Source organism: Pipistrellus hanaki, assembly GCF_964339955.1.
Source record: "Pipistrellus hanaki genome assembly, chromosome: 8".
Classification (NCBI taxonomy): Eukaryota; Metazoa; Chordata; class Mammalia; order Chiroptera; family Vespertilionidae; genus Pipistrellus; species Pipistrellus hanaki.
The window spans coordinates 68,379,434-68,451,522 of record NC_140510.1 but is presented as its reverse complement, the minus strand read 5'-3'; the positions used below and the strand labels follow the sequence as shown (position 1 = coordinate 68,451,522).

General features: G+C 45.5%; 1 protein-coding gene across 5 annotated transcripts; it reads right to left on the bottom strand.

Annotated features, from left to right (window-relative positions):
* Positions 1–61,050: 61,050 nt before the first annotated feature.
* Positions 61,051–71,838, bottom strand: NABP1 (nucleic acid binding protein 1). Of its 5 annotated transcripts, none has more exons than XM_084892133.1 (8): positions 71,240–71,828; positions 70,863–71,001; positions 67,978–68,049; positions 65,931–66,006; positions 65,361–65,427; positions 63,898–64,002; positions 62,442–62,640; positions 61,780–61,888 (listed from the first exon to the last, which is right to left on the bottom strand). In XM_084892133.1, exons 1-7 carry the CDS (start codon positions 71,328–71,330, stop codon positions 62,444–62,446), a joined length of 747 nt encoding a protein of 248 aa, XP_084748259.1. In that variant the 5' UTR covers positions 71,331–71,828; the 3' UTR covers positions 61,780–61,888; positions 62,442–62,443. The 5 variants fall into 5 exon arrangements, with proteins under 5 accessions (XP_084748261.1, XP_084748259.1, XP_084748260.1 ...); XM_084892134.1 differs by having other exon boundaries at positions 61,824–61,883; XM_084892135.1 differs by lacking the exon at positions 62,442–62,640 and having other exon boundaries at positions 61,051–61,888; positions 71,240–71,827.
* Between the last annotated feature and the right edge of the window lie 251 nt (positions 71,839–72,089).

Below are 72,089 nucleotides of genomic sequence, written 5' to 3'. Positions count from 1 at the left end.
ACACGAGCTAAATTTGAAAAAAAGAAGCTTTGATAATGACACCTACTAATATTTATCTCTATGAATCTCCATATGAAACATAATTAATTCTAAAGGATTGTTTCTTTTAATTATTTTAAGTACCCTTTGAGGAGAGCACTGTTCATACCCCCATTTTATAGATGAGAAACTGAAGCACAGAGACCGGTCATTTATCAGGGCCAGGCGGTGGGGCCTGGTAAACCGCAGCCTCTCTGACATTGGAATGCCCTTGTGTTTAACCCCTTAACTGACATCCATGACTCACTATGCCATGTCTTTTCTCAATTTTCTAGGAATTTGAGATGCTTATTTAATTACTGAACAATAAATAACTTTTATTAACTCTACACTGAAAATGAAATAAGTCTCTCCCAGCACCCCTATGAGCTTAATACATTCATAACGAGAGCGAGGCAGATGATGATAATGCAACTTTCATAGAAAGGACAAATGGTCCTAAATCACAGGATGCATCCATCAGTCGGTATGATTAAACTGCTCATGCTTAAACTAATGCTTTTCACTCCCTCTGAGTCATGTCCACTGTCCACAACTGCTACCAACAGGTTACAACAAGTTAGGAAGATTAAGAAGAAGAAGAAGAAGAAGAAGAAGAAGAAGAAGAAGAAGAAGAAGAAGAAGAAGAAGAAGAAGAAGAAGAAGAAAGAAAGAAAAGAAAGAAAAAAAAAGAAAAGAAAACTAAGAGAACAAAAAAATGTATTATTTATTCCTCTGGGCTTCTCTGTCTCTACCCACATCCCCTTGGGTTTATAAATGGACAAATCCAAATACACAGTATTGCCTCTGAGCGAATGCCTCTTGTGTGTGCAGAATGATGCTCCCACTAACGACGCATTGTCCTAATCCCAGGAACCTGAGGATAAACTACCTTATGTGGCCATGGGGCCATTTCAGGTTGTGGTTGGGGGGGGGGGGGGGAGGCAGTGTCATCCCAAGGCCCCATATCAAGGAAAGAAGAGGCAGGAAAAGTAACAACCAAATGTCTGAAGGTGCCACAGGTCTGGCTTTGAATATGGAGGAAGACTACTAACGAGGAGATGCAGGTGACGTGGAGCGACTGGAAATGGCAAAGAAACAGAGTACTCCGCTAGAGGCCAGGAGAAGGACCGTCCTGCTAACGCCGTCATGCTAGCCCAGTGAGGCCCATCTCAGACTGCTGACCTGGACAGCTGGAGGAGAATGAACTTGGGATGTGTTCAGCTACTAAGCTTGGGATGCATTTTTACAGCTGGTACAGGAATACAGCCCCATGTTTGCTCCTGATGATCCCAATGCACCGCTACATGATCCCATGTTCAACGCTACATTCCTCATCATTTCCCCAGCGATAGTCCGTCCCCTACACAGCCCCACCCGCCTATTACCTGCCTGCCTTCCACGCTGAGGCCAGATTTTCCCACTTCTGTCTCTTCTCTCCCCAGTCTGTCTCCACTCTTGTCAATTCCCTCTTCGTAAAAGTCCATCAAAGAACAGCGTTTTCTACTCCATGACCATCCCAAAGAGAATACTAATTCTTTACAAAATCCAATCCTAGAAGTCATTTCTGGCGACTTGACTAGGAAAAAGGGAAATAATGAAAGAAGAAAAGGCAAGAGAGAAGAGAATGGGGAGGAACCTCCATAGACACCCTTATAATACCTTCTCACTCAATCGTCAGGCAAGCGAAGAAGATTTTCCGGTAAGCAATGAGTGCTCACCCGATAAAATGATCGAAGAATCCTCCTAACCTAGAAATTGTCTTTATGAGGAAGGAAAGGGAGGAGGTCTCGTAGAGAAATGGAAGGATACAAAGACCTTCCGAAAACAACCCCAAAATGCTCTACCCACCCCGCCTCCAGCTTTTACTTGTGACACAACTGCCGTTCCATCAGGATGTGCTGGCATGCAGGGCCTCTCCTTGCTCCGTGTGCAGCAGATAAAAGCGCTCAGCTCATGGGCGTCAGGTCATGGAAGGGCCCGCTGCCCCCTGATGCTATTTCATCCTGCGGAGTTGATGGGAGGATAAAATGTGCCACCAAAGGTTCAGTGAGGTCTAAAACTCTCCAAGGCCAGGCTCTTAGAAACCAATCAAGGGAGCAGCTCCCTCTCCAGTGACAGGTGCCCTGTTCCGGAGGAATGCCTCTGCTTCGCCTCCTGGCCCAGACCCTTCCGTCCTGACGGACCCTGTGACGGCGCATGGTCAGCTCTGGGTTTGGGAAGACTGCTCATGAAGACAATGTTCTGTTCTTAGATGTGCAATGCCCTGTGGTCTATAGAAGCCATCCCAAATGGGTTTCTTCTCAGACAAACAACTGGCCACTTCTCCAAAGTCCATCCCCACGCCAGATCCCTGCAATGGGCACACCCCAGTGCTTGAGAGGGCTCCCCAAATCATGCTGTAGATACTGGGTCTTGGCAGGCTCCCCACATTCCCCAAGGGCAATCCTGTGTTAGGGTAGCCAAGCCTGGCGAGCATCGCCCATCCGGGTGACAGTCTCACTGGAGTGCCCTGCTCTGCCATTGTGGCTGGTGGGGCTCTGCACTGTCCTGACGGAAGCCCAGCCATGTTTTGGACTTTGATTTACATGTAAACTGTAACTCAGCTTTACGGATTTAACTCTTGGCAATGCATGTAAGTAAGTGATTTAACAGTAAAACATCTGCCTTTTCCCACTTTCCTCTGCCGTCCCTCCTCCTCCTTGCTCTATGTAGGCCGAAGAGATATTAAACTGGCTAAGAAATGGATCAGACCCTGCTTACTCCTCTCCCCCACAAAAGGCGGAGTTTAGGGGGGCACAACTGTAAGCAGCTCAGTGGTGCCTGTGTCCAAAATCCCAGTGCTCTTATCCCCTCTGAACCTGGAAGGGGCCATCCGAGCTCAGGGCGGGGCACTCTTCCTGGTCCTGCCAGTGAAACGTCTTCAATAAATAAAGCCACCAACTGCCACACCGGCGCAGCTCAGCGGTTGAGCATCAACCTATGAACCAGGAGATCATGGTTGGATTCTGGTCAGGGCACATGCCTGGGTTGTGGGTTCAGGCAGCCAATCAGTGATTCTCTCTCATCATTGATGTTTCTCTCTCCCTCTCTCTTCCTATCTGAAATCAATAAAAATATTTTTTAATAAAAATAAGTAAAACCACCCATGCAGAGCACTGTTGATATTCTACATGTTATATCTGGTCCCATTTGAAAAATAGGATCCACCATAATTATAGGTATTACAGTTAGAAACCTCTTCTTTTGCAGGAGATAATATTTCATTAACTGGCCCCTAATCTGGAGATTTTCTTCCCTAAAAGTACCCTTTCTGATTGCACCTACCTCCATTCCATTTTCATTGTTCAGTTAAAGCCTTGGGAAAAACTAGGACAGCAGAAACGATCATTCCTCACTCGCAGACGAAATATCTCAGACCAGGGCAGTGAGCGAGCTGCTAAGAAGGAGGAGGAAGATGCTGCAGTCACTCTGAGGGGACAGAACTCGGACCCCCAGGGCACGCACGGAGGCGGGGGTGGGAGTTCCTGAGGAGGGGGCTGCAGGTTCTGTGGAGCTGTATCCACAGGCCTGCAAACATCGTGATTAAATGCCCAGGTAAGGAATTGTGAATATTCTACAAGAAGGCTCAGGGCTGGCCTGGGTGAGTGGTCGGAGGAGTTTAAAGAGATATACATAACCTCAGGCTCCCCGTGGGTGGCTGATGAGCTCTGTTCCGTGCTGGTGAGGCGTGCTGCGCTCCACTCCATGCGGTCCCACCCCATCTTTGGGGCAGAGGACCAGGGAGAACATGGTTCTTCTTCCTCAGTCCCTGGCCGTGCCCTGTCCTGGCGGGTTTGTCCTTTGTCCTTTGGTCTGGTGATATGCTGTTCTACATGGACTTTTGGTGTTTCAAAAGTCATGTGGCATGTACACTGTCACCTCTTCAGTTGAGGTCATTAGAAATTGGGTCTATTCTATGAATTTAGGGGACTAGTCACAGTATCCTTGGCTTAGACAATTGTCTTTTTTTTTTTTTTTTTTTTTAAGAAAGGCAATGAAAGAAGAAACGTTTGCTCCAATCAGATGCCTTGATTTTTTTAAGTAAAACCTAAAGAGATGCTCTTGTGACATGAAGCACAGAGCTAGATATCACTTACCAGAGGTGCTTTCTTACCCAGAAACTCCCCCCAAGAGACTGCACCCGAGACACATCCTCTCGGCAAAGCAGACCGCAGCCTGCCCCTGATCATCTATCAACACTCTCTGTGACTCACACAGACTGAAGCAGGAGGACCAAGGCAGCGTCTTTCCAAACACAATCAAGTGCATTTGAAATGTCAGCTGCTGAGCAAATACCTCCTGCTGCGCAGGTTCTCTGCAGGGGATTGGTCACACACACACACACACACACACACACACACACACACACACACTCCCCTCCAGCATGGAGTCTGCAGGTACTTAGAAGTGCGCAATTGTGTGAATGCTTTGGGCAGGACCAGGGAAACAGTCTCTAAATGACACCAAAAGCAATAATCATACCTCAGAGATGTGATGAGTGTTTATTAAAAATTCATTTCGGCAGCCAGCAAAGCTGAGGAAGTTCTCACTTTGTTAGAGGGTCTGCCTTCGCTATGCTCACCTGTGCTGGAACTGTCCGGGAGGGCATCCTATGATAAGCCTTCTCCAGACTTATCTGACCAGGGAAGCTTCTCCTGGAATGTCTCCCAGCACCTCCTGAGGCCCCTGGTGCTCACGGTACAGAGTTCAGAGAACACTGCTTCTGTCTGTGATGTGATGAAGCTCGGGCAGCAGCAGTTATAGAGTCACCGCCAAGAACTAGGTCAGTGGTTGAGCATTGACCTCTGAATCAGGAGGTCACGGTTTGATTCCCAGTTGGGGCATACAAAAAGCAGCTGATCCAAGATTCTCTCTCATCATGGATGTTTCTGTCTTTCTCTCCCTCTCTGAAATTAAAAAAAAAAAAAAAAAAAACAGCACAAAGAGACGCTCACTCGGAAGCAGTCCTGTTGCCTTTGGTTTCGCCACCTCCACCCAAGCAAGGCATTTGGCGGGACTCCTGAGAACCGAGCAGCGATCAAACGTGGCAGGCTCACATCAAGTGACAAATGCCACCCAGAAGCTCCAAGCTCCTTCCCTGCCTGTTCCTCCAGGTTCCTGCGATCGGGCTCTGTGGGTGCCGGGATTATCTGGCTGCACCTTTAATTTTCAGTTTCCTGTCAGAGCCTTGTCATTCCATTCATCAGAGCGACTCCGTCTGCTGAAATGATGGCAGTTCCAGCTGCTCTGTCACTTGGAATCGACGTCCCTATCGTCCCCGCCTTCAACTTCAATTAGCGGCCTGTCCCCTGCACTGCGTGAGGATGCGATGCTCCCCAGGGTCTGCAGATTACCAATCAAATCACAAGTGTTTGTCCTTGGCATTAGGAACCCCTTCCTTTTTCACCACCTCTTTCCTGTTTACCTGTTGACCACCTCTTAAGTCAGGGGTCTTCAAACTTTTTAAAGTGGGGGCCAGATCACGGTCCCTCAGAGAGCTGGAGGGCTGGACTATATGAACTACTAATCCCTACTGTAACACCTTGGCTGCGCTCACTGCCCAAAAAACCTGGTGGGCAGGATCAGACTCCCCTGGGGGCTGCATGTGGCCCGCGGGCCGTAGTTTGAAGACCCCTGTCTTAAGTGGAATCACACTCTCCCATGCTGTGAAGAGGAAAACACCCACACTGGAATGTTCCTCTTGATGTTTCATTTAACCCCCATGCCCTCATTCAGAATGGAACCTTTTCTAAGTCTTGCCATTGGTGTGAGTTTTTCAGCACATTAAACAGCTCCTTGATGTTATTTACTTGGCCATTATCTTCATGCTTTTTTTTTTTTTTTTTTTTAATTCGTCAGACATAATACCTGGGTGGGGAAAGTAGGTCTGACAGATGCTTGTATTGAAGATAATACAATAATCCTATCTAATAAAGAGAGAATATGCTAATTGACTGTCACACCCTCACAAAGATGGAGTCACCAACAGCCAATAAGGAGGGAATGTGCTAATTGACTGCTACACCCTCAAAGATGTCAGCGCCCACAGCCACAAGATGGTGGTGCCCAGTCCCCTCAGCCCTGCTGGGGCAGCAGACGCAACACAGCCAGGCCCACTCCCAGGCAGGTCCGGCTGCTCCGCATGCCTGACTCCATAGTCCCCCAGTCCCCTCAGCCCTCCAGCTGCCCAGGGCTGACCTGAGGCACAGGCAAGCCTGGGATGATGGCTTCCCAGCCACCCAGGGCCACCCAAGGCTCAGGTAACCATGGCCAGCTGAGGCTTGCACTGCTGGCAGTGGCAGCAGCAGAGGTGTGATAGGGGCATTACCTTCCCCTGGTTGCCGGGTCACCTCCCACCCCTGAGGGCTCCCGGACTGAGAGGAGGCAGGCCAGGATGAGGGACTCCCCCTCCAGTGCATGAATTTTCATGTACTGGGTCTCTAGTAATTATTATAATTATATATATAATTTAATATATAATGTATAACATATACTGTATAACATATAACATATGCCATGTGCTCTATAACATGTAACACACAACATATATCTCAAAACACCAAAATTCTGAAGACCCTAGATGCTTCCACGAGTAACTAGAGCCAATATAAAAAACGCTGCCTGGTCAGTGTGGCTCAGTGGTTGAGCATTGACCTATGAACCAGGAGGTCACAGTTAAATTCCTAGTCAGAGAACATGCCCAGGTTTCCGACTCAATCCCCAGTGTGAGGTGTGCAGGAGGCAGATGATCCATGATTCTCTCTCCTCATTGATGTCTCCACCTCTCTGTCCCCCTTCCTTCCTTTCTGAAATCATTATATATATATATATTAATGTTGTACCTCCCTGATTGCAAATTTATGAAGTGAATTCCCCAATGAAGTGACACAGATTCAAAATAAACAGTGCCTTCTTGAACAAATCTAGGGCATTCTGAAGGTCCATCCCTACTTATAAACATAAGAACACAGAAACTAACACACACACACACACACACACACACACACACACTCCAGGTGAGGTGAAACAAGGGCTCATGCTGGATCAGTAACTCCTTGTACAATATCAAGACCTCTCAGGACCCAAGACACCATGTGGCTTGGGCAGTCTGCACCCCTCCATCAGGACGATGCCCACGGCCCCCATGCTGCCTCGTCCATCAGGACGATGCCCAGAGCACACAGGCTGCCTGCTCCATCCTCGACCTGGGAGACCTCGTCTTCTCCCCAGGGTGCTGCCCTCTCTCCTCTGGTAGAGCCATATGGAACTGCCATTTCTGTAAATAGAAATGACCGCACACCTGCACTTTCCCGCGTCACCCTCACACTGCTTTGGAAGTGTTTAGTTCGTGGTGCTGATGTGGTGCTGAGAGACAAACCCCAGGCCTGAGCGTGCTTTCTCAGCCCCTGGGTGACAGAAAGGGAGGCAGCCCTTACCGCCCATGGTGGAGCTTCCGGGCACAGCCTCCCGGGGTCGCAAAGGAGTCTCCTTAGAGACAACATGTGCGTGTATATAAAGTCTAATTAGTAACACTGGTTCTTTCTCCAATGCTGCCAAGCGCAAGTCATCCTCCCCACCCCCCAGAAAGCCGGGACACCCCGCATTCTCTAGCCTTCCTCCTGCATGCGTGCCATCAGCAAATGTCTATAGGGGTCCCCCGACTTTTAATTCATGAGCCAGCATTCCAGGTGCTGCATTTCAGCCTGCTGAGGTCCAGCCTCACTTATAGGGACACCCAGTCTGCACAGCCCCTCTAACGCCTCACCCTGCGGCACCGTCCCCAGAGGCGGCATGTTTATGAGAAAAAGACTTGCTGTGTCTTAGCCAAAGGCAGTCAGTGTTAGCCCCCCGGTTCTGGGATAACAGTGTCTTAGTCCATCTGCCTCGGACGGCAGGCTGGTTTGGGAGGGGCAGTCCCTGCCTCTGTGGCAAATGCAGAGATTGTGGCTAAAAATAAAAACTTTTAAAATTAGGAGACCATGGGGTTGTCAGGAGCTCCTTCATGTCAGAATAGGGAAGGCACTTTCCCCGCAACATTCTCCTAGTCCCTCGCCCTGTCATAGGATAGCCCAGCAGTTCCCGCCACATGGACCTCCCTGGACAGCAACCAAAACAGGACGCAAGGAGACAGAGGGTATGAGGAACAGTGAGGCCTTCTTTCTGAGCCCAGATGGTTCATTATCAGGAAGGACAAATCTGAAGTTCTTCTGACAGCTTCTTGACCAACAGGAATCCCAAACCTAACTCATACCTGTTTCTCAAAGTGCAGTTCTCAGGCCAACAGCAGCAGCATTTAAAGATACAAATTCTCACAATAAAAATATTTTAAAAAGTATAAATAAATAAAAATTCTCAGGCCCCATCTAGACCTACTGAACCAGAAACTCCAGCGTGGGAGTTCTAACACCTTCTCCAGGTCGCTCGGATTCATACTAAGGGTTGAGGGCCACTGCCCCAGTCACTAGCCAAGAAAAGCCAATCAGTATTCGTTCATTAAAACTGGGCACGTTGCAGCCTGAATTAAAGTCCGTCTTCTGACGGCAGAAAGGGAGGAGAGGAGGGCAGAGGGCAGGAGTGGATGTGGAGAATAAAGAGGAAGAGGAGGGTGAGGAGTGGGCTGCCCGGGGGGGGGGGGGGGGGGGGGGGTTCCAGTCATCATGGAAATGGGCACTAGAAGTCGATCTTCAACTCAAACTGAACCTGCAACTTGGAAATCAATTAAAATCACTGACCTTTACCATTTAGAGGGAGCCAATCCAGCTGATAAAAAGATGAAGGTAATCAGCCTTCTAATGAAAAATAACTTGATTATTCTACTTCAAATGCAATTTAGGGGCATGATGAGTACTGCGCCATGCACGTCTGCCAAGAGCGATACACACCGCATAGAGCGGTAGCTAATTAGAACTCGCGTGAAGAGCCGATTTCACAGGGAGGGAGGTGGACAAAGAGCAACGTTTAGCCAAATGTAAATCTGTGAGTTTGCATCTCTTCCTCCCTCTGAAGAACCGGCTTTCTGTCTACAAAGCAGTGCTGGAGAATGCACGTTTAGTGTCTAACCGCCTCCAGTCCTGCACAAATATAGTGAAATAATCAGTAAGGGCAACATTATGTGAGAGAAATAGAATGGACATAGGAGTTCAAGAAAGAAAAAAAATCATATAAAGTCCCACCTGCAAAAAGAGAGCTTGGTTACCTTCTAACTGAACAAGGGCAGGGAGGTGTCTAACCCCACAGACTCACTGGACTCAGGCAATACTTTACTTGGTTTATTTTTAAATTATCATGATTTATCATATGCGGAAAATCACGTTATCTGGAGCTGCTTAAACTTAAGTTGAAACATTTTTATATTAACTTTAAAAATGCACAAATTGAAATTATTTTCCAAAATTACATGAGAGAGGAAGTTGGAAGACCATTCGGTTCTCAGCTCCACCTGCATCAAAACCATCAGCGCCCAGATGCCAGACAGGAAAGAAGTCAGGGTCTCGGGGGCACCCTGCAGGTTCTGCCTGCCCTCATGACACCCACAGGAGCCAGAGCTGAGAGCCAGGGCCACAGGTGAACAGCCTTTCCTCACGTTCCTCTAAGACGGGAGAATCTAGGAAAGCAGGCAGGAGCAGGTGCAGGACAAGAAAGGGAGGAGCCGAAAGATGAGAGATACAGAGGGGAAAAGCAGGGAACAGAGCATTGAAAAGCCATCCCACCCCACCCCGATTTTGCCAAAGGATAGTCCTCCCTCTGATAAATGATTTAGTCATCACCAATGCCTCTTGGGGAGCCCATCTGCCCTTTTTATTTGTATTATTAGAAGCATTTTACAAGTAAATGCTCAATAAACATCATTTGAGTGAGTTCATTCTTGTTGCTTATTCTATCTCTTAACTAATAAAAGGGTAATATGCTAATTTGACCGAGTCACCAGACATCTTCTGGATGTCCGATTTCCTTCCAGACAAAGCCACTGTGGTGGGGGGGCAAGGCAGAGGTGGTGAGGAGCAATTAGGCAGGTAGGAGAGGGAAGTTGGGGGCCATCAGGCTGGCAGGGTAGTTGGGAGCCATCAAGTCAGCAGGGGAGTAGTTAAGTGGCAATCAGGCCAGCAGGCAGGCAGGCAAGCAGTTAGGAGCCAGCGGTCCTGGATTGTGAGAGGGATGTCCAACTGCTGCTGCCCTGCAGGATGGGGCCTAAACCAGTAATCGGACATCTTCCTAAGGGGTCTTGGATTGGAGAGGGTGCAAGCCAGGTTGAGGAACCCCCCACCCAGTGCACGAATTTTGTGCACCAAGTCTTTAGTATTTATATAAAAGGCTAAGCAACCGTCTGACTGTCCAGTAGGTATGACACGCACTGACCACCAGGGGGCAGATGCACAATGCAGGAACTGCCAAGCAACAGCAACTTTGTAGAGTGCCATCTCGCACTCCGGGACCCCCCACAGGGGATGTCCGAGGGCCAGTTTTGGCCTGATTCCACCAAGGCAGTGTTTCATAATGAAACATTTTAACCAATAAATAGTGATCTCATCAGTTTTATGCCAATTCCTCCTCCATAGGATCTTCAATATTCAATCCAAGAAAAAATGGCTCCATCCTTGTTTTGGGTTTGATGCTACAAGCACCAAGGACTCAGGAATAGATACCATCTCTATCTGTTAAAAAATGCCTGCTATTTTGCTATAGCGTATTTCATTTTAGAAATCCTCTGTGATACTTCTCGGACATATAGTTTCATCCACGTTTATTTTAAAGAATATTTGTTGATTTTTAGCAAGAGAAGGAGGCAGGAAAGAGAAACATTGATGTGAGAGTGTAACATCAGTTGGCTTTCTCCTGCACATCCCTTGATGGGGGTCAAGCCCACAACCTGGGTATGTCCTTGACCAAGAATCGAGCTGGTGACCTTCTGTTGCACAGGACAATGCTCAGCCGACTGAGTCACCCTGGCCAGGGCCATACTTCTCTTTTCCTGACACCACCGGCTTCTGACAATCCATAGGTAATTGGTATTGTTGTTTTGATTCCTTGACAATTGATATTTGTCTCAACTCATTTAAAAATAAATAAATAAATAAATAGCTTACCTGTTGGTACTGAATAATTCTACACAAACTTCGAAGGCTGTCAGAGGTGCTTTCTTGAAATTTCATCATTTCATGAGCCACTGTGGAATTCTTGGTAAAATCAAGGCTTCTTCACATTTATTGATTTGGAAGCCATTCCCAACCTGACAAGCGATAGCATACATCTTGCTATGAGTGTTTTCTTTTGGTTCATATAAGCACCAAGAAAAAGATAGCAGCCAAAATACTTCCTCGCTAGAGGAAAACAATTTTTTGTGAAGTACATTGTATTGACTTTCATACAAAACTGTTCAAGTCAAGAAAAAAAATAGGATTTCCTAAAAGCAGGAAAACATAGAACGCCTCCTCATCACCATCCTCAGCCAGGCAAATGCTTTCAAAAAACAATCAGATCAGCTGCATGGACTTATCACGTAGCAGACATCCCCAATTATTAAGAAAAATTGCTGAGGCGTAACTGACACTTCCATTCCGTATCCACACAGTTGACAGGGGTCTGTGGTCGCCAATCCCTGACCCTTTCTGCAGAGGCCTTTGTCTTGCATTCACGTGGCTCTTGGCTGCAAGGCCCAGAAGTCTTCACCAGCCGCCATCACTCCATGACACTGTCAGCTGTGGGCTGGTCCACCTTTTGCTTCTAAAGATTCACATTTCATGCTGGACTTCCCCAGCAAGAAGGAGCTGTCTAGACAACCTGTGGAATCATGAAAAAGTGGCAGATAGTTGAAAGATTTTTAAGGGACCTGAGTTTGACCGGTAACTGCAGGGGCTCCCTTTCATTTTCCTCATTCTCTATATCAAAATGTTGCCAGATTTCATTGAGTTTCTATCTCCATTCCACTCCCACCACGTCTGCCTGCTCAGCCTAGGCTCTGTCTCCTACATCTAGATTTTGGTGACAATGGCTGACAGGTCTCCTTGCCTGGTGCTTTCCCTCTCCCTAATGCGTTCTACGTACTGTGTTGTTATCTTCAGAAAGCACAGCTCTGACCATAAAGTTCCCTTTTGAAAAATGTTTCAAAGGCTCCTCGTGGCACAGAAAGAAACCCAGATCTCCTCACCTGGCTTTCAAAACTGTCCATAGCTGAGTCCCACACTTACCAGATTCCCCACTCATGAGGGGTCTCATTTTCCAGACCCTCACAGAAATGCCATTTGTAAAGATTAACAAGAACATTAAGCATTTATTGATCTTAAGGGGGAAAGAATAAAAGATGGTTCCCCCAGAAGAAGTTTGGGAGGCAAGAGCATAAACAAATCCTGTGGGAGAAGCTGGTTTTAGCATATTCTTCACTCATATGTACTTCCCCCCTTTTTTGTCTCCAACACACTATTAGAAATTCTCTATTCCAGCCACTGAGACAATCCACAATTACATATATACTAGAGGCCTGGTGTCCACCTGGACACCTTCTCCCTCCACATCTGTTCTGTGGGTGCCATCCTTCCAGCTCTTGTCAAATTCTAACTACTCCATAAAGTTCTCTCGGAGTTCCCCAGCTAGACTGGTCCCTCCATGACCTCATGTGTATTTAGTGTCATTAAACACATATCACAAAGTATTACTGCTTTTTACGGGTTCTTCTCCTGTACATTTGAAAGACCTTAGAGTCAGGGGTTTCATCTTTTCTTCCCCTTCATGATCCCCAAGGTGCCCAGACCTTATACACAAATAATCCCCAGGGAATATTTGATAATCTACAGTCAATGCTTTAAGTAGGATCTGGACAAAGTGGTACTTCATGTAGTGTCTCTTTTTGTTGAAATTCCGATTTTTTTTTTCCCATCTCATATTAAGACTTACTCTCCAATACCCACTAATGTTTGCTATCGTTTCTCTAACAAGATTGCAAAGGCAGTTCTCTTAGCCAGCAATAGAGAGCAGGGAAGAAAAGAAAACACTTGGGTTCTCTATTGTATTTGCAAATGCAAACTTCCTTGGCTATGCCTTTCTCTGATCATTCTTGAACCAAATGGCTCAATGCAACCATGGCAGGCACTGAGCTACAAAGCAGCCGCAATTCTAAAAATCGGTTGTCAAACAAACAGTTCAGCTAGTGTGGCTCAGGGGTTCAGTGTTGACCTCTGAACCAGAAGGTCACGGTTTGATTCCTGATCAGGGAATAAAACATAACCTTAGGAGAAATTTTTTTTAAAACCTACATTTCAAAGTTTTTTTTCAAGCAAATGGGCACTCCTTAACAATTTCTTGGAAGACAGAGAGCACTAACGATCCCCTTAAACTTATTCTAATATTGACTCAATTGCCTTATTTATAATTTTGAGTGCCTTATAGCCAACAAACTTTGTCTTCTAGTTTCAATAAGGAGAATTATTTCAAAAAAATAAAAATTAGCAAGTAAGTGACTCATTGAAATATCATTAAAAAGAAAGCCTTGCAGAGCTGCCTCAGTAAATGGAGCCAACAGCTGAACTAAATCAATTCAACTGACAATATTGAAGTAGTTCGTCAGAGATTTTCATTTCATCTTGGCAACAGGACAGAAATACAGAACACAACATCCAGATGGCAAGTCAACAGCATTATTGTCATTTTCCTGAGGGAAGAGTATAACGTGGTTTCTCCAGAAACAAAGGAAATATTTGGTGGGAGTACTTTTTAATACAACTTTGACCTCAAACCATAACCCACATGTTACAGAAAATGTGAAATGTAGGGTCAGTATCCAACGTTAAATTCATTATGTAAAAATAACTAAATTACAATGTGCTTCACGGGCATCAAGTGTAGTTCTAAGTCCTTTACACATCCCAACTCGTTTGGTCAGTACAACCATCTTATAATAATAAAAACATTATTATTATTTTATTCTTATCATTACCACACTGCCTTTTCATTTAATGGATGAGGATATGAGGCACAGAGTCAGCGTTGGCCTAGGTTACGCAGGTGGTGGTGATAGCTCTGGACATGAACCCAGTCATTCTGGCTCCAGAGTTCGTGCCCCTAACCATCCCATTGCCCTTCCCCTCCAATTTGTTATTTCTTTCTTTTTTTCTTTCCTTTTTTTCAATTTGTTCTTTAATTTTTCCAAAACATGCCATTCATCTAAAGCAAACCGAACTCATATCATCAAGAGAAGGAATGTGCAACATCCATGAAAGGAAATTCTCTGCCGATTTCCACAGATGTAAGAACTATCTCCCCTTCTGGTCCATGGCCCCGCTGACTACTACCCTGGGAACCTCAGAGCCTTGATTTACTTGAAAACATCCTAGACCCAGCAGGACAGCCTGTAAGTCCCAGGTTTCCCCGCAAGCTGACTGACCATCTCCCCAGCAGCCTGGGCAGAGTTGTCTGAATAGGTACAGAGCCAATGAACGCATCCTTCCCTTTCTTTCTCTCTTTTGTTAATCTTTATTGTTGAAACTTTCACATATGTCCCCCTTTCCCCCATTGACCTCTTCTACCCTCCCCTGCCCCCAACCCCAGACCTTCCCCACCACATTGCCTTGACCGTGGTTGATGAAAGCATTCTCTTCTGTAAGGACTTTTTTCAAGTACAGAACAAAATTAAGCTTAATCTGAAAGGTATTCAGAGAAAAAAATCTTGTGCTATCTACTGAGAAACTGCATTTCTACCGGAAGGATGTTAGCCACTACAGAAAAATGCTGGCTTTAGCACGCGGGGCCTTTAACTCTGCAGAGGGGCAGCTCTATAGACCAGGCCTTGGGCCTTCAGAGGTGGTTTTGCATGAAAGAACCACCAGTTCAGGGGGCTCCTGCATAATCTCCCGCGGCCCCGTTTCTCTCTTCCTGGCCCGCCCTTCTCCATCATCCACTGAGTTCCCAGATTCTCTGATCTTTGCCCTGGTCTCCTGCTGGTCACCCCGTTTCCAAAGGCTCTCTCCTGGCTTTCCACTTCAGTCCTCCAGCTCCTCACTTCCTTATCTCCTTGTCAGCATAGCAAGGGCACAGGCTTTTATTTTATTTTTTCCATCACCATTTACCCACCTCCATCCACCCTCCTTATTCCCACAATCACCACACGGAAGGGTAGTCTTTTAAATCACGTCTTGACACAGACATTTTTATTTTCGTTTTTCTGATCAGAAACAAAAATGGTTTCCATTTTGTTTCTCCCAGAGCTTTCTACCCTTCCTTTCTCTCAAAAAAAAAAGGGGGGGGTGGGGGGGGAGGTGGTGGTGAAAGAAAGCCTATGTAACTAATTCTTTGTCTGTAGCTTTCAGCCAAATATACTCCAAGAAAAGTTATCTGACACTTAAGAGTTTAATAAAATATAAATAGCTACCTTGAACTTTAGACTGCATTTCATCGTTCTGAGAGAAGTATGCAAATTCCAAGTAACAACTCGAGAGAAAAGAAAAATGAAAAACTTCGGAATTTGTTCAATTATTTCAAAGAAGCTCATATCAAAGTCACTTTGATTTGTAAACTTCAAAGTTTACAAATCCCATTTATGGAAGGACCAAGTCAGATCCCATTTATGGAAGGGCCAAGTCAGAAGTATGGATAAAAACCATCCAGTTGTTCTTTAAAATGGATTAACCCTGGCTTTTAACTATCCTACGACTTCTTGGCCTGAACTAAATTCATAATTGTCATCAATGTCAATTCTTTTGCTCTTGGGTATTATATGCTAACTAATACTGAAGAGCACTTTATTCTTTATCACTCAGAACATACCTTTCTGAGAATAGACTACGTCTAGTTTCATTTATCTGAACTCCTGCTAACTTCTAAAACTATATTTTATTCAATTTGATTAATGTATTTGGGTCAGTATAGCTAATCTATTTCTCAGAAATTTGCTCCTATACATACATGTCTTTCTGTATAGAACTTCTTTCTGTCTATCCCTGCACACCTTTAGCTTAACCCAGCCGTCGGCAATCCGCAGCTCGCAAGCCACATGCTGCTCTTTGGCCCCTTGAGTGTGGCTCTTCCACAAAATACCATGGCCTGGCCGAGTCTATTTTGAAGAAGTGGTGTTAGAAGAAGTTTAAGTTTTAAAAATTTGGCTCTCAAAAGGAATTTCAATCATTGTAATGTTGATATTTGGCTCTGTGGACTAATGAGTTTGCTGACCACTGGCTTAACCTGATGTTTATAGTGTATGAGAACTTTCCCAGCATGGTTATTATTACTGTTAATGTTATTGTTCACTGGCCTATTTCCCTTCTTCCAAACTTCACATGTTCCTTCCTTTGCTGCTCAGCTAATCCAACATGTGACTCTGTACCCGCCAGCTTCCATTGCCGCATGTAGCACTTCCCACCGCCTTGTGGCTTACGCATCTTGAATCTACTCTCCGCCCATCCCTGAAGCTGTGCTAACTCCGCAGGGTGGAGGGTTGTCCTCTGCACTTCTCCTGTGCACTTAACCTTGGGGTGGGCCTGTCCAGGTCCATGGTCTGGTCAGTCCTGCCTCTGTGTGCCCCAGTCCTCCGCACATTAGTCTCTCATTTCCCACCGGCCATAGGCTCCCTGCAAGGGGATGTCAGCCATAGCCCCAAACTCCAGAAGTCCACAGCCTCTACATGCTATTCCTCCTCCAACAGGATGGCTTTACAGCCAGGTGGTCTCGAATATTTATGAACCAGAGATGTGTTTAACATTTCCCTGGCTTTCCCTGGCTTCCCACCTGCCACCTGTCAGGCGTAACCCCGCATCTCCACGCTCACACCTATGCGGTGTGAAGGAGCTCCTGCAGCTCCCTCCCTGACTGAGGGCTCTCCCTGCCCCCAAGCCAGCCTGGGCACTGCTGCCAGCCTGATTAACTAGTGACCTGGAAAGAGACTTTATCAGCTCACCCTTATCAAGAACCTTCCACGCTGCCCCCTCCCCGCTTCCCTTGCCCCATCTCCCTGTTTACTGCCCTGAGGCACAGGTGCTGGCTGTAAAGATCCTCCATGACCTGCTGTGCTCTGGTGTCCTCCACCCCTCCCCTCATCCCCACCAGGCTCTCCCCATACCCCCTCCTACCGGCCAAGTGTGCTACTGCACCTTCTCTTCTTCCCCTTCTTTCAGATTCAGCTCAAATTCTGCCTTTTCAGAAAATCCGCTCTGTGAATTCCAGATCCAGTCTTTCTTCGTTGATGCTGCTACAAACTTCATGTACTTTTGCACCACAAAGCTCAAAATGTCACAGCTCCTCTTGTATGGACTGTGCTGCCCCTAAGACGGGGCCCCAGGCATAGCACTCATGGCAGACCCCCACCAATCTCTCACAGACAAGGAATAGGTTAATGAGCACAGACTGTCTTTACGGGAGGGTGGATGCTGGTCACCCGCGAGGGTAAAACCGTTCGCAGAGCAACTAACTCTTGCTAGCTCCACAACCACTAAGAGCCGTTAGTTGCCACTCCTAATACAGTTTCTGTTTTTGCATTCAAGATCCAATCTATACAAGCCTTCCAAGGTGATATCTCTATCTACCCGCCTTCCCCGGTACTTTACCTTAACCCAGCAGTCGGCAAACTCATTAGTCAACAGAGCCAAATATCAACAGTACAACAATTGAAATTTCTTTAGAGAGCCAAATTTTTTTAATTTAAACTTCTTCTAACGCCACTTCTTCAACATAGACTCGGCCAAGCCGTGGTATTTTGTGGAAGAGCTACACTCAAGGGGCCAAAGAGCAGAGTGTGGCTCTGGAGCCGCAGTTTGCCGACCACAGCCTTAACCATTCAGCTCTCTCAGAGTGTTCCGATTATTCCCTTTGAAATGAGTTAGCTGCTCAAATCGAACCATTAGAAAAGGTTCAACAAATGAAACCTAATAAAATCCAAAAGAAAGAAATAATAAAAATAAGAGCAGATATAACCAAATTGTAAATGAAACCCGAGACGGGTTCTTTGAGAAAAATGATAAGAAATCTAAAAAGAAAATTAATCCACATATGAGGAAAGAGAAAATACAAAAACCGGTAAGAGCATTTGTACAATTATTTTAAAGTATCATATATAACTACTAGCAGCCTGGTGTGTGGATTTGTGTACATTGAAAGGGAAATAATTAGAAGGAATATTTTAATGTTGCTATTTGCCCTTTCTCCCTCAACACCTGGGAGCTGGGCAGCAGCCCCATGCCCTGCTGCCGCTGCTGGTCGCCCTCTGTGGGCAATAGGAGAGGTGATCAGGCCCCTGCTCATACCCACCTTGGCCTGGTGCTGCCTGCTCACCTGCTCCACCATCCCACAGCAGTCCTGCTCTCATTGGGGCCTAACTGAGCCGGCAGCACCTCCACTGCCGCCCACTGCCAACACCTACCATATTCTATGCCGCCCCCTGGTGGTTGGCACACATCATAGTGAGCAGTCGAACTCCCAATCACCCAGTTGAACTCCCAGTCAAACCATCTCTCAAGGGGATGATTTGCATATTGGGCTTTTATTATATAGGATTCCAGCCCTTGCAACCAGTTCCAGGAGAGAATTAAACCCTAAGGCATCCATTCCATGTAACTCCCCTCTTATGCATCTAGAATGGGAGTAGCTGCGTACCATCTTGGAAAAACTGAAAAGTTAGTCATTCTTTCAAAACTTCATTTACTGAGATCTCAATAAAAGGACAACTTTGTGGGGGAAAATATATATATATAAATTACTAAAAATGACAAGTAGAGATGAACTTATTAGAGGAAAATCATAAAAGAAATTCTGATTAACTTCAAAATGACCTCCAAAATAATCCAAAGCAAATAGTTTTATGGGTGACTTCTTAAAAAAAAAAATACACATAAAAAACCAAAAGCATTTTAGGAAGCTAAACGCTGGCCCCAATGCCAAATCTGATGGAGAGAGAAAAATGTTAAACCACAGCCTTGTCACATTTATAAATATAGATTCCTCAATTCTAATAAACAAGCAATGTAGCCAGCTAAATTCTACAGCATATTGTAAAGAAAGCCCAAAGAGCAGAATAGAGTACATCCTAGAGCCACAAATTGAGTTTATTATTCAGAAAACAATTCATCTCAAATATCAGCTAAATAGATCCCATTAGAAAAATGAACTCAAGTAATGTCAACCAATGCTTTAAAGTGGAAAGAGCATGCCTCATGAACGTGGAAAACAAGGCCAGAGCCATGCTGAATGCAAATTTCTTGAGACATCATGTTTAAAGCATGAGTAAGAGGAGGCCTCATTGTATTATTGTGAATATTCAACATGGTTCTAAACGTTCCAGTCAATATTTTAAAGTTTGAAATAAAAATCTTCAAGTTTAAGGACTCACGAGACAAAATCACTAGCATTTGCACTTGATATAATTACATTCCTAAAAAACAACAAAGAGAACCAACTGAGAAACTCATAGTTAGTGAAGTTCAATAAAGCAGAAGATGTGTGTATGAAAACAGCTTTCCAAAGCAGCAGCTGAAATCGGTTTTTAAAAACCATAGGGAAAACATGCTAATGGCAATGGAAACCAAACAGACAAAATTCCTAAACTAACCCTGCCCAGCCACGTAAGCCTTTAAAGAAACAGGATTGTTAAGTTTCGTAAGTGGAAAACGTGCTATCCTCTCCCGAGAAGAGCTGATCTTAAAAAGACACCCTCTTGCCAAATTAATGGACAGATTTACTCTAATTCTCGCACTCAAATACCCATGAAATTTTCTCACTTGTCTAAATGATTCCAAGACTCATCTGGAAAAATAAAATGTTGAGGCCAGTTTTTTAAAAAATGTTAATGAAAAGGAGTAGTGAATGAGGACTAGATATAAAAAACTTTTAGAAAGTACAATAATTTAGGTGGTGCAGTAATAGCACCAAACTTGACAGATTAATAGGACAGATTAGAAAGCCTTGAAATAGGACTAAAAATATATAAAAACTTAATAAAGAATGATAAATGAAAAAATCACCTGCCATAAAAACTCTGCAAGTTAACATTGGTGAATATAAAACTGATTTAAAAGCGATCGAATATATCACCACGGAAAAGATACACAGATTTGACTGCGGAACTTTCAAAATGTGTGTGCCACTGAAATAAAGCTCGTCGAATGGAACAAAGAGCATTTTAAAAGTTAACCACAAAACCTGATCAGAAAACACCATAAAAATATTTAAAAGTACCTGCAAACCGAGGAAAATATTGGTAGCATTGATTACACGTTAATCACTTGATTGGGTAAAAGAGTATTAAGATGTCCATGAGTTTCCCGCTGCAGTAGTAACAGATTGCCAAGGGTTTAGTGGCTTAAAATGATCCAACCTCATTTCCTTACATTTCTGGAGCTCAGGAGCCTGAAGTTCCCAGGGCTGATGTCCGCAGGCTGCTTCTCGCAGGCTCTGGAAGAAGCCCTTCCGCTGCCTCTGGCTTCGAGGCCACCTGCCTTCTCCCCCTTCCTCCACCTTCTGCCCTTCCTGTGACCCCCCAGTCCTCTCCCTGCCCTCTCTTCCATCCTCAGCCTTGGGCCCCAGCTGCTCCGACTCCAGCCCTTCCTTCCTTCTCTCTCCTGTCACCACCCCACCTGGGTGGCCCCAGGTAACCTCCTCCTCTGCGCCCTGGAGCAGTCACCTCTGCATCCCTCTGCGTGGCCCGTGCCCAGGCAGGGGAGACAGCCCTGGGGAGGCCATTCTTCAATATACCATGCACACCCGCACACCCATGGACAGGTGGCTAGAGGCGCAGGGACAGTGTACAGCATCAGCAGATGACAGACCTGGCCGATAAATGTGTGGAACACAGATTCAATCTTGCTAGGATTCCAGCACCTGGAAAAGTAAGACAAGGGTGAGATACTTCTTTTGTCTAACAAATAGACATCAATTTTCCTAAAATGTGAATACACGATTCTAGCAAGAGTCTATTCTGAAAAACCTTCTAGACTTAACCAGGTGATATGTGTCCAATTGCCCAATCATTTTACTTCTTGACATTTTCCTTAAGGAATGACTTAGGGAGGTATTTAGGACCTATAACAAGGCTATGACCCACAGTATGTAAAAGAATAATGAATTATAAACTATATCCAATGACAAAGTATTGGCTAAATAAATTGTGATAAAGCTACCTAATTAAATATCATGCAGGCATTAAAATTAGCTCTTCAAAGATTTTTAATATTATTGAGGATATTCTCATAAGATACTGGGGAGGACAAACAAGTAAAATACAAAACTGTATATACTAGTATAATATAGAATATATGCAAATAGAAGGCTAATAATGGTTAACTCAGAGTCATGGGATCATGGGTTATTTCTATTTTCTTTATTATACTTCTTATATTTTCTAAATTTTAATAATAAATGTTATTACAGTTACAATCATAAAAAAGGTAATTAAAATTTTTCAACGTGAGGGATGACAGATGTTGGCCACTGAGCCTTAGAATTCTAAGCGGGATGGCAAATAAAGTGTTACACGCCCCCTAATGGCAGTTCCCACGTGTGGGCCAGGAACCAGCCAGCCCGTACCAACCAGGATCAGTCAGGCACCGCTGCCGGGAGAGGAGCAACAAGGGACAAGTTCAAGGTCAGAATTGCAGACTCCCATAGAAATGGGTTTTCATCCCTGCATTTGAGCCTCGAAAGGATACAGCCACATTGCAGGGCCCACCGGAGGCAGAGGGAAGAATGACATAAAAGAGTTTTAATTAAATTCTCTTAAAGGAAGAGAAACTAAGAGGAATGGCTGAAGAACACCCAGCTAACCCCATCAGACCCAGCACAGTGCACCTGGCAACTTTGTTTCCACTTGGCAAACAAGAATAATAATAATAATCTATAATAATAAAAGCATAGTATGATAATTAGATCAAACATTCTTCCAGGCGACCTTCCAGACGAAGCCAGGGCTGTGAGGGAAGCCTAGGGGCCAGAGGGAAGTCGATGATGGCACCTGGGGAAAGGAAGGCCTCCTCTTGCATGCATTTCATGCATCAGGCCTCTAGTAATAATAATGATATAAAATTTGGATACAGGCTCTTAGAAGGAATAGTCATTTCAAAGTGTGATTTCAGGCCCCTGATGTTAACTTTGTCAGGAAGCAAATAGAAAGTTAGCTTTAGCCCAGCCGGCAGGGCTCAGTGGTTGAGCATCGACCTATGAACCAGGAGGTCACGGTTGGATTCCCGGTCAGGGCACAGGCCCAGGTTGTGGGCTCCATCCCAAGTGGGGGGCGTGCAGGAGTCAGCCGATCCATGATTCAGTCTCATCCCTGATGTTTCTCTCTCTCTCTCCATCTTCCTTCCTCTCTGAAATCAATAAAAATATATTTTAAAAAATAAAATGAAGTTAGCTCAATCCTCTTTCTGTTAGCCAGGTTTAGGCGCAGACGGAGGAGGCAGCCAGTATGCAGGTGGCCTGGAGGGGGCTTGTTGCAAGATCTATGTGGCCCTCGGAGAACTTTGGAGAAATCTTGTCTCAACCCAGAGCTGAAGATGATCTGTGGCTCCTACCTCCCTCTTCTCTCTTCTCGGAAAACGTGACCACCCGCCCCCTGCCCTCACGCCGCCTCACACCTGCCTCTGCATTTTAACTGCCAAACTCCACAGGGGCAGCATCACTTCTCTCACGACTCAGGCGCCATCCCCTTCCAATCAGTTGCCACGTGCTAAGGGATCGGCTCCAGGAACGTCACTCCCGAGGCCGCTGCTCTCACCAACCCGACCGGCTTCCTGCTCTGTGGAATTGCGCTGCTCATCCTTGAAGTCTCTGTATTTGACATTTTGCCATTGTCGGCTCATTAAATAAATTACTTATTAAAATAAAGCGCATCCTCTCGGTAAGTGCCTGGCCTGCTGACACCCGCCGAGGAATGATGCCAATTGGTTTCAGCTCCATCTGATCGGACCAACACAGCCCTCAGGCAGGATGAGGGTTCCAGGAGTGAGGGCACGGGGTCCCCCCTTACAGTGAAGGGACACCCTTGTACAAATTGGGGGTCCAATGCATACTCTTATGTCATTGCAGGCCACTCAGCGTTCTTAGTGAAAATCTGTGAGTTACAGATTACCTTTTCTCTTTTGTTATTGATTTCAGAGAGGAAGGGAGAGGGAAAGAGAGAAACGTCAATGATGAGAGAGAATCATGGATCAGCTGCTTCCTGCACATCCCCTACTGGGGAATGGGCCACAACCCGGGCATGTGACCGTGATGGGAATCAAACCCGGGACCCTTCAGTCAGCAGGCTGACACTCTATCCACTGAGCCAAACAGGCTGAGCCAGGTTACCTTTCTTCTATTCAAGAAGAGCTGGGCAGAGCCAGGCTGGCGTGGCTCCATGGTAGAGTGTCAACCTATGAACCAGGAGATCAGAACCGCACTGGTTCCATCCCCCATCAGGGCACATGCCCTGTAGGGAGATGTGGACACAAGCCCACCCAAGCAAACACATGGACAACACTGTCCTGGACCTGAAATGGGGCAGTGGACACCATAGGTGAAGGCTCTCCTTTCAAGATGTTTGGTTGTAAGGGAGCTCGAGGGAAGATTGAGAATGAAGAGGATGATTGGTTTTCTGTGAGAGACTGAAAAAAAGGATGTATGTGCTGATGGAGAAGAGTTAAAGAGATGTAGAGACTGGATAACTAGTGAATTCGGATTCATGAATATCTGGGGCTAGGAAGTGGACCAGAGGTAAAGGGACTTGCACCAGGTAGGAGAGAGAAGGTGATAAAGTGCATGGGAAAGCAACATTCCTTCAACAAATATGCATTGAGCATGTGCATGAAGGGGAATAGAGTAGTCTCTGGGGGGAGTGGGGTGGGATTCTAAGTAGGGTAAGCATTATTGAGAAGGTGACAATTAAGCAAAGACACTAAAAACAAAAGTAGGGCCCTAGCTGGTGTGGCTCAGAGGATGGAGAGTAGTCCTGGAGACCAAAGGATTCTGGGTTCAATTCTGGTCAAGGGCGGGTACCTTGATTGCAGGCTCCTCCCCAGCCCAGGCCTTGGTCAGGGTGTGTGCAGGAGGTAACCACATCAATATTTCTCTCACATCAATATTTCTTTCTGTCTTTCCCTCTCTCTTCCACTCTCTCTAAAAACTAATGGGAAAATATCCTCAGGTGAGGATTTAAAAAAAAAAAAAAAAAAGGACAGAAAAGTGGGTTAGTGGGCAGATGTCTGGGAGAAGAGTGACCCAGTCGAAGAGATCAGCTGGTCCAAGGATGTGAGGTGGGAGCACGCCTAGCATTCAGACAGAAATGGATGGTGTTGCATTCTAATCGTTTCTACATCTTTGTGAAGCAAAAAAAAAAGTCACCAGCTGACAGAAGAGCTGGGGCTGGGTGGCGGGCATCAGTACCAGTTGGCATTAACTGCTCTCGAGAGTAGAAGAGGGGACTTCTGGCGGGGAGCGGGGTGTGTAAGGACTCCTGGCAGCAGTGAGGGTTGGAGAACATCCTTCTCATTCCATAGTCCAGTCCCAAGAGCTAAGAAGGCAAAATGGTGAACCGATCCACAGAAAGGCCAAAACCCCAAGAAACTGGTGAGAGAATCATTCCCGCGATGGACTGTGGGACTGGGAAGGAAAAGAAGTGATGCCAAAAACAGAACAAAGGCCGCTAGTAGAACTGGGGAATCTGGCTTACCCTCTCCCAAGGAGCTAGTCACTCTCTCTCGTGCTCCCCCAGCAGGTTCTGCACATCCATTGCCTTCTTTCGTTGCAGGAGATGATATTCATGTAGAGACCATTGTATTTCCCTTTGGCTCTCCCTCCACGGCTCTGCCCTGTGCCCGATCAAGAGCAGGCACTTAGTAAGCACTCACTGACTGAAGTGGTTAATTATATATCACATCACTCATGTTTTGCTACCTTTTATAATCATTTGCCTTTCCATGTGTATCATCTATTTTCTCTGCTGCATTGTGTAGGTTATCAGCGGGAATCATACCTGCACTTCTTTAATTCCCTAGGAGTGTGCCCTAACAGTAGAAGAAACTCAATAAATTTTTTGTTATTGCTGTCGAAGGGGAAAAATGATTAAGACAGTAAAGCAAGGTCAATTTCTGGAGTTCCCTCTCCCTGAAGCAGTCATAAACTTGAAGTTGAGTAATTGTAAAGTTTTGAGACTAGAGGGGGGAAATGATGTAATCAGAAGAACTGCAGTGACAAGTGTTGGAAAAGAAGATCCTGGAGATAAATAGCTCCTGTGTCTCCAACATCACCAAGTGCTTCTAGATAATTATTTCCCAGGATGGAACCATCCCTGGGGTTAAGAAGGGCACTTTACAAAATCATCACAGCTTGATGGAACTGTCTATCATTCAGGGCAATGATTCTCCAATCATGATATGCACATCCTCCAGGGAACTGAAGGTGATTCTGGAGATGTGAGGAACCCCAGGGTAAGCATAGTACATTTCTAAAACTAGATGTCAAATTAAAACATAATAACATCGCCCTGGCCAGTGTGGCTAAAGCATCATCCCCTGAACTGAAGGGTTGAAGGTGTGATTCTCCGTCAGGTCACATACCTGAGTTGAAGGTTCACTCCCTGGTAGCTGGTCCAGGTGCATATGGGAGGCAACCAATTAATGTTTCTCTGTCACATTTCTCTCTCTCTCTCTCTCTCTCTCTCTCTCTCTCTCTCTCTCTCTCTCTCTCTCATTCTGTCTCTCCAATAAAATCATACCCTTGGATGAGTGGTTGAGTGTTGACCTATGAACCAGGAGGTCATATTTCAATTTTCTGACAGAGCCTATGCCCGGCTTGCAGGCTAGATCCACAGTGTGGGGAGTGCAAGAGGTAGCTGATCAATAATTCTCTTTTATCTCTCTCTCCCTCTCCCTTCCTGTCTGAAATCAACAAAAAATATTTTTTAAAATAACATATTAACATCAAAAGAATTATAGATACATTATAGGAAAGAGTTTAGATTTTGAGTGAATTTTAATAAATATGAAACTCTGTATAGAAGGTCAGACAATTTGGCCCCTCCTCCTAGGCCCAGGGCATGACTTTGGGATCCGAGTTGGAGGGGTGGGAGGTGATTTACTTTCCTCAGCTATTCTAGCACCTCACCAGGTGGATTGGAGAGCTATTGCATTATTGTTACTAGCTCCTTGCTGATTTCATTAAATGTCAAGCAACTTCTTAAATCAATTGAATTTTTAAATGGGTCTTACCTCCTGAGAGGTAAGATAATTTTCTCACTACCTACCAGGCCATTTATCCTTTTCAATAAATACATAAATTGTCCTCCAGATTCAATACAACCTTATGTGAGTACAGGCAGTACAAATCAAACAAACACAAAACAATCCATTTGCCCTTCAGAAAAAGTGTTATTGCCATTTACTTGGATCCCCTCAAAGCTTTAATTAAAATGTTCATTTGTTGACCCAAAGTAGATCCAGCCCTACATCCACAAATTCACCAAATCTGAAAAGAATGGCTAGATTTCATGCTTCAGCGTGAATACTGCAATAGCATTGACCCAAGTTTTTCGTGGGCTTTTTCTCTCTTTCACACAAAGATTTTCTACTTTTGTGTTCATGTTCTTTGCCTCCATTGTAATCTTAAACTGTAGCTATAGGTATCCATAAATTATAATTCAAATATAAATAGAGAAGTTGAATCTGTGAGGTGGAGAATAGAAAGAAACATGGACAATTCTCTTCCTCCTTAACAAATTCATGCTGCTCAAACTATCCATGGTGACCTGTTCCAACTCTCCCATCCGCAGCCCCCAGGAGAAGAGGGTTCATCCAGGTAGAAAGACACACTATCAGGGTTTTACACTCTCAGAGAAGAAAACATGTATAAAAGAAGACAGAAAGAAAGAGAGAGGTTGGCAGTGCTGATTTTCATGCAAAGCTTCAGCAAAAGCCAAGAGTCAAGAATAAAAGGGTACCTAGGGATAACTGCTTAGAAACTTATAACTAATTTACTATGTTTGCTCTCAAACTCCCGCTTTCTCCCTAAAATATTTACATCATTAAAATTCAATATTCAAACATACATGTGGATTTTATCTCAGGTAAATTAAATTTAGATGAGTTTGCATTTATGTTTCTTTAATCCACTTATGTATTTATTATTTGATCATCAGAACATTAGCTAATGGTGTTCAAGGACTGGACTGCCCGAGCAGGCTTTTTACGATTCTCATGAAGCTTTGTTTTCAACTATCTTGATTATTTGGATGTTATCACTTAAGTCAAATTACCTTATTCAATTGTCAAGTGAGCCAATTTTATGGAAAGAGCCTGAAATGTAGTTAAAGGAAACCAGAATAATCTTAAAAATTGTTCTTATTGGTCTTAATATAGAAACAATTTAAAGCCAATTTGGTGTTGGTTTAGATATTTTTCAATCAGCAGGATAATCTAAATTATTCAACAACAAATACCGAGAAAGTTTTCCCTGTGTGCCATTTACCAGGGTTAAGCAATCAAGGGCACAGCCCCAGAGATCTCCTATCCAATTTACACTCGGATTTTGTTATGGAAATGACTCTTCCTTCCATGCTTTCCCCTCTCAAAAGCCCACAGCACATTCTTCAAGGATTTTCTCTGCCAACTGCCTTTCCTTGTTCTTCAAGGGCACTTACTTCTTCATGGAGTATTACCCGTATGTTTCTACAATTCTCTCTCCTTTTGTAGGATTACCTAAGGGGTTTGACTACGAGGTACACTTATTCCCAGATAAGCTACCCTGCTCCATCCCTAGCAGTAGAGACAGAGGCTAACCAATGTGATTGCTACATGGACTGCCGATCAACAGACAGTGATGGCTGCTCAGATGGGCACCTACTCTGGGCACTTTTGGGGAAAGCCCTGTCTGGCTCGCCAGGGACACCTTGGAATCAGCCTTCCCCTGGTCTCATTGGCTCTCTCATGTCTACCATAACATGTAGGAGTTTTAGCCATTGTGAGACAGTATTTCCTGTCCAGTTGCTAAAATTCATTTGTAGCAAGACCTCCATAGTTGAAGGTGATTACAACCGTAGCCAACAGGAAAGATTTCCTTACTCAATCAATATTTTTTGTGCATCCATAATACATGTGGAACCCACTGTGCTTAGGACTAAAGGAACAGAGATTATGACACAGATGTTGCCTGCCCTTGTGCAGCAGACATTCTAGCTCTCATTACAGAGAACCGTTCACCTGTGTGAGCCATTTCCCATGAGTACGTCGTGTGGACTCATATGTGCAGTGAATTGGAATTTTTACTTTAATATTCCAAAGCCCGGGTCCCAGAGCATCTGTGCCGGCTGGTCTCGGGGAAGACCTGAGCAGTGACAGCTGGACTCTGAATATGTTGTAGTGTTTCCTATCCCTACAGGGTCCTAAGAATTATGTGGGAATATGACTAAACCTGGGCCCCAGACTCACTATATCAGAATAAGAGAGTTGATTTTTTTAAAATATATTTTTATTTATTTCAGAGAGATGATGAGAGAGAATCATTGATGGGCTGCCTCCTACAAGCCCGTACCCTGTCTTGTGTGCCCTGACCAGGAATCAAACCAAGACCTCGATTTTTAATAAGCATTCCAGTAATGTTTATGATCAGAACAATTTGGGAAATACTGATTTTTATCAAAAATAAAATAAAATTTGTCAAATGAGATGTGAATTAATCTAATTCTAATTTTAAGTTAACATTTTAAAACTTTGTAGTCAGTTTTTCATTATTAACAAGCCAGAATATGCCTTTATAAAAAATATCATGCCACTGTTTGTGAAATGTCAGAATGCAATTAAGTTGAAATAAATGTGGCCCTTTCTGTTGTAAGCCTTTAAAGAGCCGAGAAAAAATGAACTTTAACCCGGCAATAACACAATTATAAATCAGTTTGTTAAAATATGTTTAGATTCATAACATCTGATTTCTTGCTCACATGCTAACCTAAACATTTCTTGTTAAATGAAATGTAGTCATGACTTACAATATCTGAAGGAAAGCAGTCACCCAGAAAATAAAGGTCAGCCCAAAGCAGATGGCATCTACGAAACTGAGAGTCGAATTCTCTGTGCTATCAAGTGAAAAGAATACAGATCTGCATTAGAAGACAGTTTTCCAAACTGCCTATCCCTCATCTGCAAACGCATTTGTATTTTTTAATAACCCAGACTTTTTTTTAATATATATATATATATATATATATATATATATATATATATATATATATATATTTTTTCAGAGAGGAAAGGAGAGGGATAGAGAGTTAGAAACATCAATGAGAGAGAAACATCGATCAACTGCCTCCTGCACACCCCCCACTGGGGATGTTCAAGCAAACAAGTACATGCCCTTGACCGGAATCAAACCTGGGACCCTTCAGTCCGCAGGCCGGCGCTCTATCCACTGAGCCAAACCCGTTAGGGCATAACCCAGACTTTTAAAATAGGAGCTGACTTTCCTATTTCCTTCTAAAACCTGTCATTGGAAAATCAAGTCCCAGAACACGTGGTGTTGGAAGGAAATACATGTTCAGGTTACAACTCAGTGAGCTGATCCCCGGGCCCAGTACATAGGCCACATTTGCTATTTACATCCATAGGCCGGGGGAGTGGGGGGAGGTGCAGGGAGGGGTACTTTCTTTGAGAGACCTTTCCTCTCAGCCTAGTGCTGCTCTGGGGGGAACACTTTTCCCAATTATGATGCGTAAGGTGAAAAGTGTGCTTTCAAAGCTCAGCCAACTCCCGCATCTCAGCCCCTAGAGAACGGGAAGAAGGTAAATAACGCTGGCAAGGGAGCCAATTCTATCTGGAAGACAAAAATAACAGATGCGCTTCTAGGGCAGCGATCAGAATGAAGCGAGTGGGGGCGGGTGGAGAGCTCTCTGGTCATTCATTTCCGCTATGTCTCTCTACCTCTCGCAGGTAATGAGCAACTAGAGTCTTCCATGTGCCCATGGAGAAAGCTCTTTCCAGGGCGCTGGAAAGTGAAAGGCAGGGCTGAAGAAATGGGCATCTTCGTTTTGATTGGAGCTAAGTAGCTTAAAAAATGATAAGGGGATTGAAAATGTATTTAATAAAAAATTACCCTGTGAATAGTAAATGAGGTATTGTCGTTCTGACATTAAATCATTTTCTAGAGTATCTCAGTTTTTCAATAGAATATGAGTTCAAAACTCAGAACTAGAAAATACATTAGACATTTTTCTCTCCCGAAAGACACATTTTTCTTCTTTGTAGAAAAAAATAAAATAAAATAAAAGGCAAAACCATGCCCTGAAGTGGGTATATATAGATAATGTAGTATATAGTTTCAAGTTGAATGGATTGTGAAATGCTTTACAAATATTAATTAAGAAATCATTACTAAATTTTTTTTAATATGTTTTTACTGATTTTAGAGAGGAATGGAAAGAGAGAAAGAAACATCAATGAGAGGGAAACATAAATCAGCTGCCTCCTGCATCCCCCCTACTGGGGATCAAGCCCACAACTAGGGCATGTGCCCTGACCTGGAATGGAATTAAACCAATGACCTCTTTGTTTATGGATCAACACTCAACCACTGAGCCACACTGGCTGGGCCATTAAATTCCTTTGTAGAATGTATCAAAATGCTGCTAAAAGAAGCCATACTCTCGCCCTGCCTTCCAAATGGCCTTTCCTGCACTGAGCACCACAGGTAAGAGAGGCATAGTTTAGGATTACTCAAGTTCTTAGGTATAATTTGGTCTTATCCTCACTAATAATGCCATTTCTTCCAAATACCTGATTTTCAAGTTACAGAATAAGTGAGTCACAGTATGGATTTATTCCCATAAAACTTGCTCTCTTACATTGGCTGACATCTCACTAAAATGATGTTGGAAGATAGTTGTGTTACATTACTAAATAAAATAATAATTTATCAGATAACTGCATGGTACCAAGATGTACAGATATATACCTATACCTATAGCTATCAATGTATCTGAAAGAAATTATAGTTGATTCACGCTTTTTCCCTCACAATGAACATAGCTTCCTATTGCAATTTAAATCTATTATTTTATTTTATTTTATTTTATATTTTATTTTATTTTATTCATGGTGCATGGCCAGGAATAGCCTTCGCCAATGAGATAAGAGATAAAGTAGGTCATAGGCAAGACTAACACACACAATGATGTTTAAATAAATTCTTAAATAGACAAAGTGTCAAGACCACAGACTGGAGTTAGACTTGTCATCAAAATTTTCCAAGACCCTGATTAAGTCTTTTACCCTCTCCTCCCTCAGCACCTGGCCTCCCTCAACTCCTCACAGACACGCAAGCCTGCCAGTGCCCTTCTGAAGAAAAGAGAAGCCACGCTCACCATAGCAACCACAAAGACACTCTAGGTTTAGGTCCCTTAAAGGAAAGGAAGCCACGGTGTTATGACATGTTAGCCCTTTCTTTGCATCTCTTTGATTCTGTTGCCCACTGCGCCCCTCAGATATCTGCATCATCTCTTCTTTCACACCATTGGTCTTCCTGGCTCCTTACCTCAGCTGTGAGCCCTGTCTAGTTTTGTTCTACTCTCTCCCCTCTTTCACATCAATAAATTGCTATCTTTCTCAAAATAAATATGCGTATTTATTGCCACATTGCCTTATTCCTTTCCACCTGACTTGAAACTCTCCTCCCAAAGGTAAGTGTCTCAATAGAGCAGCACTCCTGCCATACCCGAGCCTTCTCCCTCCCTAGAGTCAGTCAGGACCCTACCTCTGAATAGCCTCCAGCACTTCTCATTATTGTGACCAAGGAACTTGCCACACCAAAGCAAACACAACAGGAGTTGTGTGAGGAAAAGTGTGGGAAATGAAATAGACTTGGTAGCAACCAATATTTTCTCTCCATAGCATTCTGTATTAGGTTCAGACATACAGCATAGTGGTTAAACAACCGTGTGCTTTACAGAGTGGTCTCCGCCATATTTCAAGTACCCACCTAGCCCCACACACACTACGATAGTATTGACTATATTCCCTAGGCCGTAATCTACACCTGGGACTATAATTACTAATTTGTACTTCTTAATCCCTTCACCTTTTTCACCCTTTCTCCCAAACATCCTACCATCTGGCAACTATCAGTTTGTTCTCTGTTTCTATGCATCTCTTTCTATTTTATTTGTTTGTTTTGTTCTTTAGATTCCACATATAAGTGAAATCCTATGCATTTGTGTTTCTCTGACTTACTTCACTTAGCATAATATAATACCCTCTAGGTCCATCCATGCTATTGCAAATGGTAAGATTTCATTCTTTTTTGTGGCCGAGTAGTATTCCATTGTGTATAGGTACCACTGTCTCAAAAGAAATTTCATTCATTGTTCTGTTGATATTTTGCTCTGTTGACTAAGTAGTTCGCTGTCCACTGCTCTAGGTCCTATGCCTTAGGAAGGCACATATCTGAGTTCTAAACCAGCGTTAGGATGTGTGTGACTCTATTTGACAGAAGTGAGCATATGCATGCAGTCACCACCTCTCTGCCAGTTTCAGGAGATAGCTGGGCTGCAGCTCACTCTGGGGCCGCCTTCATGCTGACGGGGGGTTCTTGGGAAAAGAAAGCATCAATTGGGCACAGAGCTGCGGACTAAGGCCTGTAGTGGGCTGGATGACAGGCAGATAAGCCAGGGAGAGGGCAGAGGAGCTGAGGTTATGGATGACCAGAATGAGGAGAGAGAAAAGAGCGTGGGATGGTGGGCAAGCCTACTGTAGTCTTGTGGACAGCGGGCATGTTTGCCCAGTGCCAGGCCACTGAATTCCAGTTTGATGCTCTTCCAAGTACTCTAGTTAAAGCATATGAAATCTTAAAGGCATTTGGGGCAATTTCTTTTAATTTGACAGAAGCAGAAAGACCTAGATCTACTCAGGTTTCAGGACTTGTGAGATGTCAGTGTTATGAGGGATGCGAGTAGGCAAAAGAGAAAGAGACACAGCAAACGAGTTGTGTCAGCGGGACCCAGCAGAATACGGTCCTGGAGCCTGCAAAGCTTTAAGGAAACTATTTTGGAGCTGTAACCCTATTTTTGCTAGACACTTCTGCTGCCAGTTTCCCCCCATTAACAGGAGATGTTCTGCAGTGTCACACTAATCTATTTAAAGCCCAGAGAACTAGAGAACCATGAAAATTCTGCACAAAAATCCCAACCCCATGACGAAACAAACAGCCATGTGTGGGCAGCTGTATCCGGTCCTTTCGGAGCTGTCAGTGCTCATTATAAAATGGTAAATGGCTGGGTAAACATTAGCAGAGAGTCTCTTCTTTCCAGTGGAGTTAGGGACCAAAGGGGCAGCAGGAACTCTGCCCATTGATGTGAATGCAACAGAGTCAACTCCTGGGCAAACTCCTACATAATCACGTTGATCACACCACTCTGTTAATAGGCCACAGATCTAAAATCTAAAAATGAACGTTGCATATTAATAATACTTTTATAGTATAAAAACAGCTCTTTCTGGGATTAAAGAATATGGATATGCAAATAAACCTGAGAAAGAGAGAGAGAGAGAGAGAGAGAGAGAGAGAGAGAGAGAGAGAGAGAGAAATAATTCTTAAAATGGATACCATGATTCTTTCGGTTCATCTTACTCACCATACAGTTAGTTCTAGTTGCCCTGATTTTGCTCTGATCAGAGGTCCTGGAGCCAGACTCAGCTGGACCACGTTAATAGAAATATTCTGTTAATAGCATCATCCCATCATCCCATCATCCCATCATTACTATTCCTCTCTCTGAGACAGTAAGCTCATTTGCCACCAGATTTTAACTTCACAAACCCAGAACTTCCCGTATCTCTTCCCAAAGGAATTCATTTGGACACCAATCTGCCCAGCAGTTCCCTGGCAGGATCTGACTGCCTAACATCCTCTGTGCATGGTGAGCATCATTCCTCTGGAAACAGAAAATCTCCTGAGCCATTATGGGGATGTTTGCTGAGCAAGCTCTCCTTTAGGAACTTCTGGAAAAGTTTCCTGGTGGCCCACCATTTCAAAATGGATGAGCTGAGGGGGGAACATCCGCACACAAGTTATCTGAGGTTTTAATATTATCACAGCCCAAACACCACACCTCCCTAAGTGCCTTCTATGCAGCTGGCTTTAATTCTTCTGACAATCATCTTCCTCAGTCTTTCACTATAAGGTAGAATCCTCTTCTCATCTAGGAAATGGAAAGTATGGTCGGCCATATGTTTCTTTTTTGGGGGGGGGAGGGGGGGGAATAAATTGATGAGGTAGGCCTGTCTATTTTCATTCTACTTATCACAGGTGGAGGGGGAAAAAATCATAATTGTATTATTTCTTTTCTTTTCATATGTCCTGTTTAGCCTTGAAAAACAAAGACGACATTGAGCTTCATCCAAGTTTTACCTCCTCAGCCATTCCCTTTCCAGGATCCTTCATCAAGAAAATGACTGAACTGGTTCAAAGACTGGAGTTAAAGCTAGAAACAAGAAAAGGTGGAAGTGAGGTCTAGCCAGAGGACCAGTTCCAGATCAGGTCTACTAGGGGTGAGAGGAGATGATCACAGGACCACAGAGCGCTCCGAGGCCAGGTGAGTGTGCCACAGCCCAGGAAGCTTCCTTCTCGCCTCAGTTGCGCAGGAGCCGCGAGTTGTATGTCAGTGTCTCCGAATGACCTCCCTCCCAGCTGTATGGGTCTGTGGTGTGGCCCCTGGTTATCGGGAGCCGAAAAAGAATTAGTGACTACATCTTAAAAGACACCTCCATCTTAGACATTGAGTTTCTGACTTACTAGAACTCATGTGACAAGCTGCGGTGTGGCAGTTAACGAGAAACAATCTAAATGCCTAGCAGCATATCTGGCCATTGAGCAAGGCGCACCTGTTGTGATAACTCGCCCAGCCCCGGAGAATCTCTGCTGTATCCTCCCCTTCGGGCACATCCTGCTGATACACAACCCTCCCCGCCCTGGAATGTTTCCGTGGCAACCTCCCCCTATAGCCTGTATATATATATTGCAGCTTCAACAATAAAATTCGAGGCTTGATCAGAACCCTGTCTTGCCTCCATTTCTCCGCTCTCCTGTCCTCTATCATTCCCTTCTAGGTGCCTCCTCGCTCCCACGTTGATCTCCCACTGGTCAGGGCACCTGGTGGAAACTGCTGTGGGTCTGAACCGAACACTGGGCTACAAAACCTCATGTTCATGATTGCAGTTCAGAAAGCCAAAGAGCAAAGGCAGCGTTATGTGAGGTTGTGATGTGAGTACCAGAAACAAAATGTTAGTATCAACAAACACGGAGTCACCCGGCCGGTGTGGCTCAGTGGTGGAGCGTCGACCTATGAACCAGGAAGTCATGGTTTGATTTCCCATCAGGGCACTCACCTACTGTTGGAGCACGGATTCTAATATCTCCATTTTTCTGTAACTTTTCAACACCCTGACCAAAAAGTCAGTACTTTGGCATAAACAGTAGACTTGACTCTCCCCGTATAAGTTTTGCCAATGTTCCTCTCACTAATTTGTCTATGTATATCTCTAGAGATGACTTGCAATTACCTTTAACCTAAAGTCACCAGACTATCATTGGGCCCCACAATGAACATTTATTGCTGATGGAGTGTGGGACGCAGTAATGCAGAACCCAGAGGTTGTGAAGCCATGATCCGCGCAGCACTGTTTTAGACTAAATAAGGTCACTGCTGACCGATGCAGCGATAATAACAAAGATCTGCAGGCTGTTCTGTATTTTATGAAATACTTTTACAATTCTCACTGTGTCACTTCTAACTGAAGTAGCACAGCAGATATTCTTGTTATTTCCCGTTAACAGGTGAGGGCACTGAGACTGAGCTTATGCTTCTTGCTCGGGATCAACACATCTTTAACTGTCAGAACAGTGACTTCCAGGACTTGTGACTCCAAGTCAGAGTTAAGACGGTGGCCTCTTCCTGTCTTGGGTCTGTGCTAAAAGTCAAGTCTCACACAGCAGGGCACGTGCCATTTTCTGGAATAACTGAGCAGTTGAATGTCACGGTGGGTGCTTTTAGTCTTGCACCTTTATAGTTGTTTCAAAACTGCCCGGTCTCCCCTCTCCTCAATGTGTTTCCTAGATAATAAATATCAGAGACAATGGTTGGTCATTGTCATTTCACTTCTTAATGATATGATGGAGGACCTACAAGTGGCCTGGGTGTCCTCCATTCTGAGGTCAGATAGAAGCAGTGAGTCGCTATGGAGATAAGCAGTTATACTCATTCATTTTGGGTGGTGATGCTACTTTATCATTTACCTTCTCTTCTGTGGATCTGATAAAGAAAGGGATAAGCCTTTGACTGCTAATTATCATGACAGAAGGGAGATATCGTTGCTTCTTACAAGAATCAGAGCTTTGGTTTGGAGGAACAGTGGGGCTCAGCAGCCACAAACAGGTTTCTGGCACTGTCCCCCTTCATGCTTACTTAAGAATGCCACTGGGCCCCGCTGTGAGAAGGGCAGGATGCAGCAGCTTTATTTCACATCCAAACTTGGGCACTCAGAGCTCACATTAACTCTGGCTTCTTCCAGTGCGAAATATTGGATACATACTGGACATCCTCCACCAAGCCCTCTCACTTCCACGCAGGTCCTTCACTTCTTTCTCCAAACAGCCTTCTTCCAGACTAGAGGAATGAGAAATTATTCTTTTTAAATATAAATACTTCTTTTCAAGGTTCAAAAAGACTCCTGGGTGGCAATAATTGTAACTTCACTTCTGTTTAACAAGAAAATACAGAATGAGAAAGGCTTCAATGAGATCAATGTATTTAGGAAGAAAAGTGTGTGTTTTACTCACCAGGGTTTTATCAACACACTTTCAGGGGGGGGAAGTAGTATATTATGCAAGACATATTTGTGTTTTATCTGCACATGGATTCATAAACATCCTCTCACCATACGTTTTCCCAGACTGGTCTAGAATGTTTACTTCTCAGACTATTCCATTGTGTGAGTGGGCTCCACAGTTTAACTGTTCCAGGTGCAGAGATCAGCCGTTACACACAGAGCGGGGGGAGGGGGGGGGGCGGGGGGCTCTGCCAAGTGTGGATTCATCCATCCCTTCCACAAATGTTTCTTGAACACCTCCTCCAGGTGCCATGCGAGGCCTAGGTGAGTGGGATTTCTGGGGACTTCCCCACCTATTGATGTCTGAAATGGCTTTCGTTGAAACTGTTCCTTTCCCATAAAGCCTAAACTTTCAACATTCAGATATCTGAGAAAGATAATATTGTCAGTTGTTAGTTGTTTCTAAATCCTAGCTACACAGTAAAATCACCTGAGGGGCTTTTAATAACTACTCATGTCTGGGTCCCACCCCAAGGCAACTACATTAGACTATGTGTATATATGTTGTTTTAATTAAATAGTTGGTTATTAAAATAGATGAAGGTCTTTCATGTTTCTTCTTTGCTGAATTAACTGGGTTGACAGTGCGCGTTGTACCTCCAAAACTTCTGTTTTGTTGGTGAGAATTATTGTTTTTGTAGATCTCCTTCCTTTCTCTTCACTACAAACACTAGCAGATGATTTGCCTTTATAGCCCATTTTACAGGAATAAACCAAGTTTTTATCACTTTAGGAGGGTTTGTGTGCAAGTTGATGAATATAGAACCACACTGCCAAGTAGAAAACCCTACTTCTATGAGTCATTCCAACACATCAGTGTTGCAAAGCCTACAACCAAAATTCATTCCTCAGCAAAACTGCAAATCACTACATGTTAAGTTGTTCAAAAATAGTCAAAAGCACAAATGTTTTTAAGCCTTGAATCCCAGTAATCTACTGTAATTGGGCTCAATCATTACAACATACACCATGAAGTAAGGGGGTAGTGTTAGTGGTGAAATGGCACCAGAATATCACTGGCAATTGGGCCTCAGTTCAGCAACATTGGTTCTTGAGTTCTGGCTAAGAAAAAATTCAGAGCCAAGACTCAAATACAAGCAAAAGTTTTAGAAAGACACAGAGGTAGAAGTGTGCCATGGAAGAAGTGAGCTGTGTGGACCCAGGAAATAAGTTACAGAGGCAAAAGGGCCCTTGGAACTTAAGAGAAAGAAAGCAAAGAAACATGCCTAAAGAAATGTGTGTGTGTGTGGGGGGGGGGGGGGGGGGGGGCGGGAAGGAAGGAAGAAATGTGTGTGTGGGGGGGGGGGGGGAAAGGAAGGAAGGAAGCTGAATTTGTTGTCTTAAGGTTTTCTCCCTTCTCTAAAGGCAGGGATCTTTGGGTAGGCCCCAGAGAAAGATCTCAATGGAATATTCATCAGGTTTACTGGTGTGTCCTTTCAGGGTCCTGGTCTCCACTGATTGGTTGGTGCCAGGAGGTCATTAGTCATTGCAGCTGGTCCTGATGTCAGCTATGGAGTTGCCCCACCTGGCCTTGCTAATTACCTGAGCCTGGAGCTAAAAGACAATTGAGGCCTAGATGTTATCTCTGCCTCTGTGGTCAACAGACCCAAAGCTTTGTTTCTAAGACTATTTGATGTAGGCCAGAACCTCGTTGTCTTGAGGGCTTAATGCATGGAGTGGTGATGCACAGGCTTGTATGACAGTCCTATGAAGCTATTCTCTGTCCTTCCTCGTTCCTCCTCTAAGGGGGTCTGCCACATGTCTGGTGACATCCCAGGGGAGGAAAGGTCAGGGGAGGGTCCGAACCACATGACCAGCAGTAGGAAAGATCAGGGGTCTAACCTGCATGATCAGCAATATGCTAGGGGAGGAAAGGTCACACTGGGTGAGGTCCTTGTTTTCCCAGTTTTCCCTGTTGCTAGGTACCCGGAACTTTGTGTCCTGGTGACCTTCCATACATTCCGTATCTATTGTTCCTACTCTGGTCTTGCCTGTCTAACTGCTTACTAGAGTACGACACAGATGAAGAAGAAAATAAAAAAAAAGATGGAAATTGAAATAGCTCAGAGCTCAGTATTGAGTCAGAACTTCTTCAGCTTTGGGCAACCCTCTACTCTTCCAGGTGGGGGCAGAAGAGAGGTAGCAAAAGCAACAAGGAGCCTCCAAAGTAAAAATTTCTTAATGTTATAAGTACGACTCTTACAAAATATAAAGTGTGTTAAATTTCACATAACACATTAATAAAGAAACCAGCAGGATGATAATGCTGGCTCAAAGAGCACTTGCAGAATTGATTAGTTATAGAAATCCTGAAGAAGGAATGTTGGGAATAAGATTCCTAGGTTAGATATAAAACTGGTGGATATTCTACAAAGCAATAGAACCGTAACCTTTGGGGGTCACGTGTTCTCCTAGTCAGAAGTAATATGCTTATCTACCAGACAAAACTCTGTGCGTTAACACATAACTTCACAGAATATGGGTCCTTACCAATAACAAATAATGTGTCAAAGAAAATATTTACTCCCCCCAAAATTCAGTAGCTCTTGGGTGAGCCTGTTAGACACTGTTGCAATATGACACAGAATGGACACTCAGCCATCCCTTTGCCTTGTTTCTAACTTTTGGTATTTTTTTTTTTTTTAACAGAACAGAAGCAGCAGAGTGAAACACTCTATCCCATCACATTAGAAATGTGTCCGGTCTGACCCCTCCTGGCACAAACTCTAAGGAGATCCCTTCAGACCACAGTCTATTTTAGGACAGAGCTCTTGGTTTGAAGAGTGTATTTCTGTCATGACCAAGAACACAACTGGTGACTCAATGAATCCCTCATTTCAATCTGAAGTACATATCGAATAGGCTCTGTATTCAATGGGCTCATACCATTGTGTTAAGCAATTTGCCCAAGGCCACACTGAGACTCCAAAACTGGGCTCCTAGAGAAATTTAGTCACAACAGAAAAATATAGGGGGCTGTAACAGCTGCAGAAATTCCAAATGCCTGTGGTTGACCTACCCATGACAGTGATCTCTAGCCCTCGGGTCATGCTGCTGCGCCAGGAAATGGGCTTCATAGCAAATAGTTCATGTTGAAGGACAGAAAGGACTTTACAACTATGGAGAATTTTCTTCTTTCAGAGGCACAATGAAAGAAATAATTTCATTCAGCCGAAACCGGTTTGGCTCAATGGATAGAGCGTCGGCTTGGGGACTGAAAGGTCCCGGGTTCGATTCCGGTCAAGGGCATGTACCTTGGTTGCGGGCATATCCCCAGTAGGGGGTGTGCAAGAGGCAGCTGATCGATGACTCTCTCTCATCGATGTTTCTAACTCTCTATCTCTCTCCCTTCCTCTCTGTACAAAATCAATAAAATATATATTTTTTTTAAAAAAAAGAAATAATTTCATTCAACTGCAAAAAAATAAAGAAAATTAAAGCTTAGACACCATTTAAATTGGCTAATCAAATTATGCTATTTTTTATAACTTGATTTTCTTTTATTTTTGCTCCCAATTGTTTTTTCCAAAGAGAAAGCTTCCTCCTTGATAAACACTTTCATTTTAGGAAGTAAGGCTGTATTGGTAAAATAATCATGTTTTAGGAAAGATAGAGTATTATTGTTATGGAACAAAAGAAAATGGGGGACGTGACTGCAGCGTAACCTGGATGGCAGATTAGCACACATGCCATTTCTCATCTTCGTCATTCTCCTTATCTGCAAATTGAGCATGAACAAAGAATGGATTGAGTGTTGAGAGAGTTTTATTACTTACTATAAAGTATTGATGTCAGTTGTGGTAATTATGCTTGAGCAATTGCATCCTTTTTTCATGAATTCTAGAATACTGACTCTTTACTTACCAAAATTATTCACCTAAAATTAGTAATTTTACAAGGGAAGAGGATTGTTCAAAATTGGTTGCTAACTGCCACCTTGATTCTGCAATTTCTCTAAACAGTAGGCTTCAGACAAATCCAAGTTAATTCAAATCTACAGTAATTTAAAACATGTGTATGTCTGTGATAGTCAAACCTGAATATAAAAATTCTGAAATGTTTGATTATACTTCAGGTTTTAACTCCATATTATCCTTTCATCATCTTAAATCTTAAGGACAGGCATAATATTTACTGACCTGGACTGTTCAACATATTTTTTGTTAAAATATTCTAAATATATTATTCAAAGTGACTGAATAGAAGTATTTTCAAATGGAAGCTGATTATTCTTCTTCAGCTTTCTTTCTTTGTTCTTTTTTTTTTCCTTTTCATTTTTTATTACGGTTTTATATGTGTACATATCTTACCATTGCCCCTCCCACCCCCATTCTTCAGCTTTCTATTAAAGGTTGTTAACCAACATTCACTTTTTAAAATAAATGGAGAGCATTATGCTAAGTGAAATAAGCCAGTCAGAGAAAGATAAATATCACATGATCTCACTCATTTGTGGAATATATAGAACATTATAGCCCTAACTGGTTTGGCTCAGTGGATAGAGCGTCAGCCTGCAGACTCAAGGGTCCCTGGTTCGATTTCAGTCAAGAGCATATACCTTGGTTGCAGGCACATCCCCAGTAGGAGGTGTGGAGGAGGCAGCTCATCGATGCTTCTCTCTCATCTATGTTTCTAACTCTCTAACCCTCTCCCTTCCTCTCTGTAAAAAATCAATAAAATATATGTAAAAATTTTAAAAAAGAGAACATTATAAATTGTTGAACAAAAGTAAATACCGAGACAAAGAAGCATTGAACAGACTACAAAAGCAGGAAGGTAGGGGAGGGTTGGGGGAATAAGAGATCAACTGAAGGACTTGTATGCACGCATATGAGCACAACCAACAGAGGCAAGACACTAGGGGAAAGGAGCGGAGAGGGCAAGTGGGGTGGGGGCGGGAGGTCAATGGGGGGGAGGGGGAGGAGACATATGTACTACTATTTGTAATACCTTAAACAATAATAAATAAATAAATAAATAAATAAATAAATAAATAAAATACCTGTACTTCTCAAAGAAAAAAAAATGTCCTTCGGCCATTGACTCATGTACACATTCCAGCTGACCTGCATTTGTTGTTGCTGTTCCTTTAGAACTCCTTAAAGTCATTAGAAATTTGTATCCTGAGTGATGAATATCATTAGAAACATAAAATCCCTTCCTGAATGGCAGGAATAAAGCCGCTAAGGTTACCCTTGACCTACAGTAGTGAACCGAGGGGGCGGGGAGAGGACTGCAGTGCACAGATCCCCGTGGACTTTCTGCATTTCCTACACCGGCTCGGCCTTCATCCGGATGGAAATGTGAAAGGGGATTGAAATATGATTTTGTGCCCACGGCATTGTTTGCCCACCAGCTTACAAGTGATGAAATAGAAAGGGCACAAAAGCCCACGGTTTCTGTTAGATGAAAAATGCCCCAAACTAGAAATGTCAAAGATAATCTAGGCCAAGGGAAACAGTCTACAGCCAGCAGTAACATCATTACCTTTCCCCTGTCATCGCAAATGATATATTTTTAAATGGAATTATATAAAAATAGGTTTATGTGATTCTAAGAGAATGGAATAGCGCTATCTCTAAAGATAATACGATTTCCCAAGGTATACATGCCCGTAGGGGTCTCAGGTTAGAAAAGATTTGTGCATTAGACATCTAAACCAGGTAAAAAATGTTGTGCTTAATAATAAAATGCACAGAAACAGGACATGCCCTAAAGTTATCACTGATCATGAAAACAAAGAGAGCCTGAAGAAACAGGAGAAAGAAATTCACAATCATGTCCACAGTCAATGGTAAAGCTACAGATTGAATTTGCTAATATCGCCCATCCCCCGTTGGGAATAGGTTTCAGAAGTCGTCAGGTTCCCATACTATGTGCAGTCTTCTTGTGGTTGTTTTTAATTGCCGTTTTAATAAGTGAAAACGTTTTGTATGCAAAAAAGATAAGTGGCCCTAACCGGTTTAGCTCAGTGGATAGAGCGTCTGCCTGCAGACTGAAAGTTCCCAGGTTTGATTCCAGTCAAGGGCATGTACCTTGGTTGCGGGCACATCTACGGTGGGAGCTGTGCAGTAGGCAGCTGATTGATGTTTCTCTCTTATCAGTGTTGCCCACTAACTCTATCCCTCTCCCTTCCTCTCTGTAAAAAATCAATAAAATATATTTAAATTAAAAAAAGAAATGTTTGAGTATAACTTACTAGAACAATATCGGCAGCATAGGTTTAAAATATAGAAATGTGTTTAAATTACTCAAATCCTAACTTTGAAAACATAGGCCCGCATTGAGGAAAACACCTATTCCAGCCGGCGCCTGTGGCCAGTGGGGGCAGCCTTCGCCTGTCGTGAGAACTCACTTTTCCCTCCCCAACCTCCCAGGCCCAGCAGGTCCGGGCTGCGTTCTTCCCTGGAAAGGACCAGTGCTTTCCTTTCTATAGTTCACATGAAGCAAGGCCAAGCTTGACTTTTTTTTTTTTTTTTGTCTTTGTAAACAGCAAGTTTCTATAACCACGGCAGCTGACCTTGGCTCATGTGACCAACTCTGTATGGGCGCACTGTCCTCGGTTCTATTCGCAGCCTTAATGCACAACTTCGGGAACTTAAGAGCTCAGGCCAATACAGGCAATCTTGGAAGAGCTTTTTCTAAATGCAAAGAGATACTGGCATTCTGTGTGTGTGTGTGTGTGTGTGTGTGTGTGTGTGTGTGTGTTAATTTAATTTAAAAAAAAAAAAAAAAACTTTTATTTTGGAATAATTTGAGATTGGCAGTAAAGTTGGGAAGAAAATATAGTTCCAGTACACTGCTCACCCACATTAGTGCCTTACATTACCACACTACATTTGCCGAAATTAGAAGAAAAACAAAACAAAACAAAACAAAAAACAACCTTGGTACATTATTGTTAACTAATCTCTTAAAATCCAAAAACACTTGGATCGTTACCAGTTTTTCTATTAATTTTCTCTTTCTGTCCAAGGACCCAGTTCAGGGGAGCACACCAACTCACCCGCCATGTGAGCCGGCCACCCTGCAAGGCATCCTCCAGCCCCACGGAGGCCTCACACAGCCACTGCCCCACTGACCACGGACTCAGACTCGTGAGAAATCCTGACCAGAACCACCCTCCGCTCCTGGATTTCCTACCCACAAACATAGTAAACACTGTGAGAGATAATCAACGTTATTTAAAGCCACTGCGATTTGGAGTCGTAATTTGTTACACAGTAATGGATAACGAACAGACATATAAATCTATGTGAACAGTAATATTTACTGGTAAATATAAATTCAGTTGTAAAACGCTACTCTGGTTTTCATAATTCTCAGAAAAATGTTCTAGAATGAACTTTTGAGAAGTTCCTCTACAAAATCAGCACAGGTCACGGTTAATATATGGACCAATTAACTCAGCAGAGTAAGTGTTACTGCAAAAACAAACAAACAAACAAAAAACACAGGAAATTTGCTTTCCTGGGATATACATTATCCACATGCTTGAAAACAGAGGAAGTTCTTGAAAAATGGATATTTGATTAAAAATGGATACTTGGATACCTAATGTAAAGTATAACGTGTAATATTGATTATCGGCAATAAACTGCTCTGAGCAGCTTGTGTCCTTTTGGTTTGTGGTCGATTTCTCTCTTCGACAAGTATATTTTTGCTAGAACCATCTGGCAATACTGTTTCCAAGCATGCATTGCAAGTTCCGGGTGGGAACTTAGCATGGAACTGTGCCTGGGTCAGGGATGGTGAGGGCTACAACTACAGTCTGCGAAGACACCAGTTGATCAGAAGGTCCTCTCTCTGCCAAGCAGTGTGCTGGATGCGTGAATCCGAAACCCCAGTCCTGTGTGTGAATTTGTTAAAAACTAAGTTGTCTGAGGACTATTTTCAGCATTAAAGGCGCTTATACAAGATTCTGATCCATTCAGAAAGGATGAGAGAGGATCAGAATGAAAATCACGGGCCACAAAGAGCTAAGATGATTGAGGACAAAGGCCAGCCACGAGTTATATGACTTCCGTGCTAAAGAAAGATGGGAGAACCAGGCAGCACCATCACAATGCCTATCCCTTTTAGATTCTCTCCAATGTGATTATTATATTATTGTTAAGTAAACTCCACTCTCAGATAACTCTCATTCTATGGGATAGGTTCTATTATTCTCAGTGTTTTTGATAAGTGTAAAAGTTGTACTTGGAAACATTTATACAGAAATATCTCTGTCACACTGTGGTTCGGTTTTTAAACTGTTAGAATACAAAAAAAAAAAAAAAATGTAAGAACTCTTCAGTAGTTACACATAGCCAAAAAACCCCTAATTCCCCTTCTAGGGAGATACCTTAAAGAAAAAGCTTGCGTGGATGCTCAGGAATACATGTGGTGCAAACTCCGCTGTATTGTTCATAACGGTAATGTTGGAAACTTGAGTGGGGAGGAAAGTATGGTTCTTTCATTGCTTTTCATTTTAGATTTTGTCTAGTTGTTCTTGCTGGATGATTTTTCAAGTCATCTTTAGATTCAATGTGTCTAGCTCTAGAGCAGGGGTCCTCAAACTTTTTAAAGTGGGGGCCAGATCACGGTCCCTCAGAGAGCTGGAGGGCCGGACTATATGAACTACTAATTCCTACTGTAACACCTCGGCTGCGCTCACTGCCCAAAAAACCTGGCGGGCCGGATCAGACTCCTCTGCGGACCACATGTGGCCCGCGGGCCGTAGTTTGAAGACCCCTGCTCTAGAGGAAAACGCATTGGTATTTCTATCGGGCTTGCCTTCAATGGATATAACTTGAGAAAACTGACATTCCTATGTGGTTAAGTGAGTCTAACCAAATACACAAAATATCTTGCCACTTGTTTAAGTTTTCTACCTTTTCCCTTTCATATAGTTCACAGACCCACGCATCTCTCGGACTCACATCCTGGGGGTGGCGGAGCCTGACTGGTTGAGGGGGAAGAGTGAGTGGGCCCATGGCCCAGGTTCTGCCCATCAGAGTAAGTGTTGGGCTCAGAAATGGATATGGGAGCTGCTCTGGTCCAATGAAGAAGCTTGAGAGCCGCTTCTGGGCTTATGAGGAAAGAGAGATCCTGCTGGCGTCGCTCAGGGGGTAGGATGTAAGCCCTTGGTTATTTAGAAAGAGCCTAAGAACAAAGCCAACATCAAGAAAAAGAAAAATCCAATGACAAAGTGAAGCAAGTGCCTGACAACTCCCCTCATACTCCTCTAAGCCCAGCCTCGCCTGGTCACGGTCCCGAGTCTGCACACGTCTGTTCTCTATGCCAATTCAAGCTGAACTTTCAGTGCTTGCGACTGAGAGGCAGCATGAATAATATCATGCTTTGTATTATTTTTTAACACTGTGAGCTTGATTCCATTGGTATCCTGTCTTGTCTCTCTTACCTCATTCATCTAGATCGGAGAGGAGGGGGGTGGAGCGGAGACACCCAAGCCCCTTCCTGTGAGCGCAGTCACACACTCTTTATTTCTGTGGCCGGAGGGCAGGCCTATGTGTGGGGTCTCGCCATGAAACTCACAGTAAAGACTTCCGCTCAGGGAGACATCGCCTTTCTGGGCCCAGCCCTTTCCAGCCACTACACACTGCTTCCTGTGCATAAGACTCCTGACAGCAGAGAGTCGAATGTGTCTCACTCTTCTGAACCTAAAGATCAGTACCCCCCCTTACACACACACCCTGCCCAGTTATTGCCTTACAAAGTAGAGGCAAGCTGTGTGGCTCATTAAACACCTACAGGGCAGAAGCAATGAACTCAGCACTACTGTTTCTAAGCATTTTTACAGACATGCCACCGAAGGTACAAGACGTCTTTAATGCGCCTGCCCTCGCTCCCAAGCTCTGGGGTTCTGGCTCGCACTGCAAAGCACACCGAGCCACAGCACAGGAACCAGCCAGTGTGAGCCAGCTCTGCAGCCGGGCCCCCTTCCCGCCGGGCTCTGCCTCTGGGGTGTGGAAAGCCCTGCACAGGCCAGCTCCCCATGGAAGCTGCGGTTCCTTACACCCTGAATAAGCAGTTCTGTGCGGTCATTTCACAAATGGCACCTATGAACCTGGCACAACGAGTCATCTGACATTTCCCAAGAAACGACATTTCCATTCCTGGAAACAGAAAGTAAATTTGTAAATGAGTCTGGGGGTTCTGCTTTAAGTGTTATAATTCTAGTTGCATTGTGTCTTGTTTCTCTTTATCCATTCTAGATTATATAATACTAGAGGCCTGGTGCATGAAAATTCATGCCCTGGAGGTGGCGAGCCCTTAGGGGTGGGAGGTGGCCCAGTGATCAGGGGAAGGTGATACCCCCCAACATACCTCTGCTGCTGCCACTTCCAGCAGCACAAGCCTCAGCCAGTCCTGGTTACCTGAGCCTCGGGTGGCCCTAGGCAGCTGGGCAGCCACCATCTGAGGCTTGCCTGCACCTCAGGCCTCAGGCCTGCCCTGGGCGGCTGGAGGGCTGAGGGCGGATCCAGCCTCACTGTGTACCTGCCGCATTGCTCTACCCCCCTGGCTGGGCTGAAAGAACTGGGGGACTCTGGCAGGGCTGAGGGGACTGGGCACCGCCATCTTTGTGACAATATGGTGGTCAATTTGCATATTCCCTCTTTATGAGATAGGATAGACTATGAAAATGTATCAGAATCTCTAGGAAACTGTAAACCATGACTTGCTTCCCTGTCTTAAATTATTAAGGATTTATTATGTGCCCAATTCCTTGGCTTCTGTACTAGAATTTATCCTCTCCTCCTTTCCTACTCCATCCTTTTCCTTCCTTTTCCATTCCCTCTCTGTCCTTCCTTCCGATTGTGTGAGGTCCTTTGCTAGGCCCTGGGTTAATGCTGTATGCATCCGTCCATAGGCTTCTTGATGGTAGAGTTAAATTCATCTGTGACAGGCGTGTTGACTTGACCCGAAGTTTGGCTGGCTGAGGGACTTGGGGGACCTTCATGAGGAATGGGGGGGTGCAGGCGAGCCAGGAGCCTACTTACAGTGGGCAGAGGAGGGGGAGAGGGGATCATTCTAAGAGAAGAGTCAAGACGCACCTTTTAGATGCAGAGGTGGGAGTGCGGAGTGCAGACAGGAGGGCTGAGTGAGGGAGCCAGGTGGGGTCATCATCCAGGTGGAGTAGGAGACCCAGCCTCAGTTCCCCTCAAAGGTCAGCAACCAGACAGCCATGCACGAGCAAACATCACTGTTCCACAGCAGCACAGTGGAACAACAACAAAAAATCTCCTGTGGATACCAGGACAAAGGGAAGGAAGACCAGCGTCATTTGTCACCTGTCCTCCAGGCAGACCCTGCACAGCACCAAGGTGCACCCCTCGGTTCAGAGAGTCCCCCTACCAGCAGGGGAGGGAGCGACCAGCTCTCCCAGCCTGTCTTGGCTCTTCAGTCCCCATTGGGAGCTCACCCCATCAGAGACCAACAAAACAGGGACACCTAGAGATGGCCAGGGACAGGTCAGGCAGAGGGAGCGACAGCAGCCCGGACCTGCTCTGCGAGGACTGGCAGCTCTCCCTGCGGAAGACACCAGGCCCCGCATGGTGCCGCAGGCCTCCACAGCTCTCACCACTGAGGTTCTGCCACGGGCTTCTCACTCCCAGACACCAGCCCTCTCCCCAGCTCTGCCTTCCCCCAGCCCTGGCAGACCCGGATTCATGCTGGGATCCAGCCCAGGACCCTCTGCTGCTCTGGGGGTGCAGGCACCAGCCTAGACCCCAGCAGCTGGTCCCCACCAGCCTGGAGATGCAGCTGTGCACCTGCAAAATCACAGCCCATGGGGAGAGCCTAGAGCCACAGGAACACACACTGACAACAGGGACCCAGATGCTGGCTCTGGGCCCAGACCAGCCTGGTCTGCTGGCTCGCCCTCCACTGGGCACCTGCATGCCTCTGGCTCTCTCCCATCACTGACCTTCACTGCCAGGTACACACGGGGAGACCCTGCAAGCCAGAGGGTGCATGCCAGCAGCCAGGGTGCACAGCTGCTAATAGGTGCACAGTTGGTCCTGGCACCTGCTCCTGGCCCCGGCCCAGCAGGGCATGTGTGTCTGAGACAATGTTACATGGCAATTACATCTCAATAAAGCTGAGGTGCCGGGAGCAGTGAGAAAGGTTCCAACAGGAGAGCAGCGTGGTTGGCATTAAGGTTGGCATTGAGGCCATCAGCCTCCACGGCGCCAGAAAACAGCACCCTCAGTACCTACCGCACACACTTCACAGCCTTGGTGGCCCTGAGCCTAGTCTTAGACATGGTCCCATCTTCCTTACTGCCACCCATGGCGATCTCCCGGGCAGGCGGTACTGCATGCTGAGGCAGTGGAGCTATCCACGAGGAAAACCGCCCACCATTGGTAGACATCAGTGGACACTCCCAGGGACATTGATGCTTTGGCTCCAGCAGCAACAGGAACTGTCACCACTATATCTCAGGTCCAGAAGGATCTATGTCCCAACGCTCATCACAGGGGCTGAGAAGGGCCGAACTATGTCTGGATCACTAACCAGGATTCTCCCAGCCTAACACAGAACCTGACACACCGTAGATATGCACTGAGGATTTGTGGAAGGAATGAGTGGATGGATGGGTGGATGGATGGATGGGTGGACGGATGGATGAATGAATGAACGAATGAACAAACAAAAAATATCTACGTCCCTAAATATACAGTTTCAACGATGGGAATAAACTCCAAAGTTGTCTTTAGAAAGGTATGAAGGGGATACTTGTGAACACTTAGAGCTCCGCTCAAGGTGACTGAGGGCAGGCTCAAGGAGGCAGACCTGGGTCAGAGTATACGTGGCGTCTGAATCAAGTCTGCAAGCCTTAGTTTGGAAGAAAATCAACATGAGTAGAAGACGATCTGCCACAAAAGCCGGAGTAGGAAAACAGCATCGCGGGAGGAGAAGATGCTGACAAACAACCAGCCAGTGTGAGCCCGAGAAAAGGGAAGGCTGGCTAAACACTCCCAGTTTCAGTTTCCTGGCAACATCATCCCTAGAAATGCTTTGAAGTGTTCTAATGCCACGTCTTCAAAATAGACCCACCCAGGCCAAAAACCGACTTCTGTGTGTGGGCTATGAAGTTTCAATCGCACTGTACGTGCGAGCCCACACATAGTATTTTGTGGAAGAGCCACACTCAAGGGGCCAAACAGCCGCATGTGGCTCTCGAGCCGCGGTTTGCCGACCACTGGCTTAGGCCGTGGCTCCAGGCCTGGACTGGTGACTGGGGAGGGGATGTGATCAGCGTGATAAGCTTGGGCCAAGCAGAACTTTCTCTGGAGCAGCATGTCCCACCAAGAACATGGCCTCCCACTCCTGGGAGAAAGGTGCAGGGGGGCCAGGGAAACAACCTCGTGTTAGCTCCTTCTCGTCCATCTTGAACCCGGAGGAAAGGAAGGATGCTGTATAGTCAAGCTTCCCGGCCCCTGAGTGTCCACTTCACCCCTTGTGTGTATCAGCCAGCTTGAATGATATAGTTCAGAAGCCTGTGCTTTATACCTCCGACTTTGAACAGAAGTATAATTGAACCACTTCATGATGATCTGAGGTCACTGTGATGTGAGTGTCTTATTGTACTAATGACAATACAATGGCCGACTCCCGGAGTCACTCAGCTGTGCTGGCTGTGGCCATTAAATGACTCCAGAGCACCGTGCACGTCAACAATGTCAGGGTATCATTGAGGGGGAAATTGAATACTTAATCTGCACAGCTACTCGGGATATATCTTTACGTGTCACAGCTATTGACTATCAGGTGCTTCTTATGACTCTCCTTTCTCTTCCCTTTCTCTAAATCGCTACTTCTACGGTGAAAGTGAGAACAACATAACGAAGCTTTTAAAATTGCATATAGATTAAAAGTAAAAATGACATTTTCTAGAAGGAAATATGCCAACATGCAGGCCGTGGTTGCCTCTGAGTAGGGACATTAACTGGCTTTATTTATTTTTGTTTCGTGTTTGTTTGTTTTTTCTATAATGATTAAGAGTGATCTTATGATCTTATGATTTTATGATCTCTCTCTCTTTCTCTTTCTCTTTCTCTCTCTCTCCCTCTCTCTCTCTCTCTCTCTCTCTCTCTCTCTCTCTCTCTCACACACACACACACACACACACACACACACACAAATTAAACAAGGAAAAGAGGATCTGGGTAGGACTTTAGAGTTCCCCAAGTGGACACATGTCCCGGCTACACATTCTCACACCCTCAGCAGTGCTTCTGGCAGACCGGAGGGCTGGTTGCTGACCTCCGTTGCCTGGTGTGTTCTGAGTCAGGGCGTGTACACCCTTGAGGAGAAGAGATCATGAGAAAGTCAGAAGGTTCCAGGGGAATCAGCTGCCTACCTGCTAGGCGGCCTTGACCGTGCAAATCCCCACCCGGCAGAGACGTGTGTTCAGCCTTAACAGATAGGGAAGCCCAATTTTGCCTGTGCCCCTGGGTTGGACAGATCATGAGGATGATGAATCAACGCCGTAGAAACCCATGAGTGACGTGCTTCTTACCCAGAATGCTAATTTAATGAAGACGGTGAAAAGGGACCTGCTACTCACAAGGAGCCTTTCTTGCAGCATAGAAACCATATGGGGAGCCAACTTACCATCAGAAGGCTGATTTTTATAAGCATAAAATTAGAACTCTCATGCCGTACAAGGTTCAAATGGTCAGGCATCTCCCTCCATCAACACACTGGGTCATATCTGCCCCTCACACCCAGGCGGCCTAAGACCTCCCTCCCACACAAAACACTGCTTTTGGGGGAACTGCCAAGTTTTGACTTCAGGACTCACCATTTTGTTTACTTCAAGGAGCAAACAAGCCCCTTTCTAAGGAGCTATTCTTTCTCTAGATCAGTTAATGCAATCATGAGTTACAAATAAAGATTATTGCTCTTACTGGCCGCCTCCTAGGTCCTATTTAGGTAGCTAATGGGCTGTGGGAGGTACAGCAAGTGCTGCCAAAACAAGTGAAACTCACAAGAACATTGTAACTATGGTGACCACTTTCTTGTTTACCCTTGGCTGTATTGGCCCAGCACAACCACTATTAATTGCTTCCCTCGAAAGTCTCTGTGGCAAATAGCCTGATGAATTTATTCTAAAAAAGAAAAGTATGGCAGTTGAGAATCTCAAGATGTATGTCCCAGAACGTTATTTATAAGTATTTGTTCACAGAACTCAAGTGTGAAATAAAGTATGAATAAATTATGTCAACCGACACATGTCCCCTCATTATCAGTACATATATACTAAGTTCCTACTTTATAAAATTATAAAAGATTAATGATTTTTTTGATAAGGCTGTGAATCTGTAGGTTTGTTCAAACCAGCTGCCTATGCTACAAAAGCACCCACAGTCAAGGTTAATCAAACACAATAAGGCCTTGTGCATTGTCTCCTATCTATCACCATGTCAGGGTATCATTGAGGGGGAAATTGAATACTTAATCTGCACAGCTACTCGGGATATATCTTTACGTGTCACAGCTATTGACTATCAGGGCACAGGGAGCTCCCGGCTAAATTGCTTAACCCTGAGGACACTCAACACCAGAACATTCCATCACTTGGGGAAGCCAGTGGCCTGGGAGCCTGCAGAGCTGTTGTTTTTTTTGTTTGTTTTTGTTTTTAAATATTTGTATTGATTTCAGAGAGGAAGGTATAGGGAGAGAGAGATAGAAACATGAGTGATGAGAGAGAATCATTGATCAGCTGCCTCCTGCACGCCCTCCACTGGGGATCAAGCCGGCAACCCGGGCATGTGCCCTGACCAGGAATCAAACCTTGACCTCCTGGTACGTAGATTGATGCTCAACCACTGAGCCATGACGGCCAGGTGAGTTGCAGGATTCTATCAGCAGACAGACAACCCTCACTCTGCCCTAGTCCTCACATCAGAGCCGGCGAGGGGGCAGGACAGCAGCGGCCCTGAAGCTAATGAAGAGCTTAGACAACTGGGAAGGACAGGTAGGCTCTCCCTGCTGCCTGGATGGATGGGGGAGGAGGAGGGAGGACTCACACTGTCTGTCACGAATTCATTACTGGTACTTTTTACGTTTATTTTTTTAAATATTTATACTGCTTTTAGAGAGAGATGAAGGGAGAGGGGGAGGGAGAGAGAAACAGTGATGTGAGATTGAAACACTGATGGCCTCCTGCACACCCCCCACCAGGGACCAAGCTCACAACCCGGGTATGTGTCCTGACCGGAAATCGAGCCGACAACCTTTGGGCGCAACAACGACACCCACCACCTGAGCCACACCGGCCAGGGCTATTGTTCCTTTTTGAAAAGATGAGTATTCATGTAAACAACATCAAGTTTTTACTGAACCTCTTATGTTGGTATTTTTCATTTTTTTTTAACCTCTTGTAACACACGAAAGATCAATGTGTTCATAATCCATCTCTTTTGTTAGGCCTCCATTTCTCATTATCCTCAGGAAGTACCCTCAGCAAAAAATAGCCCTAAGCCGATCCTGAACAGACCTCAAAGGAGAAGCTCATTTGCACAAGAGGGACGGTTTGGTCCTGTGAACTCTAATTTGCATAATCCTCCTTCCTCCCCCCCCCCCCATCCCCCTTGGTAAAGGTCTTTGATATTTCTACCCCCAGATGACGTGGGCTGGGAGGAAGAATTAAGCAAGCATCAAAGTTCTAGCTCCTGTGTCCTTAGCTATTACATTAATCTTTAAGATTTCCTCTCCCATTTATTAAAAATCAGTGAGTCATCCAACTTGGCACATAAATCCACATCAAAGTTAATTAGAATCCAGGGAGTCTCACATTTGTCTCCTCTTTATTAATTCCTGAAAGCTGAGAGCAAGATTCTGCATGTGGCTGGGGAGGAGGAGAAAGAAGCCATGCACAGGGCCTGCCTGATGAGGATGGATTGTCAGGACTCGGAACCGTGCCTAAGCCCGCTTGGTGCCAGGAAGGGTGGGTCACCCTCCTCTGGATCTGAGGTGAGCCCCAAGCCCAATTGGAAGAGGGGAGGGTAGAGGTAAGAATTCATTGCAGGAGCCCTAGCCAGTGTTGCTCAGTGGATAGAGCCTCTGCCCAAGGACTAAGAGTCCTGTGTTCACTTCTGGTCGGGCATGTAGCTGGGTTGCAGGCTCCATCCCCGGCCCTAGTTGGGGTGTTTGCAGGAGGCAACCGATCCATGTGTTTCTTTCTCTGTCTCTCCCCTCCCTTCCACTCTCTCTAAAAATCAAGGGAAAAGTCACCCCTGGCGATGATTAACAACAAAAGCCACAATCAGCTGAAGCAGGTTTGGCTCAGTGGTAGAGCTTTGGCCTGCGGACTGAAAGGTCCCGGGTTCGATTCCGGTCAAGGGCATGTACCTTGGTTGCAGGCACATCCCCAGTAGGGGGTGTGCAAGAGGCAGCTGGTCGTCATCGACGTTTCTAGCTCTCTTCCTTCCTATAGAGTTTTGTTTTAGTAAACCCCACACCGCTTTGCGAAGCTACTGAGAGCAGGGGAGGAGTGCAGGAGGGCAGAGGGGGACCCGGGGAAATGACCGTCCATTGAGACATCCCCATCGGTTTCCTCTGTGCGACCCCGAACACACTGCGGAGCGAGTGAGGGGCGGGGATCCCGTGTCACATGCTTCTCCTTCTCCGGGAGAAGCTGGCGCAGCAGCTGCGGACTCCCCGCACGGTGATGCGTCTTTGGAGGTGTGCCTGGCAATGGCATAAAACAGCTGAGAAATGAACCTTCTTCCCAAGGAGAGTCTTCGGTGCCTACACTTATTTTTTTTTTTTTAATTAGTTGCATGATCGGCATTCCAGAGCGTAAAGAAAGCAGGACAGGAAGGCAGGAGCTCAGGCCTGGGCCCCGCAGCACGAGGCTGCCACCACCCGCAGACAAGACGAGGAGGCGTTGAAAGCATAGGAAATGCGTTGCATTCATACAACTGGAACTGCCTCTGTTCAATGAAAGTCACATAGTCCAGGCTCTGCAAGGAGACCATTTGGACTGGAGCAGCTTTAAAGCAACGTGTTAATATGGAGTGTGACCCACACGGGAGGGCTGAGCATGGGCCCTGGGCCCTCGGGAATGTGCCTCGAACCCGGCCACCACTTCCCTGCGTGCACCTGCCACCTCTGACCTCTGGGCCCAGCACCGAGCCTTCTGTCATGTGCCCCCACATCCCCAATCCTCAGATGAGTCCTGAGGTGCAGGAGGGGGGAGCAGACTCCGCCCTGCACTCTCCCCCTCCTGGTGTCTGACCTCCCCTGGAGGAGGCTCAGGTGACCGGGAGGGAGGGGGGGCATCCGCATTTCCCCTTCCTCTCTTCTCCGGACCCAGCCAGCCCTGCAGGACCAGGATGCCTTCTGGAAACAGAGGCTGCCTCATGCTCACACCTCCTCCCCCTGCTGACCAGGCTTTCCAGCAGCCGGGGGAGGCCAATGCTCCCGAACGCCAGCAACTCTCTGGGGGAAAATAAAAAGTACAGAGTATACTGACCCCTATACCCCCGTCCCCAACCATCACCAACGTGGGATCCATCCTGCTTTCTCTCCAACCCCCTTTCCCCCACACACACACCCAGGAAACATTGGGAAGGAGCGGACAGCTATTACCCGGTGGGGAACACCTCAGCACGTGACCAGCTGTCACTGCTGCTCCTCAGACCCACCGCTCTGCTCCAGCGGCTGGCAGGATGATATGCTTCATCAGAGAGGACACCAGAGGGCACTGGAGCAGAAGGGCATTTTTTCTCCCGCCTGCACCCAGTGCTCACAGCAGCCACAGCTCGGAAGCCACGTGGGGGCACTCGCCCCAGCCAGTCCCAGCAGCACCAGCTGCTGGCTCCCAGGGAGTTCTGCGTGTGATTCGTTTGCTTTACTTTCACAAGCTTTTTATGTATTAGAAATGTTAGTCCTTTGTCAACGATATAAGTGACAAGTACTCTTTATCATTTGTCTTTGCACATTTTAAACCAATCAAATGGTCTAATTTGTCTCTCTTTCCTTTAATGTTTATAGCTTTTGAGCCATTGTTAGGAAAGTTTTCTCCATTCCCAAATAATGGGGAATTCATCATATGTTTTCCTGAAATTCGTGGGAGGGGAGGGGGTTTCCAATTATCTCATTTTTCCTATTGAGGTACTTTTGCTATAGACTAAATTTAACTCAGTGAGTCAGTGTCAGTTGACATTTGAAGTGACCTACTCCCAGAAAAAAACTTGAATTACTAAAATTATTTATTTCTGTTCTTCATCTTACCCTCAGCCTATAGCTGAATCTACACTCATATATATATATATATATATATATATATATATATATATATATATATGAGTGTAGATTCAACAACAACAATATATATATATATATTGTTGTTGTTGTTGTTGGAAGTATTACAGATGTCCTCTTTGGGTTCATCTCTTCTCACCCACCCACCCCCACCGTCCCGCTGAGATTCCAGTCTGTTTCATGTCTCTATGTCTCTGGATGTTTTATTCATCAGTTTATTTTGTTCCTTAGATTCTATATAAAAGTGTGATCATGTGATACTTGTCTTTCTCTGCCTGGCTTATTTCACATAGCATAATGCTCTCCAGGTCCCTCCATGCTGTCTCAAAGGGTAAGGGGTCCTTCTTTTTTATGGCCACATAGTATTCCATAGTGTAAATGTACTGTGGCTTTCTTATCCATTCATCTGCTGATGGGCACCTGGGCTGTTTTCAGATCTTAGCTATGGTACATTGTGCTTCTATGAACATAGGGGTGCATCTACCCTTTCTGATTGGTGTTTCTGGTTTCTTAGGATATATTCCTAGAAGTGGGGTCACTGGGTCAAATGGGAGTTCCATATTTAATTTTTTGAGGAAACACCTTACTGTTCTCCACAGTGGCTGCCTCAGTCTGCATTCCCACCAGCAGTGCAGGAGGGTTACTTTTCTCCGCATCCTCGCCAGCACTTGTCATATGGAATGAGTACAGACATATAGACCAATGGAACAGAATAGGGAGCCCAGAAATTGCCCCAAGCCATTACACTCAATAAGTATTTGACAAAGACGGCAAGAACATACAATGGAGTAAAGACAGTCTCTTCAATAAACAGTGTTGGAAAAATTGGGCAGATACGTGCAAAAAAAATGTAACTAGACCACCAACTTACACCATACACAAGAATAAACTCAAAATGGGCTAAAGACTTAAATGTAAGTCATAAAACAATAAAAATTCCAGAAGAAACCATAGGCAACAGAATCTCAGATATCTCCAGTGGCAATGTTTGTGGATACATCTCCTAGGGCAGTGGTTGGCAAACTCGTTAGTCAACAGAGCGGCAAACCGCGGCTTGTAAGCCACAATTTGCCAACCACTGTGCTAGGGCAAAGGAAACTAAGGAGAAAACAGATGAGACTACATCAAAATAAAAAGCTTCTGCACAGCTAAAGAAACCATCAACCAAGTAAAACACTAATCCAAAAGAACGTAGGGGCTCTTACGTTCATTGCAGTGCTATTGACAACAGCCAAGATCAGAAGCAGCTAAGTGCCCATCAGGAGATGGATAAAAAAGCTGAGGTGCATTTACACAATGGGATACTACTCAGCCTTAAAAACAGGAAATTTTACCTTCTGCAGCAGCATGGACCGACCCGGAAATGATGATGATGCTAAGTGGGATAAGCCAGTCAGAGAAAGACAAGTGCCATATGACTTCACCTCTATGTGGAATCTAATCAACACAATAAACTAACAAAGTGGAAACAGACTCATGGACTGACAGCTACGAGCGGGGAGGAGGGCGTGGGTGCTGGTGAGAGGGTGAAGGGACGAAGCACAGAAGAGACGCGGAGACACAGACAACAGAGTGGTGATCGCCAGGTGGAGGGGTCGGAAGGTGGTGGGAGAGGGTCAAGGGCAATAAACAGTGATGGAAGGAGACAACTGGGGGTGGTAAGCACAGAATAGACCCACGAAGTACTGAATGGCACACCTGTATAATTTTATGAACCAATGTCGCCACAATAAATTCCATTTTAAAAAATCACCTCATCCAAAAGCCTGAGTTAACGGACGAAGGAGATGGATATGTAATAGAAGGCCCAGGGCTCAGATGTGAAAGGTGAGACCTAGGCGGCTGGCACACGGGGTTTGCACTAGAACTCACGCACATTGCTGATGTCTGGAAGCTTTCCTGAAACTTCCTCAGAAACACACAGTGCCTGTGCGCCAGGTGCTCGGCGATCAGGGACTGCCGTGGGCATCCCGTGCCTTCCCCGTGGCCACTGACCTCCTTCCTAGCACCAAACCCGCCCCCGTCCTCCCTCAGCAGCTCCACACCGTGCCCTCGCCCTCCGGGTGCAAGGGATGGGCCAGAGCACAGGGAACCCGGCTACCCAGCAGCTGTGCCATCACTCACCCCTACAGGCGGATGGCCAGCAGCCGTCCTGTGCCCAGAAGAGACTAAACGGTTGGCTGTTTCAATACAAACATACCCGGTTGCCATAAATTGCTTAGAAATGTTAAGATCGCCTTCTGATGAGAAATGGCCAGCGCCTATCTCTTCTTCCCACTGCCCCTGGGAGGAAGCTGGGCACTGACTGGCCCTGCGGGGGGAGGAAGTGTCTGTGCCCATTGGCGCCCATGGCCTCAGAGCTGTGGACCCCCCTCCCGCACTGCTCTTTTTTGCGAGGCTCCTGGTCAGGGAAGTGAAGGCCCAGGGCTCCAACTGTGTGGCCATCCCCCGAGGCCCTAGCTGTGCTGGCTGCCAGGTGTATGGCTTTCCATCTGAACCACCTAGCAACTGAGGCCAGAGGCCTCTGGACCCCCCACTTATGCTTAAACCACCCGCCCCAACTGGAGTCACATCGTGCCTGCCCTTTACTACTGGTGCAGCTGCCCCTCCTACAGGACATGAGGGTCTGTAAGAGGCAGCTTCCCAGGAATGTTTACCTCCAACCCAAGTACCCCTCCCCCCCCCCCATCCTGCCCAGACACACACACACACACACACACACACAGGAGGGAGCTGTATGAACAAGTTACAGAGGCAAAAGGACGCTTGGCCCTTTGGGCGGAGATAAAGGTGTCACGCCTCGGGGGGAGGGCCAGACAGGCACAAGCAGCTCTTGGAGCCAGCGCCCTGCTCCTCACCATGGCCAGCAGCTCAGCAATGAGGCAGGGCCAAGGGCTGGGGGAGGGCACAGGTGAAGGTAAGCAGTGCTGCAAACACATTTGCTGGGACAAGCCATAAGAAAAACCATTAAAAAAAAAAAAAAAAAAAGTTAACGGAAACCTCAGGGAAACTGTTTCCTTTGATCTGTGTAGGCCCGGATGAAGCCAGGAGGCTCCACTCCAACCTGATCTCAAAGCTGGTCTCACGTAAAGCATGCTGTGCCGAATTCACGCACGCACTCCCGTCCGGGCTGTGCTCAGTCACGCTGGGGGCGACCCCCTCGCTGCCCGCAGCTCTGCCCCTGGGAGGCGTCTCACCCTTTACCATCTGGAACTCGGGGATGTCCTAGCCCCAACGGTAGAAGCTGAGGAGCTCCACGTGGGCCCCCAAAGCAAGGTCATTCCCGGCTTAGGGAGGCGCCCAGGGCGGGAGACAAGGCTCTCCAGTCTTGAGGACGGCTCTCCCAGACCCACCCTGAACTTCCCCGTACAGCTAAGAACATCCCACATCTCTAAGGAGCTCCTGGGAACCTCGTGCAGGTGGAACTGCTCTTTGCATTCAACAATCAATGTACAGACCAAGATAACTGGCCTGACTCTGTCCAGAAACATGCACTTTGATGAGTAAAACCACCTGAATGTATGTGGGAAGTGGATCAATAACTGGTTTCTAAAGACATGGTAACACACCCTGGCTGGTTTGGCTCAGTGGATAGAGCACCAGCCTGCGGACTGAAGGGATCTGGGTTCAATTCCCAGTCAGGGCACAGGCCTGTGTTGCAAGCTGTCCTTAGTAGGGGATGTATGGGAGCCAGCTAATCAATGATTCTCTCATCATTGATGTTTCTTTCTCCTTCCCTCTCTGAAATCAATAAAAATATATTTAAAAAATAAGACATGTCAAAAGCCCTTCGGTAGAGGTTGCATTGGACAAGTGTGGTGATGGCTGGGGTGTCCGAGGGTCCTCCCGACACCTGGGCTCTATCCTCCAACAGCTGGGGAGCGACAATGAAATGGCCAGTCTCTCAAGACGGAAACGAAACATCTGCTAGTCAAACTTGGTAAAATGTGCATTTCCTTTCAGTCACATGTGCACAGCCTCTTAGTGAGAAATCATGTGAAGCAAGCAGCTCGACAGGTGGTGTGGTCTGCATTCTGTTCTGTTCCTTCTGTGATCTGCGCTCTGAAAAACCATCGTCAGGCCTTTAGCTCAGAACCCTGACATGACTTGGGTCCAGTATTTGAATAAAACTCTGGTGCATTCCCAATGATGCTAAATGGGGGAATGACTTTGGAGGAAAGCTGGCTCTGCCTGCAAGGTGAGTTATTTCCCTAGCTTCCCCCTCAGGGCCTAACAGGATAGTGCTAATGTCAGAATTTCTCAGAAGCAAACCTTAACATTACAAACTGTGTGAGATGGGGGGCTGTTCACCCCAACATGTAGGACAATGCATAGATGCATCACTGCCAAGTTCTGCCTTTAACTGCCACAGGGCCCATGTGGGGGAAACTGTGACCCCCTTTCCTACTAGAAATGTGCAGGCTCTCTCAATAGGGGAGATGAAGAGCAGGAAAAACAGGTTTAAAAAACAAAGTCCATCACAGGGCAGGTAACCCAGGAGTGAGCCCAGAGGGAAGATTAAAAAGCGGGGGTAAGTGATCCACGTTGTTTCCACATGGTGTTCAGGTTTGGTGTCTCTGGAACCTTTCCGAATACTTTCAAGAATCTAAGGAATTACCCAACTGTGTGGAGCAGTCATTACCTTACTGGGCCAGAACAGGTATTTCAGTCATTGGGACATCAGATCTCTCTCAATGTCAACAACTGCCTGTGCCTTCCATTGATGTAAGACTCTACATAGAGGCTTAATCACAAGGAACAACTGCCTGTAATCATTAGAATCTAGGACAGTGGTCGGCAAACTGTCAGAGCCACAAACTGCGGCTCGTAGGCCGCAGTTTGCCAACTACTGTTCTAGAGACACAATTTAGGGCCAGTTAACCCCCTTCTTATACTTGAAACGCTCATATAAAAAAATTATAATTTTTTTATAATAACCTCACATCTAGTTGTTTCCAGCCATCATTCCCTTGGCATCATTACTCAACCAAGCAAATTAAGCATTCTTCTAAAATGATACACGATAGCCCTAGCCAGTATGACTCAGTGGATAGGGCATCAGCCTGCAGACTGAAGGGTCCCAGGTTCGATTCCAGTCAAGTGCACATGCCTGGGTTTTGGGCTCAATCCCCAGTAGGAGGCATGTAGAGGCAGCCAATCAACGAATCTCTCTCATCATTGATGTTTCTATCTCTATCCCTCTCCCCCTTTCTCTCTGAAGTCAATAAAAATGTATTTTTTTAAAAAGTTACATGATAAAAATACAAGCGACAAATAATATTACAAACATTCAGGGTGCCTTCAAGTTGAGCTGTCCTCACATGCAAAGTGGAATTCCTGGAGCTACAGGGGCAGAGCTGAGCGGGCACTGAGGGGCACTTGTTGGGATCCACAGGCCCCAGGGCACGTCCCCGGCCTGGGGTCCACCTTCCTCCTCCGGTGCCCCAGCAACTCCCCAGGCCGGCCAGCCCAGGCGGCCAGCGGGGCCAGGACCGCAGCCCCTTCAGATGTGTTTTGTGGGAATGAAATGGGAATACCCCAGGAGCGTGTTTGTGCAGTACGAAGGGGTGTTTGTGCTCAGGAGGTGTTTAAACTTGTTGGAAAGCGAGCTGCAAGCCCAGCGCCAGGAAGGGGAAGGCGGGAGACCTTCTTCCTCTTCGTGCGGAGCGCGTCCAGGCAGACGGCAAGGCGAGCGTTCGTGACGGACGGACACTCCCCGTGTTTGCGTTTGAGAGGCTTCCCTTGAGAAAAAAGAAACTTGTTAATAGAGGACACAAAGCACAGAACAAGGTTAGAGCATTACGACAAGTGTCAATTACAACAGCACCGGCTGCGGTCTGTCTTCCTCTTAAAAACTGCCTTTCACACGATATTCTCCCACAAACAACAGTGTTCTTGCTTCTTAAATAACTACTTGATTTAAAAGAAAAAAATGATACACTAATTTGCACACAATCTCTGTAATCTTGTGAACACCTTACACAAATACCAGTCAGAAAGCCCAATGAACTGTAATCATCATACATAAAGGAAAAACTTTTCTACAGTACAGGGTGGGGCAAAAGTAGGGTTCCAGTTGTTCATATGGGAAATAGCACAATAATAAACTGTTTCGCCTACTCACAACTGTGTCCCTGCTTTGGCCCCACCTGTATATGCATAAACCTGCTACCCAAGTGCTACACACCAGATAGGTAAACACCTCGAGATGGTTCATGATTTCGTCTACCCCGAACTCTCCTCACAGTTGCCTAACACACGCGTCCAACATTTCTGGAATATCTGTTTACATACACTCAACTAGAACAAAAAAGTAATCTGGCGCAGACTTTATATTCAAACACCATGGAATTTTTAGAAAACAAGGTCGACTTCAATTCTCTGTGATTTGAAGTGGGGACAGAGACACAGCAGCCAAGCAGCGCCGGGCAGTCCCCAGGGTGAAGCCACCAGGACCACGGCGGGCACATGCGCTGGCTCTCACTGCAAGTCACTGAAAGAGCAGAGGAAGGAGTTCCGTTACCATGAATGCACATTTTTATTCAAGACACAATAAAGGTAGAATTCTAACAAAGGAAACTCGGCCAGTTACCCACCCGACAATGGGAAGTGGGCCCGGCGAGCTTTTACAGCACAGAAGCAAACTCGTACATGTCTGAATAAAGCAGTCTTCACCTCAGAGGGAGAGCCATTTCCTAGCTTTTGCTGATAAGGCTTGGTCATTCGTGTTCAGGAACGCTGACCATACACACTGCACACACCACACACACCTAGGCTGGTTGAGTTTCTCAAATACCCAGGGCCCTGTAACATGAGATGGCTGATTCTCCATGGATTCAACTCCAATTGTCTTCACTACGTGTACTTCCCATAATTTTTAACAATAATCAGATCCATGCTTATTAGGCTTATGCCACCTTCAAATTATACTTTGACATTTGACATTAATAGTTTAAAAAAAATGGTTTTAAAATCCTCCTTCAGTATAATGCACGACGATGATGGTTAAGAGTAACGGGACTGCTCTAAAATGAAGTGCACACCGCTTTCTTCTAAAACTCACTTGTTAGACTACAGATCTGATTCTGGTCTATAATTCTGATAAAGAATTTTATTATTTTATTTTTTTGTAATAAAACAGGAGTTGATGATTCAGTCCTTGGAAAAAATCTTAATTAGCAGTCACCCATTGAAGAAGCCAGTCATTCCAGGAGTCACAAACACTCACAAATCAGTTAGCATTGATTGTTTTTGGTGGGGTTTTTTTTTGGTGGTTATCACCTTAGTTGGCAATATCACTTTAAGACAGAGAACAGCTCCCACTAAGCCTTATTTTAAATATTACAAACTGTCCGCAAAAGGTAGACTCACAGAGGCAGGTAATGCTGATGTCTTAAGTAGCTCCCCCCAGGTGGGAGATGGGGGGGCAGGCTGTTGAAGCTACCCAAAGACATTTTGGCTCTAGAAATCAACACCCCTACTTTTCAGGCGTTCCCCTTCTTCCACAGGAGACTCAAGCAGCTTAACAGTCTTGCTATAAAAGCAAACAACTCTTGTTAACAAACCAGAAACATAAAAAGGGAACCGACAAAGAACGGTTTTCACAGTTAACCATAAATAAAAGTGCAGTGCGTGTTCAAGAAGGGCACGTAGTTTACACACTACATGTGGGTGTTTGGCATCGGTCATCTTTTCAAGGCTCTCCGAGGGTCCCTGCCATTACTCATTGTGGCCGTGCCTGTCTGATTACCAGCTGCTCCAGCTGGCTGCTGGCTCCCAGGCCCCCGGCCATTGCTTCTACCAGCAAAGGAAAACTGGCATCCCCGTGGTTCTGGGCTGGGCTGAACCCCATTTCCTAAAAAAGAATATAAAAATGCATCACCATTTTCAGATACTGATCTACAGAAGTGCACCTATTTGCAGTCTCACACATGGTATTAATGCTTACAAGTAACATTGGGAAAAACAAATGCCTTTAAACTCCTGGGGGAAAATTCCATTAAGTTCTAGGTTTATTCAAACAATAGAGGCCAGTGCATAAAATTCGTGCATGGGGGAGAGGAGGGTCCCTTCAGCCCAACCTGTACCCTCTCCAATCCAGAACCCCTCAAGGGATGTCAGACTGCCGGTTTAGTCCGGATCACTGGGGCTAAACCGGCAGTCAGACATCCCTCTCACAATCTGGGACCACTGGCTCCTAACAGCTCACCTGCCTGCCTGCCTGACTGCATGTAACCCTTCTGCCTGTCTGATCACCCCTAACTGCTCTCCCCTGCCAACCTGATTGCCCCTAACCACTCACCCCTACCAGCTTGATCGCCCCTAACTGCCTCTGCTTCGGCCCTACCACCTTGGCTTTGTTCAGGACATCCAGGAGGATGTCCAGTCTATCCAGTCTAATTAGCATGTTACCCTTTTATTAGTATAGATGTGACTATTGGAAATATACTGACTTCATGCTGTACTAACAGGGAGAGGAAAAAAAGAGCAACTTGGGCAACAGAATGAGAAACGAGTCAAGTAGGTAGAGCATAGATAACACACTGCCTACACCACAAGGGAAGACAGAGAAAAGGGCAAGTGGCATGTGAGTCCTGGCACTGGGCTCAAATAGGGCAAATGATGATCCAAGAGAAAGTAATTCTAACTTTTTAAAGAAGTTTCCACAGTGCAGTGATCAGCTACCAGTTCAAAAGAGTAACAGCCACCCGAAATAAACTCTGGTCACAAAAGACTTCTCCTCAATTACCTAAGGAGCAAACTTCCAAAAACCATGAGCATGACATTTAAGGGTATTTGAGGGGTAAAGGCTAATCTTTTAAAGGGGCAGCGATCGGCATTTGAAAAATGGAGTTATTAGTCTGAAGATAAAAGGCTTTCAGTGCATAAAAATAACCAATAGCTCTGCACCTGTCAGTCACTAGGTTACAGAAATGACACATCTCCGAAACGCGGACTTCTGTATTATTAGCCAACGTTCACCACTGTTCCCAGGAACTGGGCCAAATGTTTCAATACAGAATGAGCTCAATAAATTCGTTTAAAGGGTATCTGCTTTCTAGAAAATCAGCTATTTGGGAATTCCCTGGTTACCAGTAGTTCCCTTTTAGAACTAATTTATGCCCAATGACAAATTTTTCCTCTAACGCTTTCATAAAATATATATTCTAGAATTCTTACACCTAATTACAATTATGGAAAAAAAAATCTTACCCATTGATCCAAATGTACCTGTACCCATATTACCATTCATGGAATTATTCTTCTGTTCACTATGTGCCTAAAAAAAATATTTTAATTTAACCAAATGAAGACTAAAAATAAAAAATATACTTTTACATTATTATAACATGTTGTTTCCATTCCTTTTTAAATATTTCTCAGGTTTTCTTAAACAAATTTTTAATACTATATTTATCCAAGTCCATTCAATGTTAAAATACTCAAGTGTTTCCCAAACCTTTCATTTTATTGTACTTCCTGATATTACTCCCCACTCCACAAACATGGTATTAATGCTTACAAGTGGTATTAATGCTTACAAGTAATACTGCGCCTAACCCTGCCTGCCTGATCGCCCCTGTGCGAAATAGCACAGGCACTTAAATATATGACACTACAGAAGCATATTCAGACTCACAAAGCCAACAGAATAAAAAGGACTTTCCAGGAGTTTTTGGACTGTCTTCATTATACTCTGGGTATGACAGAGTTGGCAATCTCGCCATGGAATTATGGCAGACGGTCAAAATCAGCCTTGTCATAAAAGTAGACTTTAATTACCCCTTTGTTTGGTTGTCCTCGGTAATCTGGATTGGGTTCACTGAAATTTGGCACTTCTGAATAAACCATACAAAACCTGAAAGAAAATAAAGCAAAAGTTAAATGACTTCTGAAATGATCAGCCTTTCTGTGTGAGTGACAGGAGGGAAGAATTTAAGTATCAAACTAACTAAAAAGCAACCTGCTAACTAACTCTTCTAACAGAAACGGTCCTCCGTGCGTCTGTTCCATAAAAGCATCAAATATGTGATTGCCTACAATGTGTGGAGCAATCTACTCTGCATTCTGGTTCTTCTTCTGGGCCACAAAAACCAATCCTGGCAAAGAGCAAGGACATCTGTCCTGTCCCCCGACAGGCTGAGGCCACGGAACCACATGACTCTGGGTTCCAGAGCGGGTCCCCTCCAGCACTGGTGATGGGTTAGCACTGACCCATCCACACTCTCATCTGGTCCCCTGTGGACCACGCGCTGTGAACCTGCAAAGATAATCATTCAAGGTTAGGAGTGGATGCTGAGGCATCAGTACAGACACCAGAGTGACAGTCCATCCTGTAAGCTCACTGTGGGCTATATGAACATTATATACAAGCCCTTCACCCCACAAATAAGAAATGAGAACTAGTTTTGGTAAATGCTAGGCTGACCCTAACAAAGCTAAGTCACTAGGAACCATGTGGCCTCCAGTGGTTCTTCACTCAACTGACCTCCATGACAGACACTTCTCTATTCAGGAAAGTCAGGACAGGAGCCTCATCTCTCAGTAATGTTGATGTGAAACCCTTTCATGGCTCCAATAATACTCTAAATGCAAACATAAGCCATAAGTGGATCCTAATTTTCCTTCAAAGAGTGTTACCAGTTTCTGATCTTTAAAGGCTGGCAAGGGCCTGGCTGGTGTGGATCAGTGGTTGAGCATCGACCCCTGAACCAGGAGGTCATGGTTCAATTCCAGGACATGACACAGGCCTGGGATGGGGGCTCGATCCCCAATACTCGGCATGCAGCAGGCAGCCAGTCAATGCTTCCCACTCATCTTTGATATGTCTATCTCTCTCCCCCTCTCCCTTTGTCTCTGAAATCAATAAAAATATATTAAAAAGAAAAAAGCTGGCAAGATTATTTTTCCACACAAAGCATCTTAACCCTGCAAGTTAGAAAGAGAATTTTCCTTTATTTATATCTTTATTTGTTGGGTGCCACTGTTGCTTCTCTCCAAATATCCTCTGACCTAGTGGGCATGAAGTAGATGTTCAAGCATTATCCTAGCACATGGTTGGCAAACTGTGGCTCGTGAGCCACATGCGGCTCTTTGGCTCCTTGAGTGTGGCTCGTCCACAAAAATACCACGGCCTGGGCGAGTCTATTTTGAAGAAGTGGCATTTGAAGGAGTTTAAGTTTAAAAAATGTGGCTCCCAAAAGGAATTTCCATCGTCATACTGTTGATATTTGGCTCTGTTGACTAATGAGTTTGCCGACCCCTGACCTAGCAGAACAGACTCATGATTGGATGTAGTGCCTACACCCAGCTTATGAGAACCTCCCACATGTGCAGGCGAGCATGGGGGCCACATTACCTTTACACCCCAGAGAGGATGGCTCCTCCAAGTCAGGGCGGAGATTTCCAAGCAGCAAGTAGTGCCTGGAAGCCCATGTGCCTGTGAGGCACCTAGCCTGTGGACAAATACAGCACTTCAGGGGGCGCTGCCACCAGGCCTTGTCCCATGAGGACATCTTCACCCACAAACAGAGAGAAAGAACATGTGAACTCGTGGCCAGAACTCACACCTTGTGTCTTATCTGGCAGTTCACTGGACACGAGAAGCTACTTCCCAGGGCACTCATGACAATGGAGACGCTCATTCCCAATCCCACACGTGGACAGCTGTTCCACGGACCCCTCCATGGGAAGCTATGCCTGCAGGAGGGCTTCTGGAGGCGTACGGGCGTCAGTCAGACACAAGCCAAGGAAGAGGTCTGCCGTTTATACCTACCAGTCATTTCAGGAGAAATTTGTAATTTTTTTCAATCACACAAGATGTACTTACTCCCCAATTTTCTGAAGTTCTCCGCCTCTTCCAGTATAAAGCGTCAGACACCCTTTCCACATGGATGCATACCTAGGGAGAAAAGAAACATCAGTTCTGTAGAAATGTGTCATCAGGTAAGTCTTTATACCGTATTTTTTGAATTGGATGTGGATATGTCTACCAGAGCAAATCAAATGCAATTAATGAGCCAAATTTTAACTTGCTACTGACTAAGGAAAAACACAAAGAAAATTCTACTGCCAGATTCTCATATAATCATCTAAACCATAACTCTGAAAAACAGGACTTTTTGCAAAGGAAGCGCTGTTATACCCCAAGGATCACATCTTTGGTCAGTTAACAAAAGAACTTAAATTGCAGAGATTCAAGCAGAAATTACTTTTAACCACAGGATAAATGTAAAATCAACACCCTCGTGCTTTCCTTTATACTCATTTACTTGGTCTAGTCAGAAATTGATATAATTGCTTTTCCATTACTTCCACAAAACACATAAGGTCCCCAAGCTATAGAACAAGTTGGTAAAATTTAATCCAGGGTTAAAAAAACTAAGATCACAAATCTTTCACACATCTACCTTCTCAAATTTGCAATTTTTAGTCCCAACTTGGGTGAACAATTATTTACTCTTAACAATTTTGAATGCAGACAAAATCATTAGATAAAAATAACCCTACACATATATCTAAGAAAAAAACTGTAAATTAATCAATATTATAAAAACCAGTCTAAGGTCTGGTTTCCAGTGGTTTTTTATACAACTACTCTGGTAACTTCATGACTTAGAATAAGTTGTAATTAAATATTGCTTACGTATAGTGATAGTTCATCTTTTAACATAGGTAATCAAAATTTGCTACTTCCACATTATACATTTATCTTCATGAATAGGAATGGGTCACTTATTAAAGATACCATTCACCCATATATGTATGTTGGATAAGAAGTGACTCAGAAGGCAGTGCACTCTTTCACCTAAGTAAAAATTAATGCATATTTTGAGAAAAATGTGAAGTTGCTGCAATTGAAACATTTCACTGTTTCAGGAATGAGATGGACATTTGCAGGGTTTTCTGATAAGCATATCAATATTCAAATCACCTTCATTTAAGTTAGGGGTGTCGAACTCAATCAGAGAAGGGGCCAAAATCTAAAATCCAGCCTAAATCGTGGGCCGACTGGTTTACTGAACAGTCATAAACTGACAATGTCATAAACTGACAGCGGAGTGCAGTGATGACAGCGCGGTGCGGGCCACATTGCAAGGCCTGGCGGGCTGGATTTGGCCCGCGGGCCTTGTGTTTGACATATGTGATTTAAGTGTATACCTTTCTTCAAAAGCCACTTTTCTTAGATCCAAACAGAATTTAAGGGCCTTGCAATGGCCGTATTATGTTAGAAAGTAAGGTGTAATGATCCCCATCTTATAGAAGAGCACATTGATGAGGTATAACTTCCATGTCACACTGAAGTTAGGCAATAGTAGTAATTGTTTCTTTAGTTTGAATTTTGAATTACTCCTTGGTAACCATATTCCTTAAAATCCTCTAAGTACTAGACAGCTACTGAATTTGGTTTTTCCCATTTTTTGGGTGCACACACCTTTGCACTTCCTCTTATTACAAAAGTATGAAATACTCAGAGGGAGATGCTGTTTACAGTGTATAAAATACTGTAAATCACTAGATGAGTTGCTTTGGCAGCCAAAACAACTTTAATTATGCCAGTCCTCACCACACCCTCCCAGGCAGGAATGCTCTTGTGTAGGTTAAGGATGTGGATGTGTAACAGACAGTGTCACCATGAGTCAGTGTGTGAGAATCCAATGTCTAAACCCTGACTCCCACTTCCTTATCCGAGGAGACTCAGCTTCACTTCCTGAGCTGGGAGGCTGTAAGACAGCACCAAAGGGCTCCACCTTCAGTTGATCCAACTCTTTCCTGAGGTTCTCCTTACTAGGCCAGCATCAATTCCCACCCACTCTTCCTACAGTTAGGACCAATACATCACAATTCTATTGACTGGGCTTCCAAAGTCTTTTTTAAAGACCCTTTTCTGGCCTTTCACCTTCCTGTAGAGATTTAGCAAAATTCTAAAGTCAGTCTATCAAACAAAGAGGCCTCGCTAAAGGACTTTTAAAAGCCCATCTTCTGACTTTTCTGGATGAAGACCCAGATGTCTTTCTGCCGAACGTTCTCTGCGTATCATTCTGGGTTTATTTAGTCATTATTTTTATTTTTTAACTTAAATTCTATATTTTTGTTGTTGTTGTTGTCAATTTCTTTATTGGTTAATGTTGTGTACCACACGGATCTTACAGTGCTGGCCACCAGCAATCACATTCAAGAACATGCCTTCCAGATACTGTCAACTTCCCCCTAAATAAAAAATGCTGGCAGGATTTCACCAGTCATTAAAAAAGGAGGGGGGGGGAAACCCACCTGACAACTATATTGAGTAATTTATGAGGAAGAGGAAATATCGACTATGGGAGTCTTCTCCATCTACTTTAGACTCAGTGATCCCGGAGCAGAATGTAAAAATCGATCTAACCTGTGCCCTGAGGTCGGAGGGCAGGGGGCAGGGGAGCCTAGGCTCCTGGCTGAAACCGGCTGCGATTCGAGTCCAGGCAAGGCCAGGCAAGGCCAGGCAAAGCCAGGCAAAGCCAGGCAAGGCCAGGCAAGGCCAGGCAAGGCCAGGTAAGGCCAGGCAAGGCCAGGCTGCTGCATCCTCCTGCCAACCACCCTCCTCCAGGACCAGAGAGGAGGGCCGCTGCACCGACGTGGAGCTGGAGGGCTCGCCCAGGGCCCGGCGTCGGCCCGTGGGGAGCCCCCAGCCTGCACTCCGGGAGGCCCCGGCCCCACCCCGCCCCGCACACCTACCCGCGGGTCAACCGGATTATGTCCCCGGGCTGGATGAGGCCGCCGATCTCGTCCCACACGGAGATGGTGATGCTGCCCGTCTTGTCGGCCACTTTGCAGGACCGCACCTCGTGGCCGTCTTTGGTTTTGGTCACGCGTCCTGAGGGCACAACCAGGGGGCGGGTTACTGGGGAACAGCTCCGGACCCGCTGCACCGGGGCTCGCCGCCGGGTCCAAGCCCAGGGGGGCTCGCCGCCGGGTCCACGTGGGCGGGGGAGGGGAGGTGGGAAAGGGAGGGGAAAGGGAGCCCGCAGCCCGCGGCGGCCGTCCCTCCGGCCCCGCCACGCACAGGGCTGCGGGCCCACAGGGCTGCGGGCCGGGCGGCGGCCCTCACTTACCTATCTCCAGGACAATAAAGACGACATTTAAGTTTTTCAGTCCGGGCTTAATGTCTTTTATAAAAAGAGGCAGGTCGCTGAGCCCGTTCATATTGAGGCGGGTGCAGGGCGGCTGCGGAGGCGCGGGCGGGAGGGCGCGGGGCCGCTTCCCCCCCGGGGCAGGGGCAGGGGCGACCTGGGGCGGGGGCGGCACGAGGAGGGGCGGGAAGCAACTAGTCGTGGCCCGGGGAGACCGGGCCGAGGGCAACGAACCCTAAAGAAAAAAAGGAAAAGAAAAAAAAACACGCAAAAAAAAGCTCACGGATGTGAAAGGAAAAAAGACGCACACTCCGCACACCAACCCCGCTCCCGAAGGGGCGGCGGGCAGGCAAGCGTGCACGCTGCCCGCTTCGGGGAGAGAAGGCAGAAAAAGAACAGCGAGGGGACGCCGCTGCCCCGAGCCGCGCTCACATACACGGGGGCGCGCGCCCGACGCGTCCCGGGCGCCGGGAGCGGACCGGCTGTCACCGCGAACCAAGGGCGCACGCCGCGCTGCTGCTACCCGGTCCCCACAGCGACTGCCAGTGCGCCCGCGCCGGCCAGAGACCCCGGGGCGCCCCGCCCGCCCCTTGTGACGTCACACCATAGACCACGCCCTCCCGGCACGAGGGCCCCGCCCTCTCCGCCTGCCAATTGGCTCTCAGCATCCCCGGCCTTCCGCCGCTTCCGCCGCCGACGCCTCGGCCGCCAGGCACGGCCTGGTCTTCCTTCTGCCTGCGCCCGGCACTCCCTGTCAATCAGTCCTCAGGGCCTGCCTCCCCGTCAATCAGTCCTCAGGGCCTGCCTCCCCGTCAATCAGCCTTCAGGGTCT

What these genes read in the sequence shown, in the direction of transcription:
- NABP1 (XM_084892133.1), bottom strand. Translation starts at nt 71,330, where the DNA reads ATGAACGGGCTCAGCGACCTGCCTCTTTTTATAAAAGACATTAAGCCC. An exon ending in ATAATCCGGTTGACCCGCGG is followed by an intron (nt 68,050 to 70,862) that starts GTAGGTGTGCGG and finishes TTTTCTCCCTAG; the next exon opens with GTATGCATCCATGTGGAAAG. An exon ending in GAGGACAACCAAACAAAGGG is followed by an intron (nt 65,428 to 65,930) that starts GTAATTAAAGTC and finishes TATTTTTTTTAG; the next exon opens with GCACATAGTGAACAGAAGAA.